General features: G+C 38.3%; 2 protein-coding genes and 1 non-coding gene across 3 annotated transcripts; 2 read left to right on the forward strand and 1 right to left on the reverse strand.

Annotated features, from left to right (window-relative positions):
- Positions 1-34,982: 34,982 nt before the first annotated feature.
- Positions 34,983-36,443, reverse strand: LOC127804441 (uncharacterized). Its single transcript, XM_052341304.1, has 2 exons — positions 35,390-36,443; positions 34,983-35,305 (listed from the first exon to the last, which is right to left on the reverse strand). The coding sequence occupies exons 1-2, from the start codon at positions 36,441-36,443 to the stop codon at positions 34,983-34,985; spliced, it is 1,377 nt and encodes a 458-aa protein (XP_052197264.1).
- LOC127805376 (small nucleolar RNA R71) lies at positions 35,806-35,912 on the forward strand. Its single transcript, XR_008024112.1, has one exon. It is a non-coding gene; the product is annotated as a small nucleolar RNA R71 (small nucleolar RNA).
- Positions 36,444-63,110: 26,667 nt separating the features above from the next.
- LOC127804442 (U-box domain-containing protein 27-like) lies at positions 63,111-64,316 on the forward strand. Its single transcript, XM_052341305.1, has one exon. The coding sequence runs from the start codon at positions 63,111-63,113 to the stop codon at positions 64,314-64,316; it is 1,206 nt and encodes a 401-aa protein (XP_052197265.1).
- Positions 64,317-72,089: the final 7,773 nt, after the last annotated feature.

The raw sequence follows: 72,089 nt of genomic DNA on the forward strand, positions 1-72,089 counted from the left end.
AAACATGCCTTTGAAGAATTGATTCAACCCTTCATCTATTTTCCTTCCTTTGGGCTGCAATAAGAAATCTTTGATATTTTTTAGCCGATTAAATGGATTAGGAGGTAATAAAATATAACAAAATTTTGGCATTTTTGAGCACCAATCAGCACATGGGGCCCCTTCCGGGGGGGACGTGAGGGCGCATCCAACCTCATTTTTTCTTGAACTTTTGTACCAATGAGCCTTACTTTAATACCCACACTTATATATAAAAATATTTTACATTTACCTTACGAAAACTCATGTTTTGGTAGTAAATAGCCTCGATTTGTGTGTAAATGGTACACCCAAAAGGTAAACAACCAAGGTGAGTGATTTTCGCATGCTTCTTACTTCTTCTTGATTATCCTTGGTCTCATTTTTGTGGGGTTGGTGGCTTACATCTCATATTTCCTTGTTTCTAAGCATTTCTTTCCTATTTTGCCTGCAGCTCGAAGTTTGTGGTTGTGGTTGTGGTTGTGGTTAAACATGATTACTCTCGCACGTAGCTTGTGGTTTGCACATCATATTTCCCTTGGTTGTGCACCGTGCTTACTAGTGGGGCCGTGCCTAGTTGATATTCCTTAGTTTGTGCAGTTTTGTCATACATTATGTCATAGTGGGTGCCTCACATCTCATGTTTTATTGCTTTGACCATATCTTGGCCATTTTATACCATCTCAATGTTTGTATTGGTGGTTAGTTGATGGGACTAGAATTTGAACATGATGACTTGGCGGCTTGTTTGTGAAACGTCACGATGATCGGGGATAAATCTCGTGCCTAGAGGTGGGGTCGCGCCTAGAGGTGAGGCTGAGGGATTGGACCACGATCACATGCCAAGAGGGGGGCTTAGTGTAATACCCCAAAAATTTAATGTAGAGGTTGGATGTAATGGATGATGTAAAAAAGTGTGATTTAATGGAAGTTTTGCAAATGAAAATGGTTTTAAGGACTTAAATGCAAAATAAAGGATAACTTCTCCAAATAATTGTCATGATAAAGGCTTGTTTCAGAAGCCTTGAGTTGGTAAAATTGTATTGGAGGATTTATTGTCATGATAAAGGCTTGTTTGAGAATCCTTGAGTTGGTGAAATTGTATTGGAAGATTTAACTCAAAAGCCTTAAAGTTAAGATAACAATAATTACTCATATCCCTAAATTCAAAGTAAGTAGATTTGGAAGAATCCTATTGGCCCTCTAAAAGATGAAGAAAAGATGGGTTGTTTAGAAAGTCACGAAAGGGGCAAATGGAGGAATTAGATTGGAAGAGTAAAAGCTTCCAAGAGAAGATAAAATCAAATGGTAAGTTTTCAAAGATAGCAATTATGGCTAGGTAAGAAAATAGCCAACCTAAAGGGATAAGTGCAACCTTGAGCTTGGAGATAAAAGGGCTATAAAAGGGTTGGAGAAGTGGCCCACATAGAGGAAAAGTAGAAGAGAAAAGCAAGGGAGAGAAGAATTCAAAGAAATGAAACAAAAGAAGATAAAATAGGAAGACTAGCTTGAGAAAACACCAAAAACGGAGAAGAAACCAAAGAGGTAAGCCACTTTTCTTTTCGTATGATCGTAGTTCACTGAAATGAGAGTCTGTAGGTTCAAACGGAAGTCGAATCAGAGTTAAAATGAAGGAGTTATGACCGTTTTAAACATCAAAAACAAATTCCGTGAGAACCAGGGGCTCGGCGCGTGAGACACACGCGCCTGCCGTAGCTACGCGTGAGGGTGCGTGGCCACCCTTCTTGGGGCACGTGAGGGCGCGTGGCTAGGCCTTTTGCACTGAAATTGTTATAGTTTGCTCCTTAAATGATTTCCTACAATTCTATGTAAAAATATTTTAGTTTGGTGACTCGGACTGTATGTAACTGCAGCTTAATAAGGCTTAAACTCGTTGAATCGGTGGTCTAGCAAGAAATACAGCAAGTGTGAGTGGTTCTCTACATCTTTTGCGCTTCATATTGATCATCAATTGATTCATTTGTGTTATATGTGGACATGATCACTTACTTCCTTTGATTGGCATGAAATTTCACTTATTTCATCACTTCATGGCATGTGGTTGTTGTGGCAAGCTAGTGGCCGCCATGAGTGACTCGCGGAGTCACATATGCATGTTTGAGGTGAGCATGGCGTGCCTAGGGGTGATTGCAACACCCTAGCATGGCTTCCACAAAGGGGGTTTTATTTTTGCATACTTGCATTTTCATACATGAGCTATTCATTTCTTGAGAACATCTCACTTGGATTCTTGTAATCTGACTTGGGTTGATGCCCCTGGAACGTTCCGCGTTCCAGGTATGTTTGGTGTGCCAGGGACTAAGGAAGCAAGTAAGGCACACGGGAAAGAATCAGTGGACGTTTAAACATTATTTTATCATTTTATGTAATTCTATTTGAAAGTGTTGTAACTATTTGGAGATTTGTACCTCTTTTGTTATGCTGGACTTACATGTTATTTTATTGGAAGAAAATCATTTCTGATCCAATTTCTTTCGATGCCATAAATCATGCCTCAAAATGCTCATTAATACCATATCATTTTCCTTAGGCATTTCGACTCTAGGGCACTCCCTGCAGTCGATTCGGTACTGATAACTATAAGAAATTATACTTAAGTCCTAAGTCTTTTAAAAATTCCACCTATGACCCAAGTTAAAATTACTCTTGAGTCCTTTGAAAATTCTCGAGTATTACACTCAAGCTTATTCATATTAAAGTTGAGAATAAATGGGGCGAAAGATTTCGGGAGCGACTGGAGGACAAGGTCAATCTGCAACTCGGCATCCACGTAGAAGTTCAATACCTCAAGTTAACCAATCAAATTGATCGTCTTGAGTACGTGATCTCCCACATCAGTGCCTTCTATCATCTTAGCCTTGAACAGTTGCTTCAATATCTCATATCTAATTGTTCGGCTATGTTCCCCATAGAGCTCTTGTATATTCACAATCATGCTATGTGCGTCAGTCATGTGCTCATGTTGATGTTGGAGCTCATTAGTCATAGACGCTAAGATATATGTTATAGTCCTTAACCCTTTCCTCCTCACTACAGCCCTCAGGAAGAGATATAAGGACAAGTTGTTTCAAGACATCAAGAATTTTCTCCATACCAAAAACCAATTTTAAGTTGCGAAGCCAATCTTTATAGTTAGGTCTAGTCAAGTGTTTTTGTCTAAAAGACGCACGATAGGGTTTGAAAGTACCTTTTTGAAAATGCTGCATAAATAAATAAATGATTGTTAAATTGATTTATCATGCAAAATCCACTTGGCTTCAGTCTCAAACCAAATGGTGCCTCCCACTCAATTTTTTGAATCCCACACTTCCCATGGTGGTAAACGCGAATCCCGGAGGGGACTTATGGCAGGTGATTGAGTTCTTTCCTACATGAATATCCTCTCAACGTTTTGGTGGTATGTTGGGATACCCATATATTTGAGTAGGAAACTCTTTGCCTATCACAGCTCATGTGAGGATCAATCCACTGACCCATATGCCACCTATTCCTCAATGCTTTGGTGGTATGTTGGAGAGTGACATACATAGACAAGACCCACTGTCTCAGCCAGCGATCCACTTAAAATGTTTATGACCTCAACACTTTGGTGGTATGTTCGTCATATCTGTGTGGGGTAACCAGCAACATCTCATGCTTAGGACATTCAATCAACTCTCATGGAATGCACCCTCAACATTTTGGTGGTATGTTGGACACACCTAATCGAGTGACAAATTCCTATAATGGTGGAGGGTCACGACAAAACTCATTTATCATATCTAATATTGGTTTGCACGTTTGGGAAGATTTCGGTCTTTATTTTAAAGGTCTCACTTTGCACATGCACTTAAGTTTTTTCTTTATGTATCTCATACATAAATAAACTCATGCATACAAAATAATTTCATAATCTATTTTTCGGAGAATTTTTGCTTTGAGTAGGCATTTAAGTTTTCTCTTTATGTATCTCATACACAAATAAACTTCATGTAATTTATTTTTAAGCTTTCACTTTACACATGCATTAAATTTTCTTTTTATGTATCTCATACACAAATAAATCTAAGCATATAAAGTGGGGTGATCAGGGACTTTTATCTTATTGATTAAATCCTAGCCTCTAAATTTAATCAATAGCATCATTAGGGAACAATCACTTAGCGGGCAGCACCCATCTCATGGGAAATCTCCTTGCAGCCTTCTTGCTCCTTAGGTCACCAACTCTTAATGGCTCCTTCATTTTACAAGAAATTTATACTATACATTTTTCCTACTTAAAATGAAAATACAAGGAGACTTGTGTCTCATTACATCCCCAAAATAGAATGAAAAATAATTATTACAGACCATCAAATACTTGTAATCATTCATCCATTCATACATACATTTTCAGAATCACATTGTGCAAGTCTATGATCACCCTCTCATTTCAATCTCATTGAATATTATGTGTAACATCACCTCTACTCAAATATTACATGAAGGTATATACACATAAATTGCCTAAGGGGTGTTAGGAAACCCCAACCAACGAAAGCTATGGATCGAACCTGCTAAGAGAATTGAAAGGGTTTTTGTGACGCCCCGCTCCCACTTATAGTGTCACTCATGAACAATCACCCGAACTGCTCACATACCCGGCCATTTGTGAAAGGCAGACTATGTTTCAACCCGAAACCCCCTGGGTGGGAACTAGGCTTCGTCATTCTCTTCCCTCAATCCCAGCATCAACTAGTAGATTTGCGCTTTAACTATACCATACTTAGCTAATTAATTTCCATTAAGTTTGCCCAATCATCATTTTTAATTCTTTTTCTTTCCAAGAATTCTGTCGAGCTCCATATAATTCAAAATTCCAATCAACCCATTAATTTTCCCACAATTCAAGGAAAATTTCATAATTTTTATTTTCTAAAAAATTTCGGCATTTATCTCCAAAAATTCCTGAAAAATCCCTTTATTTTGAAAATTTCTCCGAGGCCCAAAATCAATCAAGAAATTCCCCAAAAATCCCCATTCTTTTGAAACTTTTAAAAAAAAAAAATTAACTGACGGGGCTTGTTGGCACGCCCGGGGCACTGCAGTGTGCTGGCTGCGCAGGCCGGTCGCCGGCGCCCTCGCGGCTATGAGCCCCCGAGCCCACGCACGCCTACACCCGCGTGCCCTCCCCTGCGCCCGTGTGCCTACTGCCTACTGTGGCCCCAGCTGCTACTTCTACTACCTTCTTCATTCTTTCCCCTTTTCTTTTTCTTTTTTTTTTTCTCTTGAGCTTCCTAACCCAAATTTTTTAGAAATTAAATTAAATAAATACTCACCAAAAATCACCCACATTTCCAACAAAAATCATTTTTTTCCAACACCCAAAATAACCACCAAGCATACATCCAAATTTTCTTTTCATTTCACAATGAGAATTATATAACCCTCTTGATGCTTACATAAGAAGCATCCAAATAAAATATACCCATGGTCTTAAGCTTTAACAAGTCATTACTAACAAAATAAATTACAACACAAAAATACATCTCAACCAAAATACATGGACTATACAACAAAATAGGCTTCCATAAGCCATACAAAGAGCTTGAATCTTTATTCTCATGTATCCCATCTTTGCCTTGACTTTCCCATGCCTTGACAACCTATATGTGAGGGTAAAACCTTATGAGCTATTAAGCTCAGTAAGGGTGCAATGACAATAAGCATGAACATGAATATAAAATGTGATGCCAATGCAGCAATGCAACAAAGTTAGGGCTTTCACATCCTCACAACCACCTTGGTTTGAGGCTTAATCCTACCCTACCCCACACAACCTCATGGCCATAGGTCCTTGAACACAAACAACATGTCAATGCACACATGAAAATTCATGAACCATACTTACAACCTTGCTAGCCACCATCCCATGGGGCTATCCCTTACCTTAGCATTCTTTGAAGCTTTTAAACCCTTGCTAGCTTCCTTCCATCCCTTCTACCCAAGAGATCCTTACACACAAAATAAATCCATATTACTAGAGAAGAATTAGAGGGAGGAGATATAGCCTTCATGTGGCTAAAACACACAAAAGATCTTACCTTTCTTTCTTTCATTTTTCTTCCTCTCTTTCCTTTCTTTTTCAAGGCTCTTCAAATGGCAAAAATTTGAGACAAAGGCTCTCTTTCCCCTTTTATACTTCTCTTGTATTGATATCTAAATTTCAAGATTTCATCTTAACACTTGATTTCCTTTAGCTTTTAGAGAGGAAATCTCAACCATACAAGAAAGCACAATCCATGTGTTTTTGCCTCATCCATTAGATTTCATTTACTTTTCAAGAGAAGATCTCAACCATTGGAACAAGCACAATCCAAGTAATTTGCTAGGATTTAATCCTAGCCTTCCATCTTCTTAACCCATGATCTCCACCATCCAAAATCAAATTAAAAAAAAAAGACTTCTTAAATGAGTTGGCAATCCATGCCGACTTGGAGGAATTTATCTCATCCCTTAGATCACTTCCCATTTTCAAGAATAATCCTCCACCCTTGGATCATCTTGAATTTCTATTTCCTTTCTCATTTAATTAAATCCTCATATTTTTCAAGGCATTAATGGTGACTAATTACCATTTTCTTTTGGATTTTCTTTAATTCACCATAATCATGCCTCTCATTAAATGCTTACAAGACCAATTTCTCTTTTCTTTTGAAATTATTTCATTCCACCTTTCTCTTGATGGAGAACTTGCCAAGTGTCACATTTAGACACAAGCATTTGCCTCCAAGCTTCCATCACAACCATCCATGTGGCATCACCATATTAATTCACCAATTTAGGAAAAACTTAATTATTTCTCTCATAATTGAATATTCACTATTTTTCCTATTTTTCATAATTTAATTCCTTTATGAAATTCCACTCCAAATTATTAAAATGCCCTTTGTGAATTATTAATCCCATATATCTCCACGTAAATTCAAAAATGAAAAATTAATTCACTTCCATACTTAATTTCACCTAGGAATTATTTTCAATTTACCAAATTCCCCGTTTATTAGACTTCATTATCAAATTTACCAAAATGCCCCTCTCATAGGGCACCATTATTCTCAAAGATCCATCACCTTCTCAAGGGCATTTTTGGAAGTTTCCTAGTTCCTTTCTCATTCTCTTAACACCAGTAACACTGGGTGTTACAGTTTCCTAGGCTAATATAAGCACATACAAGTCTTTTCTTACAACTAATGTCTAAGTTTAACATTAAATAGTACATCCATTAAGCTTATACAACGCTTTGAATAAATCTCGAACAGGATTACATAGTAAGTTACAAGATCTAAAAATAACATTAAGCATCCATAACTTCCTTACCACTTGCCTCCTCAATTCCTGACATGTTAAACGTACCTGGAGCGTGGAACGGTCCAGGGGCATCTACCCAAGTTAGATAATAAGTATCCAAGTGAAATGGTTTCATAAACGAAGTAGAACATGTATGTTATGCACATATGCAAAGTGAAATCCCCTTTTTGTGGAAGCCATGCCAAGGTGTTGCAATCACCCCTGCACACGTTATGCTCACATCAAACACAGGTATGTGACCCCACAGAGCCACCCATGATGGCCACTAGCTTGCCACAATGCCTCATGCCATGTAGTGATGAAAAAGTAAAGAAAACATGTTATACAAGGAAATCAAGTGAGTAGGTTTACATCCAAGCACAAATGACTCAATAAATGATCAACATATAGCAAGGAATATGCAAGAAACCATTCACCTTGGTCATTAGCCTCACCGAAGTACTGCTCACAGGGTTTTCGATTCGATTTTGCTACAGTTTCACAAAGTTCGTGTTACCAATCCTAAATCTTTTTACATAGGATGATAGGCAATAATTAAGGGGTGAAATCTGGAAAGTTTCAGAGCAAAAAGCCCTCTCACACGTCGCCACACGCCACCAGAAGGGTGGCCATGCGTGGCCACGCACAGCAGCATACTAGCATAGGCAATGCACGTGCCACCTTTTTCCCTACGTCCGGTTTGATGGATTTCACTACCAAAGATTAAAAACTTCATATCTTAGTCATTTTAGCTCTGTTTTTGGTCTTGTTTGAACCCATGGACTCCTCTTTCCGTCATCAACATGATTATCCAAAAATATTGACCTCAACATTTTTTGGCAGCTTGTACTAGTTTTCCAGTGACTCCTTGAATTTCCCGGCGAGTCTTAGATCTCCCTTGTTTCTTGCTGTTTTTCTTTCTTTTTTCCACCAGAATCTTCCCCACTTTTTGGAGAGAGATAATCTACCTCACGCTCTCCAATTTGATTGAGAAATTTGGATGAATCTCTCATCCTATTTATAGACGTTGTTGGCTGTTGGATGTTCGCCACCTTTCTCTTGGGATTTTGGCCTTCATGATGATTTCTTGCCACCTCTCGCCACTTGTATACCTTGGGACGTGTGCCTCATGATTACCTTTAACGAGCCGTTCATCCAATTTAGTTATTCTAACTGTCTAGTTGTGAGTTTCTAAGAATTACGCCTTTAGCCCAGAGTTTCATTCTAACCACTTTTTGGCCCTTTCTTAAAACCTCCTAACCTTCCTTTAATTTCTCGAAGCTCCCCCAAAGAAAAGGGTTTCTACCATTATTCCCTAAGTTTCCCATAATTACACTTACACCTTAATAATTTTGCGATATTATGCTTTCACCTCCTACCTTTGAAAATTGCTTTTCAAATCAAGCTCCGTACTTCCATAAAAACGTTTCATTCTTTTATATACACAAGGTTTACAAAATATTTCTTTTGAGGTATTACATTATGGCGATTTTAATTAATAATCTTGTTAATGTAATATGCATCACATTTTGGGTCCTTGATATCTCATATCATGAGCATTATCGTTTCTGTATAATAAGAATCACATTGTATAAAAACAGAAATAGAAAAATCCCAAAATAGCAAGATTGGGCTACAATCGGTCGACAGGTTGTTGTTACCTGTCGATCATTTCTGGGTTTTCCTCAAGGCAGTCGACAGGTTCTACAACCTATCAATAGCTTCCCAAGGGCAATGCCTAGAGCTGTCGACCGATTGCTTCAAGGTTGTTGACTGTGTTAGTGTAGGTGCTTTAGACCCAATCGAATTGGGCATGTTATACACTGACAATTACAATCATATTTATTATTGAACAAGGAGTTATTCAATTTCACAAGAAGTCATTCTATTAGTTTCTTGTTATTATTATAATGACCTGATGAAACTAGATAGAAGTTCATATGATCTATACTGTGACTAAACTATAAAGATGTGAGATGATGCATCACAGTTTCTAGACATCATTAAATGTTCCAAGTCGTAGCAATGTCAAGAATGGACATTGACAATTGCGGTAAGACTTTTATATTGTATGTTTTTGCTATATGATAGCAATGGGGGCTTTACACCCATAGGAATGGGGATGCCTAGACAAGTACATAGGTGACCAATATTGGAGAACATGTCACTAGACATGAGGCGCCATAAGAATCCATTTTGGTTATATGTTGATGGAATTCTCATACGAGATGGGTGTAACTAATCCTTAGACCAAAGGTTGTCACGGTCATCTCATAAGAAGACCGGTATGCTTTGATATCGTTTCGATGGGCCTAGTCAAAGGTTGCATGTGAACAATCATTGGGTATGTCATGAGACTTATGGAGATGGGTGCATAACTAAGATGGGACTCGTCTATCCCTTGATAAAGGATGATGTATCTAAGGGGCCTTCGGTGGATATTCACTTTAAATCCATAGCTATGGTAAAAGAGATCAATAAGGAGTTATTGATTCACTTTCTATTAAGTGAAGATATCAGGATGACCGAAGAAAACTCATGTGATCGTAATCAAGCAACACACCACCAGACTTAAGATCGCATAAGATACATTGACGAGAAGATTGAATTACACGGTAACCATGCTCGTGAAAGGTTGTTTATAGATTGTGAATCCTTCTGAATAATTGAATAGGTATAACGCCTTGCTAGAGGCTAATCTTCTCTTATGTGTTCATACCGACACATTGCCAACATATTCGAAAGCCTAATGAGTCATACGCAATAGGCACAATCCCTGGCTTAAACTAAGAGAGCGGACGTATGGTTAAATAGGACAATTCGGTAAGAAGTTGTTCCGTCGTAGGTTCTTATGGAAAAAGAACAAATATACGTAATGACATTGATATGACGAGGGGTCGTCATAAAGGAAAGAATTTCCTAAAATGGCAATTGATTAAATTAGAAAGGAGTTTCTAATTTAATAATTTTCTATTTGTTAGAGTGGCAAATATGAAATAAAATATATTTGGGCTTAAATTAATATTTGGCCTAAATAAAGTATTTAGGCCAAATATTAAATATTATATTTGGGCTAAATTAGATTTGGATCAAATATTAAATTTGGGCTTAAATTCGATTTGGGCCAAATATTTTATTTAAACTTATCATTAGATTTGGGCCACTTAATTAAGTTTCTAGTTGGATTAGAATAAATCTATTTTAATTAAGTTTCTAGTTGGACTAGGATAAATGGGTTGTCCCATATCCATTAAGGTTTAAGAAACCCTAGAGTTTCTCTATAAATATCCCTTTATGGGTTGCCCAAATGTAATTAATGGTTATGTAGTTTTTCAAGAGTTGAAAAATTTCTATACACTCTCTCCCTTTTCTATTCTGCATCGATTTGAAATGGGAGGTTCTTTCCATCCATACACAAGGTGTGAAAAGGAGAAGGAGCTAGCACTCTTATTCCGCTCTCCTCACCTACAGGCATGTGCCGCGCATCACGAATTAGAGGCTGGATACTTGAACGACTCAGATTCGCAAATGACTCAAAAATCTAAAGGTTAGATTTATTTTATTTTGTATGTGAATGATTTGATTTCGACGTTGATCCAATCACTGGGATTGGGGTAAGGTTCAAAAATTTTGAATTACGTTGCTTGTCACGTAGCAATCTTGCTTTACTTTCAGACCGGCAAAAGCAACAACCTCAAAACAGAGAGCATTCTACTCATCTTCTCAACCCGAAACCCATACACATTGCACCAACAATCACATAGGACATGGAAACGAGTCGAGGCTCTGATACCATTGATGAGGAACGCCAACCATTGGGTATCAATGCAAGGGTTTAACCAGATTTTCAAAACTTTTTGAAAAACCAAAAAAATGGCAGCAGAAACATAAACCAAAAACGCCTTTGTAAGACTCGTTTTGATGTCCATATGCTATACAAAACTAAACCATGCCATAGGGGGTTTAGATGTTTTACCTTTCAACTATTGAAGGTTGATATAGGGTTGAAATCCACCCGAGGCAACAACGCTTGCTCTAAAAGATAACTCCCAAACTTTTTTCGATTAAACCAAAACCGTCCCCCAAAGCTACGAGGGGCCTATTCAGTCCATGCTCTAACGAATGGTCGAATCCCTCAACTCACTCTTTGTGCTAGACAAAAAGAGTGAGGGAGATGGGGTTGACATTAGGTTCAAAGGAAAATCTCTTAACCAATATAGACTATCTATATGGTTGGATTGTTACAATTGCAATGGAGAAATCAAAATGGGAGCTATGGGGTTAGGGTTTCTAAGAAAGGAAAAAGAATAGCAAGCTTGGTTGGGAGAAAAATGAGCCAACACTCTTTTTGGTCATTCCTCCTCACAGCACAAACATAAGCATATATAGCTCCCAAATCTAGAAACCCTAGGGCACACCCAAAAAGAGGGAAATCCGACGAATCAACCATAGGAGAAAGAGAGGGGACAAAGGGGCAACAAGAAGGACACATACCTTTGAGCCCCTTGTCCTCCCATGCCACGTGCCCTAAATCCCTTACAAAAGACGACAAACGAATCGTGCATTTGCTAACTCTGCAAAAGAAGCAGTCGACCGCTCGCTAGGGGAAGAAGGTGGCGCGTGGCTGCACGCGCCACACTACACCGCAGCCACACACTAGGCGCGTGACAATGGGCTTTTCGATAATTTCAATTTTAGTATTTTTATTGATTTATTTTAAGATTTATTTGAAAAAATATTTGAGGAGATAATTATTTTGGAATTATCAAGCTGAAAATTGGGAGAAAAATAGAGAAAATTATGAAAAATTGAGGAAAAATGGATTTTGATGCTCTTTAATTAAATATGGTGTTTAGGGAGTGTCGTGGCTTGAGGTTAAGTACAAGCACGAGTGTTTGTGATTCGAAACGCATTTCGAGGAAAAAAATGGACATTTTTGAATTTAGGTGAGTGGTTTGATTCTAGTCTTACCTTGTTTTTAAAGTGTGTTGAAGTGTGTGTAGTGGGTTTAGGTGAGCGGTTTTACCCTCCCGAGCTTAGGATACACGTGATTGAACCAGTTTAAGTGAGCGGTTGTACCCTCTAGAACTTGGGATACTATGCATCGGTGTTTTACTTATGTACATGTGGCTTCATTTTCATATTGAACATGTGGTATATTGCATCAATTGTTTTTACTCGCAAAGTGTTGGTGCATGGCGTGTGATTTTCATATCATTGGGGTATTAGTTTTTCGTGTCGTTATTATGTCCATGGGGGACGAGATGGGGTCTTCTTGAGAATGGGACAAGGTTAATCCAGATGAACAGTGACACGGTAGGGCACTCGAGGATTAAGTATGTCGCGGCAAGGTCAACCCCAACGGTGTGTGGAATGGATTTTCCATAGGAGATTGAGTATGTCAGGGAGATTTCTCAAATTAGACGTGTTGCATGTTGTCATTTGTCTGTTTATGCCATTCTTATATGTCTTTCATGCATTATGTAAATTTTTCATGCCATCACTTAGATGTTTTATCATCTAACCTTGGTTATACCCCTGGAACATTCAACATTCCAGCCAGGGACTGTTGCAAGGTCGAGGACATGGTCGATGGGGCCAACGATGTTTAGTTTGGTAGTCATTGTACCATTTTGGAAGTGATACTTCTTTTATTGGTATATGTATGATCGGTTGTATGATAATACTGTTATCATTTGATAGTTTGTAATACATATTTCTGTTGGAAATGTATGCCCTAAAGACATGTTTTGTTTAATTTATGGTAATGATGTTTCTTTTATTCAGTTCATGGCACATATATTATTTGCATTTAATTGTTAGAAAAGTGTCTATGCTATTAAGTAAGTGATTCATGTGATGGGTCCTTCTTCACAGTTAGGCATGAATCATGGGTACTTAATAAGCAAGAAAAATATTACTCTTGATCTTTTGATAGAACTGGGCATTCTATCATGATAAGATCATTGTGCAATAGATCCTAATGGAGGATGGCTTGCCTTAGCCAGTAAACAGTCCATTTACTCTAATTGTACAAGCGCATTTGGAATGCGTAGAGTGGACCTGTGATAGAAGCTAATGACAAAGTACTAATTATCATGGAGCTAGTCTATCACTGCTACTACGTGGATGAGTACTCTAATACTTGAGTATTAGTTGGTGGTCTAGTGAACCTAGAGCTATATTCTTAGATTCATTGTAGGTGAGGTCTATCAAAGATCAATATCCTTTTGAGTTGGGAGTATGGTTTCTAATTAGCTAAGACAGACTAATACAAGATAGTTTCTGTGATTCACCCCCTTGTGATTGTCCAAGAATAATCAAATAATCCAGGGCCCTGGGAACGTGACTTAAGAGTGTGTGCTTCTGGGTAGCTCCCAGTGATAAGCAAGTAAATTCGAGTAGTCACGGATTATTGGACTAGTGATCTAAGGATGGTAGAAATCATTTAGAGAGGTGTTAGTACATTATTCCTTTCTAAATAATGGGTGTTACGCAGAGGGGTATTTTTGTCATTACACTAGTAGGTCAAAGACATGGCATATGCAAAATTATTCAGGGGGTCAGTGTTACCATATGGTGATAGTTGGAACACTTAGAATGACAAAATATAGCTACTATGTAGCAGGGATATTTTGGTCATTTTAGTAGCCGTGAATAATTTGTCTTTTGGTCCCCGAGGTAGCTTGATATAACTCATGTATTTTTTAATACATTTGGCTTGTTGGGTGAATTACATTGAGAGAGAATTATTTTATTCAGGATGGTCCATAATTAATTAGGCTAGAATAAAATAATAGTTCATTAGTTTAATTAATTAATTGGGCTAACCCAATTAAAAAATTAATTAAATGGACTTGGCCCATTAGGGTTTGGCCCACTAGGGTTTTAACCCTAGGGTTCTCCCTATATATATCTCTCTTTGGTTGTTTTTCATCCAAGGTCGTTTTTGCTCTTCTTCACCGAAAGAGAGGCCACGAGTTCGAGTCATACTCCGGAAGATCGAAAGAGTGCTTTTGAGTTCTAATGCGAAGGAGCCGAAGGATTGCAGGACAGCCGTCGTCTCCACCACGAGAAGAAGTTCCCGCTCATCCTGCTCCTACCGCTCCATTCCGTCCGGTAATCCGCCAAAAAAGTAAGTCTCCTAGATTCTAATCAATACGAGGAATGTTTTTTGATTAAAACGCTTCCGTTGCATGCTTTTGTATCCTCGTTCATGATCCTTCAATTTCAGTGTGGGAACACCTTGTAATGAACTCGTGTTAAGTCACGACATTTTGATATTATTTAAGCCTCTGCGTTATATTATGTCTCATTTAGTTTTAAGTCTATTGATTTTGTTAGTTAAACGAGCAAAACTGGGGTTTTCAGGATTTTTACCTGCATGTGAAGATTGTTCTTGAAATCACTATAGGCGCCGGCCATTGTATGCAATGGGTGTTTCATCTGCATGTGAAGATTGTACTCATGGCGCTGCGTGTGACAGACTTGAAAAAAAAAAATTCCCGAGGATTCCCTTATTGTGACGCTTCCGTGTAAGGCGAGGTGTTACAATTGGTATCAAAGCCCTAGGTTAAAACCCTATGATGGTTAAGCTAGGTTGTTGAACTTATCATGGTTAGAACTATTGAACGAGAACTTAGAACATGGTTATGAATTCTAAGAGACATTCGGAATATAGATGAAAATGGTATTGAGACTCTAGAGATGTGAGATTTGAGGTTTTTAACTTGAATATACTTTCAACGACAAGAGGAGATGGACAAATTCTATTCACATTTTGAGCACATCAGTGGGAGGTCAGAGAGTCAGTAATAAGAGTCATCGAAAGGACATAGATATATGATTAACAAAATGATTAGAATAATGAATACTTTGGTGATTCTGGTACAACTTGAAGCATAGTATAAATCTCTTCTGGAAGAATTTTAGTAAATTGTTTTAGTACCTCCCGATTGGGACATGTTTATAATGGTGATGTCATGGCCTGACGAGATAAGTGAAATGGCTGAGGTTACTAGGAGAACTTATCAAATAACTTGAGAGAGTAAGAATAGCTTGAAGCTAATGAAAACCTTAAGGTTGAGTTAGATACCCGAAGTGGAGACTTAGGGAAAAACAAACTGATGGATCGTAGAGACGAAATCCCTACTTAGAGATTTGGGGGTTTGTCGGTTGAAGTCTTTGAGATTATTAATTGGAGAATACTAAACCTTGCTAAGTGATAGAACATTGGATTGGGAGTTAGCATCCAACGATGTGGTTCGAATGTAAGGTTGGTTCGGTAACCACAACTGAGGATCCATGAGATTTGGGAACTGTAAATTAGAGATTATTAGTCAAAAAACCTTTTCGTTGAATGAAGGGATATCTGGTGGTTATTAAAAATAAGCGAGTTGTGGACGGTTAGTCTGATATGACATAAACTAATTGTAAATCAGGTTTTGATCGGATGGTATAAGGATTTGAGGGTAAAAAGGGTCAAGGTGTAGCTTTTAGTCTTATGGAAGTTGTAATAGAAGAAATAGTTTTATCGAAGACATTAACCTAGGATCAGACGAGGAGATCAAATCAAAATTAATTGAGGATCGAATCCTTGTTTGGGGTATTCTAGAAGTTCGTCTTAGTGATAACTGGCTTATAGAGGATTTGCAGCATGAAACCTTACATGAATATTTGGGGATTGTAAATAATATAAGGATCATATAAGTCTTGGCTTGAGTTTTAAAGACACTAAGTAATGAGATAGGGTTTGCTAAGCTTGATAAGCTCGTAAGGATATCTTGAGACAAGATATAGTGATTAGATCTTTTCACGTGGAAGTTGATCCTAATTGATCCAAAGGAAGAATTGGGAATGATTGAAAGAACAACCCATAAAGTGAGATGTCAAGTTGAAAATTGATCGTGAAATAAGATGTCAAAGGAGTACGGAGCTTCTAAAACCAGATCTGTGATAGACAGAGCATATGGTTGCAACATAAGTCTATAGGAAAGTACGATTACGCAGCCTATTATAATTTCTGAATACGATAGTAGTGCTGGATGGATTTCAAATAATTTTGGAGGAAATGATTACAGCACCTATAATTATAGCAACAAGAAAGTGAGGTTCCATGTCAAGTTGGAAACCAAAGGAGATTAGATTGTAAAAGAAAATCAAGGTATTGGGAATGGTTAGGACTAGGATGCACCACTCAATTGAGTAATATTTTCAGAAAAGAAAATTGAGAATCTAGGAGATCAGGGATTTGGATTAGTAATAACAGAACCATTATAGCTCTCGGAGGTGGAACTAGGAAATCTAGCTTAACGACAACACCATTGGTGTTTGGCCTGTAATAATGGATCTGAGCCTAGGGACCAAGGCAAAGGACTGGTGGTTGGCTCACTATTTAGGGTGTGATACCCATGAATCGAAGCAACACAGTGAACTATGGAGACGGTCAGGTGCCAAGGTTTGGGCAGCAACGTGGATGTTATGTACTGATTAAAGTCCAAGTTCCAAGGGACTGGAGCATCGTGGTAGGATCCCTAATCGTTATGAAAATGTTAAAGGTTTGTAAGATGATCTAAGCTGGATAATTGTTATGTGGATTATGCTAGTCAAAATAGAATCGAAAGAGAGAAATGTAATCTCGAGCAAAGAAATAGTGTTTGACAGACTATTACTAGAAATTTGTGGAAGAATTCTTCTAAAATAATTGTATTCACAATAGAAACTCGTGAAGTTATGGTTACTAAGAATTGATGAGTGGGCCTGAGAATTCAAAAGTTGTGGTGAAAAAGTAATTATGTTCATAGGTCGAGGTAGATCCTACCGAGGAGTGGAATAATCTCTAGCATAGGCATGTATTGTGGATTTACTTAGGAAATATGTTTTCCCAAATTAAGCAAGTGGTGGAACGGTTGTTTCCCAGATATGGCATTTGGAAGGAATTTAACTCTAGTTATTAACTTGACTTTTAGTTTCGTGCGCTTATTAATACATACCCCAGGAATTGTGAGCAATTGGCTCTAATTTAGTTGTCTCAAATCTTATCTTTGGTAATATAAAAAGGTTGGAGCAATAAAAGGTATATCTTGGTACTCTCAAAAATATGAGTTGATCTATAAAATGATATGAAGTCAACATGACGATATGGTAAGTTAAATGTTGATAGGTAATCGAAAGTGTTTTTCTTCTCAAGAGACATGTTATGATTTGAGAAAACATATGAATGAGTTGTTATAAAGGAAGACGTGGGTTTTCAGTTCCATTATGGAAATTTTATTTGGCGTATGAGACAGTAGGCTAAGCTGTAAGAGCTATGCTAGGTGTTGCCAATGATCCGGTGGGAATCGAAAGTTGTCCTGTAAGGTTTCCATTTAAGGAAGTTGTGTAAAAACTATATCACCTAGTAAGGAACGAGATTAAATCTATTCCTAGAATTGGGGATGGCAGAGACCTTGTTTGACTTAATAGTGAGATTTTTCTCATGAGATGGATATGGAAAGTGTTGGAAATGTATGCCCTAAAGACATGTTTTGTTTAATTTATGGTAATGATGTTTCTTTTATTCAGTTCATGGCACATATATTATTTGCATTTAATTGTTGGAAAAGTGTCCATGCTATTAAGTAAGTGATTCATGTGATGGGTCGTTCTTCACAGTTAGGCATGAATCATGGGTACTTAATAAGCAAGAAAAATATTACTCTTGATCTTTTGATAGAACTGGGCATTCTATCATGATAAGATCATTGTGCAATAGATCCTAATGGAGGATGGCTTGCCTTAGCCAGTAAACAGTCCGTTTACTCTAATTGTACAAGCGCATTTGGAATGCGTAGAGTGGACCTGTGATAGAAGCTAATGACAAAGTACTAATTATCATGGAGCTAGTCTATCACTGCTACTACGTGGACGAGTACTCTAATACTTGAGTATTAGTTGGTGGTCTAGTGAACCTAGAGCTATATTCTTAGATTCATTGTAGGTGAGGTCTATCAAAGATCAATATCCTTTTGAGTTGGGAGTATGGTTTCTAATTAGCTAAGACAGACTAATTCAAGATAGTTTCTGTGATTTACCCCCTTGTGATTGTCCAAGAATAATCAAATAATCCAGGGCCCTAGGAACGTGACTTAAGAGTGTGTGCTTCTGGGTAGCTCCCAATGATAAGCAAGTACATTCGAGTAGTCACGGATTATTGGACTAGTGATCTAAGGATGGTAGAAATCATTTAGAGAGGTGTTAGTACATTATTCCTTTCTAAATGATGGGTGTTACACAGAGGGGTATTTTCGTCATTACACTAGTAGGTCAAAGACATTGCATATGCAAAATTATTTGTGGGGTCAGTGTTACCATATGGTGATAGTTGGAACACTTAGAGTGACAAAATATAGCTACTAGGTAGCAGGGATATTTTGGTCATTTTAGTAGCCGTGAATAATTTGTCTTTTGGTCCCCGAGGTAGCTCGATGTAACTCATGTATTTTTTAATACATTTGGCTTGTTGGGTGAATTACATTGAGAGAGAATTATTTTATTCAGGATGGTCCATAATTAATTGGGCTAGAATAAAATAATAGTTCATTAGTTTAATTAATTAATTGGGATAACCCAATTAGAAAATTAATTAAATGGACTTGGCCCATTAGGGTTTGGCCCACTAGGGTTTTAACCCTAGGGTTCTCCCTATATATATCTCTCTTTAGTTGTTTTTTCATCTAAGGTCGTTTTTGCTCTTCTTCACCGAAAGAGAGGCCACGAGTTCGAGTCATACTCAGGAAGATCGAAAGAGTGCTTTTGAGTTCTAATGCGAAGGAGCCGAAGGATTGCAAGACAGTCGTCGTCTCCACTATGAGAAGAAGTTCCCGCTCATCCTGCTCCTATCTCTCCATTCCGTCCGGTAATCCGCCGAAAAAGTAAGTCTCCTAGATTCTAATCAATACGAGAAACATTTTTTTGATTAAAAACCGCTTCCGTTGCATGCTATGTTTCCTCGGGATGATCCTTCAGAAAGCACCACTTAGTTGAGATAGAGCATTTGGCAGTACTAGGTTGAGGTGCCACAAAAGACGTATGTGTCTAAAGTGCTCAAGTTGATAGTGCGATTATGGAAGGTTGTGGTAATGAAAAATAAGGAATTGGAACGAACGAAGAGTAATGTGTTGGGACAATTTGGGTCATGATTAATGGATAGTGTTTGAAAGAGGAATAGTAACATGCCAAGATGTTAGGTTGTCGTAAGAGAAATTGTGTTCTTGATAGACCTACATTAATGATTTGTATGACCAGCCGCAAAAGGCTAAGAAATTATCTCTAAAGTTAATGTGCGATCGAGGTACGTCGAGTTAGTTCAATGTTATCAATTTTTGTGCAATCATGACAGCCGAGTTAGTTCCATGTTATCAATTTCTGTGTGATTATAGCACATGCATTAGCATTAGAATGGGTTGGGAGAATTAATAGTCAAATAAAAGGGCTTTTGAGGACACAATTAGAAGTGATATTAGGTTTTATAAATTATTTTGGGATACATGTAGCCGCCGTTATAGAGCTACAACGGGATATTCTGAAAAATAAGAAAGATGTCTGGTAAGCATGGATTATGTCAGGATGTAAGTTATGAATGATTGCTAAGAATTAGGAATGGTACTTAGGAAATTTCAAATTGGGAGTTATTAGTAATAGCAATGATTCATTTATCACGGGCCAAATTTCGAGGACAAAATTTATTAAGGGGGGGAGAATGTAATACCCATGAATTGTTTGACACTATAAATAGTATTATATGAAGGGCATAAATGGAATTATCAAAAGAATGAGGCATTAGGATACACTATCGCAGTTTTAAGAGACCGAATTGACCGAAGGGAGTACCCCAGACCTTAGATAGCCAAGGAAAATGTAATGGTATCAACAAGTAATACGAGTTATGATTTTAGGTGTCAAAAGAAGTGGGATCGAGAACAGTTTTCTGTGCAGCTGTCGACTAGGCTGAGAAAACCAGATCAACGTAGGAGATATCCGAAGAGTCAACGGAGTGTCTTAAAGACCAATATTTTACATGTAGAACAACCCTTACGTGAATTCGGGTTGAAACAAAGAGATTTTGGGTCAAAACGAGCAACCAGGCCTAAGTGCAATTTTCTAAATTTGCTCGAGGGAGGCCTAAACGATGGTTTTTCAGAAATTTCAAGGATGAAATGAGAAGTACAAAACTTGTGAGCCTTAGTAGTATAGTTGGATTAATCAAGGGTGTTATGGAAAGGGTAGAAATGTCAAATGAAGAAAACAAGGGGTGAAAATGCAATTTAGCAAAAATGGTGGTGTGAACGCACAGAGGAGAAGACAGCCGCCACTTTCCATGCACATGGTTATCGTTTCTAGCGATGGGATGGCCGAGGGTGACTTGGGGGAGGTTGTATTCGGCGATGGCTGGCTTGGGGGCCAAGCCTTGGCCGCTGATTGATCGGATTTTGGCCGAATTTTGGCTATAAAAGGGAAAGGGTTTCAGCCGAGAATGAAGACACAAATTGGCCATGGTTTTGAATGTGTTTAAGGGATTTGATAAGGGGGTTTTGATCCTTGCATCCAGGAGAAGGATTCTAGAGCATTTGGTGCGTTTTGGAGTAAGTTTAATGGCCGATTGAAGCTCGGCCGGAATCGGGTGGCAGTCTGCCTACCGCGGCCTGCAACTCAATTTTTGGGGTGTTTTTCGGTGAGGTTTTGGGCTCCAACTAGTGCCATCATGATCGACTTCAAGTGGACTTCAAGGGGGTACCTTCAGATCGGCTATCGGAGTCGTCGTCGGAGGCAGAAAATTTGGGGAAAAATGTGGCGCGTGGCTGCACGTGCCACACTCCACGCGCAGCCACGTGCTAAGCGCGTGAGGACGCGTGACAAGGGGCTTTTCAATAATTTCAATTCCAGTATTTTTATTGATTTATTTTAGGATTTATCATGTTGAAATATTTGAAAAAAATATTTGAGGAGATAATTATTTTGGAATTATCAAGGTGAAAATTGGGAGAGAAATAGAGAAAATTATGGAAAATTGAGAAAAAATGGATTTTGATGCTCTTTAATTAAATATGGTGTTTAGGGAGTGTCGTGGCTCGAGGTTAAGTACAAGCACTAGTGTTTGTGATTCAGCACTCATTTCGAGGTAAAAATCAGACTTTCTCGAATTCAGGTGAGTGGTTTGATTCTAGTTTTACCTTGTTTTTAAAGTGTGTTAAAGTGTGTGTAGTGGGTTCAGGTGAGCGATTTTACCCTCCCGAGCTTAGGATGCACGTGATTGAACCAGTTCGAGTGAGCAATTGTACCCTCCAAAACTTGGGATACTATGCATCGATGTTTTACTTATGTACATGTGGCTTCATTTGCATATTGAACATGTGGTATATTGCATTAACTATTTTTACTTGCAAAGTGTCGGTGCATGGCGTGTGATTTTCATATCATCGGGGTATTGGTTTTTCATATCGTTGTTATGTCCATGGGGGACGAGATGGGTCTTCTTGAGAATGGGACAAGGTTAATCCAGGTGAATGAGTGACACGATAGGGCATTCGAAGATTAAGTATGTCGTGGCAAGGTCAACCCCAACGGTGTGTGGAATGGATTTTCCACAGGAGATTGAGTATATCAGGGAGATTTCTCAAGTTAGACGTGTTGCATGTTGTCGTTTGTCTGTATATGCCATGCTTATATGTCTTTCATGCATTATGTAAACTGTTTCATGCCATCACATAGATGTTTTATCATCTAACCTGGATTATGCCCTTGGAACATTCAACGTTCCAGCCAAGGACTGCCACGAGGTCAAGGACATGGCCGATGGGGCCAACGATGTTTAGTTCGATAGTCATTGTACCATTTTGGAAGTGTTACTTCTTTTTATTGGTATATGTATGATCGGTTGTATGATAATATTGTTATCATTTGATAGTTTGTAATACATATTTTGGTGTGGGAACACCTTATAAGGAACTCGTGTTAGGTCACAACATTTTGATATTATTTAATCCACTGCGTTATATTATGTCTCATTTAGTTTTAAGTCTATTGATTTTGTTAGTTAAATGAGCAAAACTGGGGTTCTCGAGATTTTTACCTGCATATGAAGATTGTTCTTGAAATCACCACGGGCGCCGGCCATTATATGCGATGGGTGTTTCATCTACATATGAAGATTGTACTCATGGCACCGCGTGTGACAGACTTGGAAAAAAAAAAAAGATTCCTGAGGATTCCCTTATAGTGACGCACCCGTGTAAGGCGGGGTGTTACATCATTCATATTAATGATTGGAGAGTTATGAATGAAGATATGACCTTAAATATGAAAACATATTTTATTACATATTTTAAGAATTACATCATTAGTCTCATAAATATAAATGTCAGATGCCATCTAAATCTAACATTAGAGCACCAGCATTAACAATCTCCAACTTGCACTAATGCTAATTTACAACCTACAGGTCCTCATTGCATCATCTACTTGTATCTAATACCAGTCTTCTCAAGATGGCGATCAAGATGACTCTGTGGTAGTGCTTTGGTGAGTGGGTCCACGACATTCTCTAATGACGCGATCTTCTGCAACTGCACATCTCTACGTGCTATGATCTCTTAGATCAAATGGAAGCACCGCTTGATGTGTTTGGACTTTTGAAGATATCTTTTCGGGAAGTCCCTTGGGAAATTGTGGTACCCTGTCTCCCCGAGAGGCCTCTCTCAGAGAGATCCTCTCTGGAAGTCCCTCGAGAAGGGGACTCTTGGCGAGATCCTTTTGAGAGGAGTCCACCTCTCGGAGAGACATCTCTCTAAGCTTGTCATGAAGAAGCCAATAGCATGCTCTCCAAGGGTGTCTCTAAGAGGCCCGCATGTCTCCCTCAAGCATCAAAACTTAGATTATAAAAGGCAAAGTGCAACACTATTTAGGGGATCTAAACATCTGGTAACCTATTTCTATTCTCTCTCAAATTTCTCTTTCCAAAGTTCTTATGTTTCTTTTCGTGGCTTCTTCTCTCCCTACCTACTGACTTGATCGTCGGAGGGTCTTCGTTGGAGATTCTTCTCACAAGCCTTCTAACCCTCATCTTGTGTAATAGCTCTTCCGAAAGTCGAGGTCAAGTCAATCGTGTTCCCATTGAGAGAGTTGTAACGCCCAACTCCCACTTATGGGTGTTACTCGTGAATAATCAATTAACCATTCACTTGCTAAAGCAGTAATGAAGAGATGGGCTATGATTCAATAAGAACCGTCCTAGGTGGGAATTAGGATTCGCCCTTCCCTTTGCTCCACTCAAGGATTTAGAAACATATCGAAAAGACTCCATGGAATTAAAACCCAAAACCTTGGTGAAGCGTCACCCTTCTCTACCTCTTAATGAAAGCCAAGGATGACCTTTCCCAGGATTTGACAAAATTAAGCAACCCACTCTCGCTTAATTTAACTATGGCACAAGACCTTAACTATTAGAAAATAAATTTTAGCCTAATTATTAACCCATTTTCTCATTCTCAATAGCTTTAGAAAATATTTAGGTTAAATTGCTCTTGAAAAATTTAACAAATTTTTCCTTAGCCAAACTTCCGTTTATTTTCCCCTTTTTTTATTTAAAAATACACCAAATTTCCATCATTTAAGGAGTAAGTTTTTTAAATTCAAACATAAGTTTTCTCATCCATTTTTCCCACCTTCCAGGAAAGTACTCTTTTATTTTATTTTCCAACATATAGGAATTTTTTCCAAAAATGCCTCAAATTTTATATTAATTTAATAAATCTTTTGGAGGCTCAAACTCATATTTATTTATACAAATAAACTTGCTTTTATTCCTAAAATTCTAGGAATAGAAAAATAAATTTTTTAAAAAAATTTAAAACTACATCAAGGTGGCGGTAGCAACCTAACTGCGCCTTTTGAGCGCATAGGTCGCGCATGGGCCACACTCACCTGCTACGCGCATGCAGAACGTGTCGCGCCCGCTGCAGGCCAGTCACGCGTGCCAGCTGGCTACAACAGCCTACTGACCCCCCCCCTTTTTTTTTTTAAATATCCCATGCATTCCAAATTTTTAATTTATAAAAATTAAAACATAAACCCTCACATTCACCCAACATAAGGTCATACAACCATAAGGTACTTACACAACATTCACCAAATTAGGATATATATTCAAGTTTAAACTCCATCAAACCCTTAAACACCATTACAAAATATGAAGGCTACACAACTAGTCTTCCATACTCATAGCCCTTATCCCTTCTAAGATGCCCTTTCCCTTTGAGCTTTCACCACTTACAAAGAGGTTCAAAATAACCTTATGAGTTATTGCTCAGTAAGGGTGCAATGTAAAGCAAATGAGAGCATAAATAAACATGTAATGCGAGATGTAATGCAAATATGGGTAATCCTCTTAGCCTTCACAACCTTTTAAAGTGGAGACTTCAACCAACCCCTTTTACCCCAACTCCTAGTCCTCCTTATGACCAAAGGTCCACTAGAGTACACAATTGCATATATATACTTGCAAACACATGAACTTATAACAAACATTTGCTAAACATGCAAGACCACCACCCATGGGGTCATCCTTTACCTTAACTCTTAAATGTTTTTCAAATGATTACTTCCAAGTACCTCTTTGGTTCCAACAACCTAAAGAGAATTTCTTCAAACATTAGAAGATTTCTAAAATTAAGAGATGAGAAGGATTAAGAAAACTTCTTTTCTTTTCGAAGAACAACCGAGTATAAGAATCTTACCTTCCTTTCTCTTCTCCTATTCTTCTTCTTCTTCTAATTATACTCTTGGCTAAGAAATTTGGCCTTCTATACCTTCTTCCTCTTTATATTACCTCACTTTTCCTTTTTTTTTAATTATTTACATTCCAAGATTTAATCTAAACCCTTGGATTTTATTGGTTTGAGAGAATTAATCTCCACCCTTCACTACGAGCACAATCCATGTGCTTAATAAACTTTTAATCTCATCTTTTGATCATAGAGGATTTAATCTCAACCCTTGAGAAGAAACATAATCCTTGGTAAAAAAAAAAAAATTAATCCTAGTCATGAATTTAAAATGGAGATTGAATCTCCACCTTTCTAAGAAGCACAATCTATGTGCTTAAAAAGAACATCATCTTAACCCTTGATTCCTACCCAAGAGTTATCCCAACCATCCATTCTAATCCCTTAAAAATTAATTTTAATTATATTGACAATCCATGCCAATTTTTAAGACTCATTTGTGGCCCTTGAATCAACTCCTATTCCAATGCCATATCTCATCCATTTGATTCATCTTGAACTTTTAATTTTTCTCCCATTTATTTTAATTCTTCCATTTTCAACCATGATTGCATGGCCACCTTTTATTTTCCTTTGCATTTTCTTTATATAACATAATGATGGCTCTCATTAAAGGCAAGAATGACCTTTTTTTCTTTCTTTTCCTTTTAATTAAATCTCATTTCTCTTTTAATAAGATCTTGCCAAGTGTCACTCATACACTTAATTTAGCCATTTCTTATTTATTTAATACCTTATCTTCTTCATTGAAAACTTGCCAAGTGTCACTATTTGACACCTATTTGGCCCCCAACCCACAATCTTGGCCATCCAATATTTCTCAATAAATTAATCAAAATTAAATCCTTCACATAGGATTTATTACATATTTTCACCTATAATAATTCTCTTTTAATGGGATAATATCCAAATTACCATATTACCCTTCTAGAGGTATCTCACATTATAACTTCCATTAGCCAACTTAAGACAATTTTGGAATGCCACATGCCTCTATTTTATAATTTATTTAATTAAATTCGTATTCACACCTAGGGTGTTACAAGAGCCCATATTCTCTATGTGGCCCTTGAAGCACCTTCCCGAAAGAGGCCCATTCTCTTTCTGGAAGCCAATCTACCCCTTTTCGAGAGGTGTATCAAACCCTTTCCGAGAGCCTTGAGCTAAATCGGATATCTAGCCAGCTGAACCTTCCGGGGGAACACGTTGGCCATGTAACACCCCGCTCCAACCGAGAGGCGTTATAAATGCAGAATAAACCATCATGAATTTCGGGGATATACTTTTTTCATAAACATAGCATCTGTACATGAATAGTACACCAAGTAAGTTCCCAGGAAAGAGAAGTGGGTCACATGGGACACACTTAAATACCAAGTCTTTCCTTAGCCAGAACTTTCCTAGACATGCACATCCATTACATAACACTTAAATCAGTAATTTCCCCGACAATTTCGATTACCTTCTCAGCATATCAAATTTAAAGACATAAAGCTAAGACAGGTAATATCATCATTAAACAAATGTGGAAGCTAGATCGAAACCTGATGTGATACATAACCGAAACCATCTTATACATAACATCAAAACTGTATCATCGTCTAACATCATCAAAATGAAATACATATAATCTGAAATATATATACTATGATCCACCTACGAGTTACCGTCACTCCTCGACAATTCCTTTCCCTTTAGAACAGCTGCTACCACCTAGAACGTTAGAATATTCCAGGAACAAAAGTCCAACATAAGATGATGAATCATCTAAGTGAGAGTTCAAAACGTTTTCATGAATGTGTGCAAGATATGGAACAACATAATATCATGACAAAACCCGGCCCAAGAGAATCCCACATAGCACTAAACCCTAACCGGGAAAAATGTAATCTCTCTAAAGGCATCACAACCATATTGACACATTGGCAAAACACAGTCCTAGCTTAAGAGAGAGCAACGTCAATGCATGAACCCGGGAACCACCCCGCCATCATTACGTTCCCACTCAGAAGCTTACGGAGCACACGTCAACCTTAATCCTGGCCAAATGATGATCAACACTATCCACGTCCACCTTGGAAACAATACTACCGCGCAAGGAATCTGGGGTGGTGTCCACTCGCAACCCCCTCTTGCCAGTCCGAGGTGGTGTACACTCGCAGCCCCGCCACTTGTCGACCTGCAAGGGTGGTGTCCACTCTCAGCCCCCGTCATAAGTGGGTATTTTCCCTTGGCCCGTTTCCCTAGTGCTACCACTTCAAGTGCCACCTCATAAGTTGACATCCCAACCCAAAAACACGCCAATGATCATATGAAACAACATTTCATGTACATAATTTTATCACAAAATTCAATGCACATGCATAAACCATCTCGGGACAAACCCGTATGAAAATAACCATGATAGCTAAAACCATCACTACAAAAAAATCAGCATTTAGTGGCGGTTTTGAAAACCGCCGCTAAGTCAGCCGTCGCGGAGCGTTTAGAGGCGATTTTTTGCAGCCGTTGGAATAACCGTCGCTAAATAAGTGATTTAGCAGCGGTTTCTATAATATTTAGCGATGGTTTTGAAACCGCCACTAAAATTAAAATTTTATTTTTTTAATTTTTTTTAAAATTTTATTTTTAAAAATTAAAAAAAATATTTAATTTTAGCGGCGGTTTTAAAATCGTTGCGAAAATTAATAAAAAAATTAATTTTTTTAATTTGAAACCGCCGCTAAAATTAATAAAAAAAATTAATTTTTTAATTTTAGCGGCGATTTCAAAACCGCTGCAAAAATTAATAAAAAAATTAAATTTTTAATTTTAGCGGTGGTTTCAAAACTGTCGCTAAAATATTAAATTTAATTTTTTAATTACCTACGCGGGCCAGCCCAGCCCGCGCCCGGCCGCTCGACCCACGCCTGCTACCCTAGCCCAACCCTTGCACGCCACATGGCCATCTGTGCGCGCCCCACGTGGCGATGCTGGAAATTAAATCCCAGCACCTTTCCCCTCCCCAAGTTTCGAACCCAGAACCCTTACTGTGCACATGCGCGCGCGAATCACTTGATCTGCAAAACACCCCTTGACATATGTGGACATATATATATTATATACATTAGCAAAAATATATTTTATATATTTTAAAAACAAATATATAAAAGAATAATAGAATAAATTAAAAATCTATATTAAAATTTCATAATTCTGAAAATAAGTTTCTAACAACTAATTTTATATTTATTAAAATAAGTTTATTTAAATTTCAGAATTATATTTTAGAATTATATTTATAAATAGATTTTTAACATTTAATAAGTTTATTTATAAATAAATTTCAGAATTATATTTATTAAAATTTCAGAATAATATTTTATATTTTTTTAAATTAGATTTTTAATGAATTTTTCTATTAATTTAAATGCAATTTTAAATTTATTTTTAAGATTTTATATTTAATTTTATTAATTTAATTTTTAATTATTTTCTTAAGCTAAATTTAATTTTTTAATGAAAATAATGAATTTTAATATTTAAGATTTTTATTTAATTTTAATTATATGATAATTATTAATATAAATTAAAACTCTTAAATATGAGTAAGAATAAGTTTTTTCAATAATAACAAAATTTAAAAAAAATTAATTTTGATTTCTTCCATAGTCTTAAAAATGTGATATCTTAAATATTAATTAGCATTGAAAAACTGTAGCATTTGACAACTTTAAATAATTTTTTATGAATTTGTTAAGACATCACATTTTCAAAACAATGATATAATTATTAAAGTAATTAATAATTAATTAATCACTACCTTTGAATTAATGCAAATTTTTTAGGGAAAAAATTCAACATTGATTGACACTTGGCAAAATACTTTATTTGACTATCATATTTTAATATTATATAAATATACATAGAATAAAAATATAAAAATAATATTTTAAATAAATGAATAATTTTCTATGACTTAATTAATAGTTTAAGTTGTCTATTAATATTTCTTATAAAACTCATGCAAATTTAATACAAAACAATTAGCATTGAAAAACTCGTATATTTAAAATTTATTATTAATTTTACAATAATTAGTATATATTATTTCAAAACAATTGAAAGATTTAAATTATTAATGCAACAAGTACTAAATGTAAATCATTAATGCAAGTTTTGGGAGAAAATTTTATTACTACTTATTACTTCAAAGCAATTGAAAATTTTAAATTATTAATGCAAATTACAAAATGTAATTATTAATACAATAAGTATTAATTGCAAATTATTAATTAATGCAAGTTTTAGGAGGAAATTTCTTTTTTCAAGACTATCCTACTTTTTTATATATAAAGATGTAAATTACAAAATATAAATTACTAATACAATAAGTACTAAATGCAAATCATTAATGCAAGTTTTGGGAGAAAATTTTATTACTACTTATTACTTCAAAGCAATTGAAAATTTTAAATTATTAATGCAAATTACAAAATGTAAATTATTAATACAATAAGTATTAATTGCAAATCATTAAATTTTTTAATGAATTTTGCGACAGTTTTGAAAATCGTTGTAAATATTAATTTAATTTTAATTATAAATTATTTAATTATTTTTTAATTTAGCGACGGTTTTTCAGAAACCGCCGCTAAATTAAATATTTTAATGAATTTTGCGGCGATTTCGAAAACCGCTGCAAATATTAATTTAATTTTAAATTTTAAATTATTTAATTATTTTTAATTTAGCGGCGGTTTCTCAAAAACAGCTGCTAAATTTAATTTTATTTTTTAATTATTTAATTATTTTCTAAATTCAGCGACGATTTTTTAAAAACTGCCACAAAATTGAATGTTTTAATGAATTTTACGACGGTTTTTCAAAATCGTCGCTAAAATAGTATTTTGCGGCGGTTTACAAACCGCTGCAAAATTTCATTTTTTGCGGCGATTTTAAAAATTGCCTCTAAAAATCAATTTTTTTGTAGTGCATTCACATGTAGCAAAACATTTGCATGGATCAAATCAAGTTTTTAAGATTAGAACAACTTGAAATAAACAATTTTTGGGGTAGAACAACTCACAAGTCAAAACCAAGTTTTTATACAAGTCGGAAAACTCACCTTTGACAAAATATCAGGATACCTCGAAAAGAGCGCACTACCTCGATTTGCGTGCCCGACCTCGTTTTTCATGCCAACCTCAAAATTTGCACAAATCACATCACTTTAATCCTCGAGGCACCCTAATCAACATTTAAATATCATAAATCTGATTTATCTCATAATTTCCTTATTTTCTTCATTTTTCTCTTATTTTTACCTCTAAAAATCTAAATAAATCCCTCCAAAGCTATTTTCTCCAATCTTTCTTCACAACAAATCATAATAAGCTATGAACATCAAGATAAAAATACTGGACTTACCCACATGGTGTGTTTTCACGCAAAACAAGGCTCTTGGATGCTAAATCCAAGACAATAGAAACTCCAAATCCAAAACTAATTACACAGGGACCTAGATCTTGATTTTATAGGAATTTCAAGATTTTTTTGACAAATTTTCACCACCGGACGCGCACGCCCCCGCTCGCACCTACTGCTGGCACGTGTAATACACACGTCGGTCGTTTTCTTCGCGGATAGCCGCAACCAGCCACTCTTTTTCGTCTTTTTCTCCTCCGTCCGACCTCCGATTTGCTCCCCGTTTGATCCTACGCCTTCCTCTCTTCGACCTCTACAAGATTATAGCTTCAAACGCGCCGATTGGAGCAATTTTTCAACTAGTCAAGCCCAAATTCCGGCCATGCCCGATTTTCTAATCAACCTTCGAATCTCCCTCATTTCTTGACGAAACTCGCTCAAAATTTCCAAAACTCGCCCTCTGGACATGGGGAATAATTGCCCCTTATCAGTGATGCTCGATTCTAACCAAAACATGAGCAATTCTCCCCGATTTCTCTTTTGAACCCTCGGCCAAACTCGGTTATTTATAGCCGAAATTGAACTTCGAAACGCCCATGGCTGCTCGACCCAAGGCCTTAAAAGCCTCACCCATCCCTTGGATGACCCAAAACCAGCGATAGTCGACCTTGAATGGCCGATTACAAGCCGCGCCATTGCTGACCAAACACGGTCGGATTTCTTGATTTTTCGGCCACCTCGATGCACGCCGACGGTCAAGGCTTGGTCCTTGAGCTTCCCTGACCCGAGATCTCGAGATCCCAATGGTCGAATTCCCTTGGTCGGCGATCGGGAGGGTGTTGGTCAGCCATGGCTTGCTCCAATTTTTAGAAATTTCACTTTTACCCTCCAACTTTGACTTATTGCATTTTTGCCCCTTTTCTCAAGCCCTTGAACTTTCTGATAATTCCAAAAGAAATCTCATGCTCTGAAATCGTTCTTCCTCTTTTGAAGATTCTGAAAAATTATCGTTTCGACCTCCCTCCAGCCGATTCGGTAAACTTTAAGAAATTACACCTTGGCCCGAATTTTTGTTTGGCCTTTAATCCTTTTTGTTTCTTCCAAAAACCACTGAAGTGTTGTTCTACACACCAAATATGAATACTCTCGGGGTTCTGTTGACTTTTCAGAAGCCCCCTACAATAATTCGATTTTACAGCCTATCCCGTAGCTGCATTTTTAGCTGTACCGAAAACTATTCTCGATCCATTTTCTTTTGATGCCATAAATCATATCTCAAATTACTCGACACTGCCATATCATTCTCTTTAGGCATCTCGGCTCCAGGGTACTCCCGACAATCGATTCGGTCAATTTCTCGGGCTATTCTGATACCACATTTTTCTAATAAAATATTCATTTCTTAATTACCCCAAGTTCTCGGGTATTACAAGCCAGCTCTCTCAGAGAGACCATCTTTCTCTGAGAGACCTCTTCTCTCCACAAGAAATCCCTCTCTCCATGAGGCATCTTTCTCTCTGTAATACCCGGTATTACATGGTATTGAAAATAAATAAATTTTGGATTATTTTGAAAGGATCCCGGGTGGCCCGGGAAGCCCAAGGGTAAATTTCGAGAAACTAATTAATAAAATTGTCAAATTGGCAGTTGGGAGTGCCTCGGGACTTGGATGTCCAGGGAAGAAGGCAAGGGATTGGTGAGCGTCTCGAGATGAGGATAATGACTCTAGAAGCGGTCCGATCGGGAATAAATTTCGGAATAAATTATGTATAAGCCCGAGTGGGAGCCAATACCGAATAGTCGGAGGGGACCTCCTGGAAGCTAAGAGGACCCTAGGGGTGGTTCGATTTTCTGAGTAAGGCAACCCTTAAGTGTTTTCGAGTCGAATAAAGGTCCCGTGCAGGCACAAGGACGAGGTCGATATTCCCGAGTAGCGGTCGGCTATTAAATTTTGATAAACCGAGATTTTGAGTGGTTTAATTACAATTAATTTTGAGAAATCAAGTTGTTGTGTGGTTTTGATGTAATTAATTTAAAACTTGGAGGGTGCAAGTGCAGTAAATGGTTCTTCAAGTACAATTATCCAAGTTCTTAAGTGGAATTATGGAGGATTTAGGGGTTTATTGTGTAAATATATACATATATATATGTATATGCGTGGGCACCAAGCTTTCAACAGTGTTGTGATCTCTGAAATTTAAATCAGAGAGAGGAGCCGAGAGCAGGGGGGAGAGATCGAGAGAGAGCTTGCGAATGAGAGTGAAAGAGAGGGAGAGATGGAGGCCGAGAGAATCAAAATGCCCGATTGTTGCAGCCTCGTCTGCCACACTCGTTCCCTTGCTTCTGTTTCCTTCAATTCTTTTCCATGCGCTGCTGTCTATTCTTCTTCCTGTGCTTGCATGGCCGCGGTTCCAATTTTTCATTCTCTATCTTTCTTTTGCTTTCCGTCCATGCCATGCCGCTTTTTTCCCAACTTAGCACAAGGTTAGTGTCTTCACATCTCTGCAAAACAAGTTTTAAGTTAGCCAAGCATAAATCAAATGAATCACCAAACACAGAAAAATCATCCATAAACACCTCAATGAACTTTTCAATCATGTTAGAAAATATGGCCATCATGTATCGTTGGAAAGTAGCAGGCGCATTACATAAACCAAATGGCATTCGTCTAAAAGCAAAAGTCCCATAAGGGCAAGTAAAAGTGGTCTTTTCTTGGTCCTTAGGGGCAATAGCAATTTGATTATAACCAGAATAACCATCTAGGAAGCAATAAAACTCATGACTAGCTAATTTATCCAACATTTGATCAATGAAAGGTAGAGGAAAGTGATCTTTCCTTGTGGCCTTATTAAGTTTCCTATAATCCATGCAAATCCTCCAACCGGTTACAGTCCTGGTGGAAATTAATTCATTGTTCTCATTTTGCACTACAGTCATCCCACCCTTCTTAGGAACACATTGAACAGGACTAACCCATGAACTATCAGAAATGGGGTAAATTATGCCATTGCCCAACCATTTAATTATCTCTTTCTTTACCACTTCTTTCATGATAGGGTTTAATCGTCTTTGTGCATCAACAGTTGGTTTACTATTTTCCTCCAAATTAATCTTATGCATGCAAATTGAAGGGCTAATTCCTTTAATATCAGATAACGTCCACCCTATAGCCTTCCTATGCTCTCTAAGGATCCTAAGCAATTTCTCTACTTGTTCCTCATTCAAATCAGCAGATATAATCACAGGAAAAGTAGAAGATTTACCTAGAAAAACATACCTGAGATGAGAAGGCAAAGGTTTCAATTCGAAAGTAGGAATAGCTTCACTTACATCCTTACATTGCTTATGGAAGGAACTAGAAAATTCTGAACTTTTACATGGCAAAGGATCAATTTTTGTCTTCTTGGCCAGAATTTTTGGTGTAGCATCAAGTAACCTGTAGCACTCCTCGACTTCATCATCAAAAGCCTCCAAATTTGTCAAGGCAGCTTGGAGCAGATCATCTTCTTTAGGACTGGGGGAAGCAAACATCAAAGTGTCCAATGCATCCAACCTGAAACAATCATCAGCACCATTAGGAAATTTCATAGCTTTAAAGACATTAAATGTGACTTCTTGGTTTTGAACTCTCATGGTAAGTTCTCCTTTTTGAACATCAATCAAAGTTCTGCCTGTAGCTAAGAAGGGTCTTCCAAGGATAATGGGAATATCCTTGTCTTCTTCCATATCTAGAACAAGAAAATCAGCAGGAAAAATCAGTTTTTCAACTTTAACCAAAACATCCTCAATGACTCCATATGGATACTTAATTGACCTATCAGCTAGTTGTAAGGATACTGTTGTGGGTTTAGCCTCTCCTAATCCCAATCTCTTAAAAATAGAAAAAGGCATCAAATTGATACTAGCTCCTAAGTCACACAAAGCTCGACATAAATACTGATTACCAATAGTACAAGGGATAGTAAAACTCCCTGGGTCCTTGAGCTTTGGAGGAAGTTTGTTTTGAAGAATAGCACTGCACTCTTCAGTCAAAGCAACTGTCTCGTAGTCTTCTAGCCTTCTTTTTCTCGAGAGTATGTCCTTCATGAATTTAGCATAACTCGGCATCTGCTCCAATGCATTTGCAAAAGGAATATTAATATTCAGTTTCTTAAAAACCTCAAGAAATTTAGAAAACTTTTGCTCTTGTTTTTGTTTTTGTAAACACTGAGGAAATGGAGGAGATGGGTATCCAGATTTGGGGTCATATTCAGTTGGATAGTTCTCCTCTTTCTTCTTCTTTTGCCTCCTAGAATTTTCTTCGTATGCATCAGATTTAGCCTTATTTTGATTAACTGAAGGCACTCCCTGCTCATTCAACTCATCACCCATTTCTACAAATTGCTCAAAATCTGACAGGCCTTCCACTAACTATTTACTTATCTCCTTTGGAACTGATTGTGGAGCATATAAGCTGGTATGCTCGTGAGATTGGTGGCTTGAAATTGCTTTGCATTGTTCTTTGTCCTCTCGCTTTGGGTTTTGCTCAGTGTTGCTCGGTAAGGCACCTTGTGGTCGAAAATTCATGGAATTTGCCAGTTGCCCCAATTGATTCTCTATATTTTTTATTGCAATTCCTTGACTCTGAATTTGCACAGATTGATTCTGAAAAAGATTTGCAGTTTGCTCTATGAACTTATTCAAAGACTCCTCAACTGATTTAACCTTGTCTTGCACTGGATTGTTATGGAATCCTGAAGGACCATTATTCGGCCTTTGAATAGGCTGTTAAACATTCTGATTGTTGCTCCATGAAAGATTTGGATGATTTCTCCAACCAGGATTATAGAAATTCGAGTTGGGATTATTTTGTTGCCTGGTATAATTGCCGACATATTGTGCAAACTCTGTGTTCAATCCACACCTCTCCCTGAGATGATTTCCTCCACATAAATCACATGATGCCACAGTTTCTTGAGGTGTATGAATTCCATTTTGAGCTAACTGCTTAGTTAAAGCATGTACCTGAGCAGTCAAGGCAGATATTGCATCAATTTCATAGACACCTGCAGTCCTTCTTTGAGGAGTCCTATTAGGATTCCATTGATAATTATTGGCAGCCATGTCTTCAAGTAAGGTGTAAGCATTATCAAATGACTTATCCATAAGTGCTCCACCTGCAGTAGCATCTATGATTGTTCTCGTGTGTCCCAATAAACCATTATAAAATGTCTGTACTTGTAACCAATCAGGAATACCATGATGTGGACATCGTCGTAATAGCTCCTTGTACCTCTCCCAAGCCTCATACAAAGTCTCTGAATCTTGTTGCATGAATGAGGTAATGTCATTTCTCATCTTTGCAGTCTTTGCAGGTGGGAAAAATTTTGCCAAAAATTTCTGTGCCAAATCAGTCCAAGTAGTAATGGATCCTTGTGGCAACGAACTCAACCAACTCTTAGCCTTATCTCGAAGAGAGAAAGGAAAGAGCCTTAATCTCACTGCATCATCGGACACCCCATTGAACCTGAAAGTGTCACATATCTCTAGAAAATTACTAAGGTGTTGGTTGGGATCATCATTTGGAAAACCTCCAAATTGAACGGATGTCTGAATCATCTGAATTATGGATGGTTTGATCTCAAAATTATTTGCTTGCACTGTTGGTCTCTGAATGCTCGAGCTAATCCCATCCACCTTAGGCATAGCATACTCTCTCAATTTTTTTTGTTCTTCTTGCTGAGCCATTGGTTCCTTTTCGCCTTCACTTGATAATTTGACTTGATCTAAATGGCTAGATTCACCCCTCTTTGCTTTTCTTAAATGAGAAATAGTTTGCTCAATTTCCAAGTTAAGTAGAATAGATTCAATGCCCTTGGATCTTGTGTTCATGTACTAGCCCATTTCCCTGCATGAGTAAAAAATAAATACATAAATAAATAAAATATAAATAAATAAAATGTCCAAATTATAATTAATTGCAATTGGTTTTAATATTAAAAGAAATAGTAAACACAATCCCCGGCAACGGCGCCAAAAACTTGTTCGTGATTTTATATAACCCATGAATAACACGCAAGTATACGCGGTCAAGACAAGTAAAGTGATGAATAAGATATCGTTCCCACGGAGATTGGTTACTACCCTGTTAAATACTAAAATTATTCACAATTAACTATATTTGGACAGTTGATTAATTAAGAAAATTAATTAATATATAACTAAGAATTAAAAATCAATTGGTTAAGACCTAGGGTTTTCTAAATTCACCTAGTAAATCCACTTTATCAAATTACCTCAATTTTTGGTTGATTAAATTACGAACTATGTCAATGGAGCACTCTAATTTATTTGTTAGCCTATGTCTAGGTCTAACAAGTTTATTCAACTAACATAACTCACTATATGTCTATATGAATTAGAATTAGAGAACACATTAAGCATAGGTACTCATTATATGAAAATATTCATTACAAATATAATCACAAATTGCACATGTAATCAAGTGAATGTCTTCCCCAATTAACATATGTTATTTTGTCCAAAGTCTATTTCTTATTTATCTATGTCTAGCATCATAAGAAATCTCTAATCATGTAATTGGCGATCAAACAATTACAAGCATTAAGTTTAGAACAAAATAAACATAGTTGATGTAACAATCACAACCAAAAATTGAGTAACCAATAAAGTTTCAATGCATAGGATCCTTTAAAAATCCTAGACAATTATTTAGCCACTCATAATAAATAAAATATTCTCAACATTAACCAAGAGTTTCTGCATAATTGAAATCCAAACCAACCAAAGAAAAATAGAATGGTAACTAGAAAAAATAAGAAAAGGAATCCCCTGTTCCAAATCTGAATATCAGATCTGGGTTACTAGAGTTGAATCAAAATGCCCGATTGTTGCAGCCTCGTCTGCCACACTCGTTCCCTTGCTTCCGTTTCCTTCAATTCTTTTCCATGCGCTGCTGTCTATTCTTCTTCCTATGCTTGCATGGCCGCGGTTCCAATTTTTCATTCTCTATCTTTCTTTTGCTTTCCGTCCATGCCGTGCCGCTTTTTTCCCAACACCATCTCCTGCCAACTCTCATATTAATATATATATACACATGAAACACAAGCCTGCCCTAATTCCATGCAACTCACGGCACTTCAATATATAATATATAATATATAATATATAAGTAATGAAATATATAATATATATAAATAATATACTAGATAATATAATATTTAATATACTATTAATTATATTATAACTTTATTTATATTATAATGCTAATTATTTATAATATTTATTTTTTTATTTTTATTATAGTATTAATTTACCATATTAATTTTGAAATTAATTTTATAATATTTTTTTTTGTTTCTTTTCTTTTTATACCCAAATCTTCAAATTTATTCCTTTTGCTGAATTCCTACAAAAAAATATTAAAATAATATAAAATCCATATAAACACATTTTATGTAGGAAAAATAACAAAAGATTAAGATAAAAATTAGATAAAAATATGCATATAATTACGCCCTATCAATTTCGAGGGAGAGCGAGATCGAGAGAGAGATGGTGGCAATGGCTAAAAACTGCAGCCATGGCCGCGATGCTAAAGCTCAGGGAAGCAGCCATGGCTGTCGATGATGGAAGAAGAAAGTAGAGCTTGGCCGAGGCTCGCGAGATCGGAGAAGAGTGAGGGAGAAAGAGAGAAGTGCGAGATCGAAGGAGCCCAGAGGCTAGCCGCGACCAGCAGCAACGCTGGAAGCTGCCATGGCCGATGAGGCAGCAGCTTCAGGGGAGCTGGAGCGTCAGCGAGGGCCGGCTTCGATGGCTGGTCGGGGTCGTGTCGGCATGGAGCGGCTAATGGCAGCACTCGCGATGACCAAGAGGCGTCGATGAAGGTCGGTTGCAGCGGCCATGGCGGACGCTGAGGTAGCGGCTCGCAGGTTGGCCGCGGGGAGGCCGACTGCCGTGGATGCTAGAGGCGGGGGCTACCGGTGGCAGCTTGCGACAGTGTTGGGGCGTTGGCAGCAGCGGAGGCGGCGGAGCCAGTGGCGGTGGCCAGTTGCTGGGCGCGCGGGCGCGCCAAGGAAGAAGATGAACAGTGGCCGCGCGGGAGAAAGAAAATGAAGAAGAAAGAAAAAAAAAAAAGAAAAAGAAAAAAAAAAAAGAGATGTGGAAAATCTGGAAAATTGGGGAAAATCCCGAAAAAAATTCCAGAAAATTGGGGAAAAGTCCTGGAAATTATATTGAGGCTCATAGAGCATACCGGAAGCTCGAGAATGGGATTTCGGGCATGAGATGGCAGCTCGGGAAGCATCGTCGGCGTGAGCGATTGGCTGATTTTTCCTTCCAATTGAATGAGGTAATTAATTATTTCTTTTGAATTAATTGAGGTAAATTAATTTAATTATTTTCATTATGTGAGATAATGAATTATGTAGTATTAGTTGGATTAAACCCTGTGTTGGGGTTATTTGAAATTAGTTAATGGATGATTTTGGTGATGTGCGGCGTAGTTGAAGGCATTGGTTTAATGCCGAAGGTTAATGGAGTTGGGTTTGTGTGTGTGTTTGCATCTAGGTTCGACCGGGGAGATGGTGATCCTAGAGGAACTTGAGGTTCAAGTTGGAATTCATGTCGAGGCAAAGGTGAGGCTTTGAGCCAAGTAAGGGACGGCCCCATGTGGAGGTGGCCTTGCAAGTCGGTAAATATGCTTGATAATGTTTTTATGTTGCATTGGCATGTAGTGGTTATATCTTGTGTGATGCAAGACCTAGTGGACCTATGGCCATATGGAGGACTAGTGTGGTAGGGGCTGATAGGTTGATGCCTCAAACCTTAGTGAGTTGTGAGGATGTGTGAGCCTAGCCTCATTTGCATGCATTGGCATACATAAACATGATTATATTCATATTTACATGCATTGCACCCTTACTGAGTCTTTATGACTCATGAGGTTTTACCTCATGTGTAGATGATGCAAATCTGGATGCAAGCAGGGATGGCGTCGGGAGGCCGTTGTGGCAACTAGCTATGTTGCCCGAGTTATGTATTTTTAATATTGCTTGTATGTAGCCAGGGGGTGTGGTGTATGTATACCCTTGTGAGTAAATGTCTGTGTTATTGAGCTTAAATGTATTTAATTGTGTAATCATCATAGTGTGATAGATGTTTGTGAGATCGCTTGTTGAATGTGGCATAGTCGGTAAAGCCGAGTTTGGGACCGAGTCAAGACCAGCAAGGTATGTTCTCATAAATCCCCAATACTCCGCGAAGTGTTTGTATGCTAGCCTTGTGCCTGGGTCACCTCTGGCTTGCTATGGGGTGAGCTGAAGAGAGGTGAAGCTCGCTCGGGTTTCGGGTCTTGGTCCGCTGGATTTTTCTTAATTGAGTTGGGACCGATTCCTGAGTGGAGCGAAGGGAAGGACGAAGCCTAGTTCCCACCTAGGGCGTTTCTTGTTGAAACATAGTCCAACCCTTCAGTTGTGGTTGTCAGGTGAGTAATCCGGTCGATTATTTACCAGTGGCGCCCGTAAGTGGGAGCGGGTCGTTACAGTTGGTATCAGAGCATGGCTAGCTATATGAGTGAGGAAGGCTAGTGTGCTTGCGTGTTAAGTGTGGTCGGTTAAGTGATTGATGTGAGCGATTGCCAGAGTAGTGAGTCGATGATGTCTGGTATGAATTTGGATATAAGTCAAAATGTCCTAGCTGCTGAGTTGGGGTCGAGAACAATTGATTTGAAATTTTGAAATTTCAATGTAAGGTTGGTCCGATAACCTTGGAAGTTGGACATGTGGACCAAGGACCCTAAGGGATTGGGTCAAGTCATTGAGGTCTGCAATGGTATGTTTGGATATTCCTATTCTTGGGATGAGAAAATACCCTCGATTGAGATGATATACCTATGAGAGGTATACGGGTTGAGCAATGAGGAACCGAAAACCCAAGTGTGGGTGTTGTGTCAAGAAACCCGAATTTGTGAATTTGGGTAATATTAAGTGTTCTAGGCATGAGAACTCCTTGAAATGGAAGTGTTGAGGCTCGTGTGGGGACACGAAGCCGAGGCCTGACTAGTCCGAGAGGGGATTAGTGGAGCGTCCTTATGCTAGGATTGCCGAGCATGTTTGAGGGAATAGAGTTGTCCCTTGAAAGTGGTGCAGTAAGGCTTGTGCGCTTGAGAAAAAATGAGCTAAAGTGGGTGTTAGCTCGAGGTTTAAGAAAAATATTCGACATCAGGCGATGTGATCGTATGGTCATGATGATCCCGGAGGGGATGTGCCTAGGGTATGAGTAGACCCTAGTTAGTTTCATGATGAGACGAGGTCTATCCTTGGGAATGATAGGCGTGTGGCAAGTGGATCCTAGCGGGCGTTTGCATGAGATGGAAGTCCCAAGAGAGTCGAGCTGGAATCCCAGGGAATCCAGATTGGGATTATGGAGTTGGGCATGCGTTGATATGCGTGTGGGAGCCATTGGGTTAGAAGTCCTGGTTATGTAGGGCCAAGTGACCGTTCATGTGATTGATGGATGAGGGGCCAATCAAAACTCTCGTTATGACGCTTGGGGTCTGGTGGGACACCTAAGGTCAGGAGACGAGAGGTGAATAGACCCTCATTATGAAGCTTGGGGTCGTGATGACGCCTAAGGTCTCGAGACCCTTGATGGGAGACGCGAAGGTCACCCAATGAAGGGTCTGAGCGGTGTGTGGCCCGAGGGCGATGAGTTGGTGGCAACAGGACATCCATAGGCTATGCACGCAATGGAAATGCCAACTTCGAATGCCAAGTGGGCAGGGGCATGACGAGTAATGTGGAGGCCCCGAATTTAAATTCCAAGTCATGGGAGCCTGAGAGAGGCCTGCTGGAAAGCCAAGCTGGGCGTCGTGACTAAATGCACTGTGGGTGTGCAAGGAGAAACGAGAGGTCTCGATTTACCGGGAGGGTAATGGTAGGTGCTCGATGGTTATGGGTACCTAAGCTTAAGATAGGCTCAGCATGTTAGTTGTGGTTTGAGAGTCTCTTAAGCGGTAAGAGATGCAGAGTCTTGAGAAGCGAGGCTCATGATATGAGCTTGAGGTTATCAAGGCAAGGATAACCAAGTAAGATGGCTTTGGTAAGATTGTGGTGGAACCATCGTAGTTCGGGAAGGCTTTCAGTAGCTTTGATGCTACAGGTGCAAGGCTCGATGTGACAGATCTGATGCTGTGGATCGTGTGGCAGAGGACTAATGAGTTGGCTCGCGTTGAGGGCAAGTGGCCCATGGGCCTGAGCAATTTAGTGAATTGTAGATGACGGTCAGATGCGGAAGATCTAGAGCAGCACCTTAGGAAATTTGGTCAGGTGAGACCGAGAATCTCCTGTAAAGGATATGACATTTAGAGTAGTCCTAAGGAAGAATCGCGGAACGCGGTAATGATCCGATAGATTTTTGCCGAGTAGGAAGCCTGGTAAGGATAGTGGCTGCAAGCGTGGCGAGGTAGTCATGCTGGGTTTGATATCAGAGGTGTGATTGGAAGGCTGAAAGTCACATTACGGGGTGCGAAACAGATCAGAGTGGGACCTAAGCCATGCTGTTTGAAACTGTTGTTGGACCAGTGTAAGGGAGCAACACAGTAATAATGATTAGGTGTTGACTCTCTGAAGCACAGGGCAACACGATGGGGAACCAGTGTTGGGCCAGTGTATGGGAGTGACACGATAATGGTGACCAGGTGTTGGCTTGCCTAAAGCATAGGGCAACACAGTGATTATGCAGATGGTCAGGGGGCTAAGGATTTATGAAATGCGGTAGGGTGACGAAAGTTGTGGCCAGTCCCATAACTTGGCTGCTGGTAATAAGAACAGTTAGGGCATTGCACCCGAGTCAGGGGTTCAGCCCTTTATTTCGATAAGTAGCGTCGAAGTGGTTTGGCGAATATTTGGATGTTGTAGCGTTTCGAGATGTTTGAGAAAGAAATCCGCGGAAAAGAAACAGGTCTAGCGTGGGAATAACGCTACAGTTGATGCCTACAGTTGACGGGTCTAATGCTAAGGACCACTGGATATAAACGGTTAGTTCACAGGAGGGACTGCAGCCCTCTATGTGGAGTAACCTGTCTACGGTGGAGACGGTTAGACGCCGAAGACTTGGGGTATGCTGTAGGTTATGTTTGGGCCAGACCTAAATTTCGTAAGGGTTGAAAAATCATGGTAGTGCTTTTGTTGCCTTGGCAGTAAAAAGGTTTGTGAGCCGATGGGTGATATCTTATGGTGTGAAAACAAAATGTGTGGCGATGCTCCTTGTTAAAGGATGCTAATGTGGTTGTGATTAAATTTGATCGAAATTGATCGGGTAAATTGAGATGATGGACCCTGTGTGACCTAGCAGTGATGCAGGAAGATGGGTCGATGGGTGGAGTCGGTAAATGGCTCTGAAATGTTACGTAAGTGCTATGGAGGGCGAGACTTACGAGTTGGAAACCAACCATGAGATGGGAATATTGAAGCGCGTGAAGTTTCAAGTATGGGGATCTCTAATCCTACGATGTGAGTTGCGGCAGGCTGAACGTGTGGCAGAGGCACGATTTGAAATTCGTGAAGGCTTGCAAGTGCACGGTCTAGTATTAGTCCTGATGTGTCGATGCGAAAATGAGGAAGTATCCTCATGTAGCACTGGATGGATTTCCGGTTGATGACACAGGATCAGTTGCCAGGTGGTAGCACCTGATGGCAATGATAGGAGCGTGAGGCTCGAGGATTGTGATGTAAAGCCTTGTTGATTGACCGTGTACATAAAAGTTCAGCGGGTCCTGGTGGTTAGACCAGGTGAATTTTAAGAAAGAGATCCAATGTGATAAAAGATGGTTGGTCAAGGCAAAGTTGTGCTGCTTGAAGGAGTGTTACTCCTTAGCGAGAGTTATAGATGGCAGTGTTGAAATGTGGCTTAGGTAGAACTTGAGATGTTCTCCCAAGAAAAGGTTGGGTATGGGGCCACAATACTAGATGGACTTCCTAAGGCACTACAACTCTAACAGGAGGGATCACCCGGGGAAAGCTAGCGTAATGGCAAGTCCCTGAGTAGGAAGAGGAGTCCTACGGCATCGCGTGGAAGTGCGAGTTTCACAGGAATGGTAGGGGTGATTTCCAGTGGGTGGAGTTTAAAATCGAAGTCATAGTCGAGGATTGCAAGTGTAGTGCCTGGAGGAAGGTTGCATTGGTTATGAGCTAGGCGATCCGGCTAAAGCTAATCGAGTTGGTTAGATGGAAGATGAGGGCGACTTTAAGATGTTGCCAATGGGTAAAGAGAGCTCGAAGAAAGAGCTTATGGAACGAGATTAAATCCCTAGAATGGTGTTTAGGTGATGAAATCACCTGAAAGCTGTGAGTGATACAGCTAGATGGATGCCTTGGAATGTGGGAAATTAATGGGATTTAACCTCGTGGCTAAAGGTTAACGGTTGTGAAAGGAAATCAGTCGGTGGAGCCGATTGGTGACCGGCTAGGGGTAGCTGGTGGCGACCGAAGGCATCGTCCGGTGATATCGGCAGTGGCGAGTAGCGGCTGCCATGGTCGTGTGGCGTCGTGAAAGTAATCAGTCGGGGCGTAGGTGGCTCCTGAGTCGCGGTTGCGACTGGATGTGGCGCTAAGCGATGGCAAGAAGTCGTCTCAGCTAATGATGATGGCATTAGAGCCTATGTGGTCGCTCACTGAGGTGTGAGCTTATTGAAGTAAAAGTTATAAGAAGTCCGGGAGAAGCCAGAGTCTCTCAGGGAATTGGCTAGCTGTTATAAGCATAGCAAAGTGATTTGAGGAAGGCGGCTTAAGAGTGGGGTCGTGCCGGTTGCGTTAAGCAGTGAAATTCATGGAGCAGCGAGTCTTTTGAGATGGCATGGTAGTGTCATCATCGCTGTTAGGGGAAAAGATATCAGGAAGATCAAGGATAACCTTTCAGCATGGTGTAAATTAGGTGGCTAATGCTAAGTGAGTATGAACCTAATTTAAGTGGGTCGAAAAGTTTCAAGCCTCAAGAGTAAGAGGCCTTGTTGAGAAATGTGAGATTTAAAAAGTCCCAATGAAATTGAAGCTGGGCGAGTAAATTTGGCTAGAAAACCGCTACAAGAGTGGGGGTGTAACCAGGTTAGCTTGTTGTGGTGCGGACCAAAGGCATGAGTCATCCTACAGGTGCGATGCAGTAAGTGATTGTGCAGATGGTAATAAGCCAATCACTTGTGCCACGCACCGTGGGTGATGACGAGGGCTGATTAATGGTTCCGCAACCTTAAGCGCAATGGTAGGATCCTTGACTAGCGGTAGGGTTTAATAGCCAAGGTAAGGCTTAGCATGGGGCATGATTGTGAAAGCCGTAATGGGGTGAAAAATTAAAAAGGAGTTGCTCAGTGAAGAGCTCTCTAGTATGGGTATGAGACCTCCCCTACTAGCATGCAATATCGGCCAGAAAGGAAGGCCAAGGTATTATGTGTGCTTGTGCGAAGAGCTCCTGGTTGGGGTCGAGCATGGTTAAGCTCGAGGTAAGATGGTAATGGTGCGTGCATCGTTAAGCTCGAGTTGGACTCGGGTAATGCACGTATGGTTGAAATGTGTAATTACCTGACATGGTGTTAGGTATATCGATTTTGCGTAATCGTATCGATAAATGAGGGTCGGCTGGTCAAAGTAAAAGACCATGTGTGAAATGGTCGAAGTTGGAAGGGTGGGCCAAATGGGTGTTTCCCTTGTAGTGCTAGCATGATAAGTTGATCAGTAATGAGAGATTGCCATGAGGATCAACTCAAGCTATGCATGTGTGAGATTTATTATGGTATGCCATGATAAATGGGTGGCTGAGTGTCTTGTGGGCACTAAAAGAAACATTGCGGCTGATGATCAGTGCTAAAACGTTGCTGGTTGGACCAGCGTAAAATCGTGGCCGTGTGTGATTGGCAGTGGGAAACGTTGCCGTGTGTGATCAGCGTAAAATCGTGATAGACTGATCAGTAATGCAATGTTAGTGAGAGTTGTTTCGGTTGATGCGAAAAAGGGGAAAAAGGGAAGTAAACCTGCAAAACGATGCTTCGAGGCAGAGAAAATCCATCCGGAGATGGATATCGTTGCAGTAAGCATGACCAGCGACCAGTGGTGCGATTTGGCTGAAGGCCAAGGCGGTATTCGATTGGTGAATGTCCTCGAGAAGCAGAGGACCATATGCCTAAATGAAGCCTTGAGGTGGGTGTAACTCGAGGTAAAAGCTGATAAATGGTTCGGCTACGAGATTCTAGTGCAGGAGATTCGGAGAGTAGCCTGAAAATGTGTTCATCTTGGGCAAGAGAGTAAGGTAAAGTGAATTTCGAGGACGAAATTCTTTAAAGAGAGTGGAATGTAATACCCGGTATTACATGGTATTGAAAATAAATAAATTTTGGATTATTTTGAAAGGATCCCGGGTGGCCCGGGAAGCCCAAGGGTAAATTTCGAGAAACTAATTAATAAAATTGTCGAATTGGCAGTTGGGAGTGCCTCGGGACTTGGATGTCCAGGGAAGAAGGCAAGGGATTGGTGAGTGTCTCGAGATGAGGATAATGACGCTGGAAGCGGTCCGATCGGGAATAAATTTCGGAATAAATTCTGTATAAGCCCGAGTGGGAGCCAATACCGAATAGTCGGAGGGGACCTCCTAGAAGCTAAGGGGACCCTAGGGGTGGTTCGATTTTTTGAGTAAGGCAACCCTTAAGTGTTTTCGGGTCGAATAAAGGTCTCGTGCAGGCACAGGGACGAGGTTGGTATTCCCGAGTAGCGGTCGGCTATTAAACTTTGATAAACCGAGATTTTGAGTGGTTTAATTACAATTAATTTTGAGAAATCAAGTTGTTGTGTGGCTTTGATGTGATTTAAAACTTGGAGGGTGCAAGTGCAGTAAATGGTTCTTCAAGTACAATTATCCAAGTTCTTAAGTGGAATTATGGAGGATTTAGGGGTTTATTGTGTAAATATATACATATATATATGTATATGCGTGGGCACCAAGCTTTCAACAGTGTTGTGGTCTCTGAAATTTAAATCAGAGAGAGGAGCCGAGAGTAGGGGGAGAGATCGAGAGAGAGCTTGCGAATAAGAGTGAAAGAGAGGGAGAGATGGAGGCCGAGAGATTTTGAGGGAGAGCAAGATCGAGAGAGAGATGGCGGCAATGGCTAGAAACCGCAGCCATGGCTGCCGATGATGGAAGAAGAAAGTAGAGCTTGGCCGAGGCTCGCGAGATCGGAGAAGAGTGAGGGAGAAAGAGAGAAGTGCAAGATCGAAGGAGCCTAGAGGCTAGCTGCGACCAGCAGCAACGCTGGAAGCTGCCATGGCCGATGAGGCAGCAACTTCAGGGGAGCTGGAGCGTCAGCTAGGGCCGGCTTCGATGGCTGGTCGGGGTCGTGTCGGCATGGAGCGGCCAATGGCAGCACTCGCGATGACCAAGAGGCGTCGATGAAGGTCGGTTGCAGCGGCCATGGCGGACGCTGAGGTTGCGGCGCGCAGGTTGGCCGCGGGGAGGCCGACTGCCGTGGATGCTAGAGGCGGGGGCTACCAGTGGCTGCTTGCGGCAGTGCTGGGGCATTGGCAGCAGCAGAGGCGGCAGAGCCAACGGCGGTGGCCGGTTGCTGGGCGCGCGGGCGCTGTGCGCGCCAAGGAAGAAGATGAACAGTGGCCGCGCGAGAGAAAGAAAATGAAGAAGAAAGAAAAAAAAAAGAAAATAAAAAAAAAAAGAGATGTGGAAAATCTGGAAAATTGGGGAAAATCCCGAAAAAAATTTCAGAAAATTGGGGAAAAGTCCTGGAAATTATATTGAGGCTCATAGAGCATACCGGAAGCTCGAGAATGGGATTTCGGGCATGAGATGGCAGCTAGGGAAGCATCGTCGGCGTGAGCGATTAGCCGATTTTTCCTTCCAATTAAATGAGGTAATTAATTATTTCTTTTGAATTAATTGAGGTAAATTAATTTAATTATTTTCATTATGTGAGATAATGAATTATGTAGTATTAGTTGGATTAAACCCTGTGTTGGGGTTATTTGAAATTAGTTAATGGATGATTTTGGTGATGTGCGGCGTAGTTGAGGGCATTGGTTTAATGCCGAAGGTTAATGGAGTTGGGTTTGTGTGTGTGTTTGCATCTAGGTTCGACCGGGGAGATGGTGATCCTAGAGGAACTTGAGGTTCAAGTTGGAATTCATGCCAAGGCAGAGATGAGGCTTCGAGCCAGGTAAGGGACGACCCCATGTGGAGGTGGCCTTGCAAGTCGGTAAATATGCTTGATAATGTTTTTATGTTGCATTGGCATGTAGTGGTTATATCTTGTGTGATGCAAGACCTAGTGGACCTATGGCCATATGGAGGACTAGTGTGGTAGGGGCTGATAGGTTGATGCCTCAAACCTTAGTGAGTTGTGAGGATGTGTGAGCCTAGCCTCATTTGCATGCATTGGCATACGTAAACATGATTATATTCATATTTACATGTATTGCACCCTTACTGAGTCTTTATGACTCATGAGGTTTTACGTCATGTGTAGATGATGCAAATCCGGATGCAAGCAGGGATGGCGCCGGGAGGCCGTTGTGGCAACTAGCTGTGTTGCCCGAGTTATGTATTTTTAATATTGCTTGTATGTAGCCAGGGGGCGTGGTGTATGTATACCCTTGTGAGTAAATGTTTGTGTTATTGAGCTTAAATGTATTTAATTGTGTAATCATCATAGTGTGATAGATGTTTTTGAGATTGCTTGTTGAATGTGGCATAGTCGGTAAAGCCGAGGTTCGGACCGAGTCAAGACCAGCAAGGTATGTTCTCATAAATCCCCAATACTCCGCGAAGTGTTTGTATGCTATCCTTGTGCCTGGGTCACCTCTGGCTTGCTTTGGGGTGAGCTGAAGAGAGGTGAAGCTCGCTCGGGTTTCGGGTCTTAGTCTGTTGGATTTTTCTTAATTGAGTTGGGATCGATTCCTGAGTGGAGCGAAGGGAATGACGAAGCCTAGTTTCCACCTAGGGCGTTTCCTGTTGAAACATAGTCCAACCCTTCAGTTGTGGTTGTCGGGTGAGTAATCCGGTCGATTATTTACCAGTGGCGCCCGTAAGTGGGAGCGGGTCGTTACACTCTCCGCAAGGTGTACACTTTCCGTGACCCATCCCTCTCTCCGAGAAACCTCTCTCTGTGAGGAAGGCTTGTTAGAACGGGAGATGCTATGGCACACACCAAGAGAGGGGTGAATTGGATATTTAAAAACTTAAATGATAAAACTTGAAAAACTTTTTAACCCAATTGAGGTTTTAGTGATTTAAAATATAGAACATATGAAATGACAAATGTAAAGCAAGAAGAATAAAAGACACAAAGGATTTATAGTGGTTCGGCTTAAACCAAGCCTAATCCACTACCTTAGCTCCCACTAAGGATTTTAAACCAATTCACTAAAACCTCCTACTTACACAAGTAGGCCCTCTAGCTACACAAGCTAGGAAATACAACCTCCCAATTTAATGGGCCCTCTAGCTACTGCTAGGAAAATACAACCTCCCAATTTAATGGGCCCTCTAGCTACACAAGCTAGGAAAATAGAAACGATACAAATGAAAGAGATAAGTTAAGAGTTAACACTCTTAGTTACAAGTTCTCTCACAATGAAAAACAAGGCTTAACAATAAATTTACAATGATAGAACAGCCAAGCCTTTGAGAGAAAAATAAAACAATGAAAGCCCAAACACTGTAAGCTCGAATAAAATTATTTGCAATTGCTAGATCATCTCGTTTCCATCCATTAGCCACTCCTTGATCATCCATGAGTTGTATATATAAGCATCCATAAGGATTGAAGAAGAAACTAGTCGTTTTTGTGACCGTTGGAGTTGAAAAACTAGCCGTTATAAAATCTGTGAAACATAATAGTCGACAGAAGAAAATATTAGTCAACTATTTTTACAAGTAAAACTAAGAATAGTCGACAGACATATACTGATAGTCGACTATTTTTAATACAAAAATCCAATAGTCGACAGACATACTTGAATAGTCGACAGTTGCTGAAATGGGAAGAAATTTTTGAATTTCATGAATAAAAATAGTCGACAGATCAAAAGGCATAGTCGACTATTTTTACTCGATAGTCGACAGATGCTAAAATAGTCGACAGATGCTTAAATAGTCGACAGAACATTAAAAACAGTCGACTATTTTGAAACATAGTCAACAGAATAATCCTGATAGTCGACTATTCTTTAGAAAAACTTGAATTTTCAAAACAACCTTATTCGATTCTTTAAAAACTCATTTTGATTATCTTTAAAACAAGTTGAGATTATCAAAAGTATATATTTGAAACAAATCACACTCAACCTTACTCAATATTTCTTCTATAGGTTTTCATACCTTGCTTCAAAACTCATATATTAAAAATTCATTTTCTCATTCACAAAATCCATATAGATTGATTTTCATATATTGATTTTCATATAGACATTCATCAAAACCATTTCATTACTCAAGAGTAAAATATCAAGGCTCTCCGACAGAGCTCACTTGGCGATTATACCTTCAGTTGGTGATACCTCATACAGCTTCAGACGACGGTTTCCCTCACTCCACACAAGTTTCTATTGTTGTATTTGGCAACAACAATGATACTCGATTAATTAAACAACTTCTTTACTCAATTAAAAATTTCTCTTAGTCAATTAAAACTTTGAGTACCAATCTATTTAGTAATTATTACTTGATTAAGGAATTGAGTTACTCGACTAAACAAGATGTTACTTAATTATAGAATAACTCTTAATCGATTAATCCTTTTAGTGTCTTTCTGCTTCAAGAATTGTTACTCGATTAAAAAGTTGTGTTACTCGACTGAGTAAGATGTTATTCAATTAAAGAATATGTAACCCAGAACTTTTCTTTCCTGGCTTTGTTACTTGATTAAAGTTGTGTGACTTTTTAGTCTTAGGCGATTAATCTTTTGAGTACATTTTTGTTCAAGAATAATTACTCGATTAAAAAATATGTTACACAACTAAGCAAGATGTTACTCAATTATAGAATAACTCTTAGTCAATTATTCTTTTGAGTATTGTTACTACTTAAGAATATTACTCGATTAACAAGTAAATCTTAGTCGATTAACTTCTTGAGTACAAAGAAGTAATACTAGACTAGTACACAAAGTACTCAACTAAAATAACTCTTAGTCAACTAAATTTTTTAGTATTGTGTGTTCTTCGACTAAATGTTGTTCATTACTCGAGTAATGTTTGAATGTTAGTTAAAATTAATTTTCCCTAATATATAATGAATGTCAGTTAAAACTAAATTTCTCTAATATAATTACTTGATTAACTCACAATTGTACTCGAATAATATTTGAATGTCAGTTAAAATTGCAAATTTTCCTAAGATAGTTACTCGATTAATATAAAGTTGTACTCAAGTAATAATTATGTTAATTGATTCACTAAGTATATTACTTGATTAACACCTTAATTTTTTACTATCCTTAATTACTCGATTATTGATTTCAAAACTTGATCTCTTAACAAGCATTAATTATTCAGTACTCGATTATCATGTTTTAAATCCTTCAAATACTTGAATGATTTGTTTATCAAACAACAAGTACATAATCTTTAAGTCTTTCAAGTGTTTTTCCAATATCATTAAATTTCAAAACATTTGAATAAAATTACCAAAACATTAAGAATCTTAAGTACTTGATGTTTTTCCTTCTAAACATAAAATAGTCAATTTGAATGATTTTACAGAAGTCGAAATCATTATATTGAATGAATATATCAAGATTATCTTCTCTTGAGTTTTTACTTCAAAACCTTGAATGAATGTATACTAATATATTCATTTATTCTTAAGGAACTTTATATCAAATTTTTTTTGGCTCAAATATTCAAAATATTCAAATCTTCTTTTAAACCTTTAACATTTGTGTGAATCTAAAATTTTCAATTATACATGAATGTATCAAGAACTCAACAATTTGATACTTGTCTCTGTTGTTACCAAAATACAACAATCTATTTTTTTTTTTTTTTTACATGGGAGAATGTAAGGTGCGTGGTTGACCACGGGAGTTTCTAGAGACTTCTGAGTCTTAAGGGTTCTGAGAGTCAAGTGTCCCGAGAGTCTTGTCGCTAAGGTGCGATGAGAGTAAAATCTCGTCTCCAACGTGCACGTGTGCTGAGGGTCTCGTGATCAAGGGGAGCTGAGGGTCTCGTGACCAAGGCCAACTGAGGTCTCGTGACCAAGGGGAGCTGAGGTCTCGTGACCAAGGCAAGCTGAGGTCTCGTGACCAAGGTGAGTTGAGGGTCTGATGATCAAGTGGCCCAAGATAACCGAGTGACCTGAGGCGACCGAGTGGCCTAGGATAACCGAGTGACCTGAGGCGACCGAGTGGTCTTGGATAACCGGGTGGCCCTCGTAACCGAGTGGCCTATAAAACGAGAGCAACATTAGGCCGCAGGTTGGGGTCCCCACGCAAACCCTCCGATGCCTAAGTTAGTTCTTGAGAGACAAAAGTATAGAATTGTGTTGAGGAGCCCAAGACTGCGTACCTTGTGATGAAGGCATGGTCTCCTATTTATAGCGGAGGAGAGAGAGGAGACGTGCAACAATCGGGGCAAGAATCTCGAGGCCTGTTTTGATGATTTTGAGGCCCATCCAAGAGGGAAAAAAAGGAGAGATTGGCCCAAGCCCACTTGACCATGACCGAGTGGGGGGTCACTCGGTCATGCCTTCTTTTGCCCTTTTCCTTGATTCAGTTTTGAGTAGTTCTTGTACCTCAACTTCATGCCCAATTTTCCCATTGATTCAGCTCGAATCTCACAAAACTAAAAACACAAAAATTGTTGATAATTCTCTTAAATTTCCACAGGACTTTGAATCACCTTAATCAGAGCTCATATGAGAAAGTTATGACCAAAAAACCAAAGTAGTGTCGTATCCACTCAGCATAATCGAGTGGGTCATGAAAAGTGAGGGAAAATTGGTCTCCCCATGACCGAGTGGGGGACCACTCGTTCATGCCTTCTTTTTCCCTTTTGTCTTGGCTCGGATCCATCTTCCTTCAATACTTGACTCTGAGCCTTAATAGTACAGGTGCATCAACTTAGAGCCTAATTTCAGCCTTGATGAAGTCTGAATCTCTGAAAACTCAAAACATGAAAGTTGTAGATAATTCTCTTATCTTTCCATTGGAATTTGAATAAGATCAATCGAAGCTCATATGAGAGAGTTATGCTCGAAAAACCAAAGTAGTGTCGTGCCCACTAGGCATAACCGAGTGGGTCCTCCCCACTTGGTCTCGTCTCGACCTCTTGCTCCTTCGGCTTGTTTCCTTGATCTCCTACAACTCATTGGGACCTTGGGCTTCATGTCCATGTCTCGTGACTCTTTTAGGTCTTGTGACTCTCCAAATTTGCAGGGCATATCAATTGCTCCCTACTCTTTTAGCCAGGAGCTCCAGGTGAAAGAGTATCTTATCTTGTAAACTTTTGAACATTACTTCTCTTTTAGCTGCTTCATCTTCTACACATCCTCTCGAGCTTATTCACGCACCGTGCCTTTAAATTTCTAGGCTCTAGTGATTTTCAATTCCTCTGCAAAAGTATGAGGTAGATTTACTTGTAAGTTTGCTTTCCATAGATGTCGAACTATGCACCAAACAATGAGTTTGATTCTGATCCCTATTATTGCGTTATGCGTAGGATAATAGGCTTGTATTTGCTTTTTCCTTATTGTTGGGCTTTAAGCGGGACAACGGGCTTGCGTTTATTCTTCCCTCGTTGTTGGGTTGTGAGTAGGACAACGAGGTTGAATATATTTTTTCCTCGTTGTCAATCCAGGAGCGAGGCAATTGAGCTTGAATCTATTCTTCCCTTGTTGCTTGGCTATAAGTAATGCATCGGGCTTGAATTGGTTTTTCCATCATTGCCGGGCCATGAGCGGGACAACAGGCTTGAATATACTTTTACCTCGTTGCCGGGCTGTGAGCGGGACAACGGGCTTGAGTGTACTTTTACCTCGTTGTCAAGCTATAAGCTGGACAACGGGCTTGAATGTACTTTTACCTCATTATCGGGCTGTGAGCAGGACAACGGGCTTGAATATACTTTTACCTCGTTGCCGGGCTGTGAGCAGGATAACGGGCTTGAGTGTACTTTACCTCGTTGTTGGACCGTCAGAGGGATAACAGGCTTGAATATACTTTTACCTCGTTGCCGGGCTATGAGCAGGACAACGGGCTTGAGTGTACTTTTACCTCGTTGCTAGGCTATAAGCGGGACAACGGGCTTGAATGTACTTTTACCTCATTGCCGAGCCGTGAGCGGGGCAATGGGTTTGAATGTATTTTTTCCTCGTTGCTGGGCTATGAGCGGGGCAACGGGCTTGATTATACTTTTACATCATTGCCGAGCCGTGAGTGAGGTAATGGGTTTGAATGTACTTTTACCTCATTGTCGGACTATAAGCGAGACAATGGGTTTGAGTTTATTTTTCCCTTGTTGTCGGGCCGTGAGCGAGGTAACGGGCATGAGTTTATTTTTCCCTCATTGTCGGGCCGTGAGCGAGGTAACGGGTTTGACTTTATTTCTCCCTTGTTGCCAGGCCGTGAGTAGGGCAACGGGCTTGAGTTTGTTTTTATTTCCTGTAAGCATAGCATAGCAAACAAACTTTCATAAAGCAATGTGTAATGAAAATGCTGACATTTTTTTAAATAAGTTAGTACATCCACTGTTTCATTTTGGGTCTTATTGTTGCCTTTGATCCTAAAATACACGGGTCAAGAAAAATTTTGAACATATTAGTTTTTCGATCTTTAACATAGGCTCTCTTGAATGTGTCTGAATTTTGCTCCCAATTTTCTCTTTGAGGGCATTAATGGTGGTTGACTGCCTTTTTCTAAGGGCATATCCTTTCGTGGCTTGTCTTGGTGGAATAGGAGGAGTCCCCTATCATTGTTTCATCGCCCAAGATGACATGTATGGGCTCATGAACTGGTTCATTATCTAAAGGTGGATTCTCTCTGTAATCTCTTCCTCTCTCTTGACATCTTTGATTTGATCTCCCCCGTTCTTCCTGTCTATCTTCTCCTCTTCGAGACTCACTATCTTTGACCTATACATACCTTTGAAGATGTCTTTCACAAACTAGCATCTCAATCTAATCTCTTAACTCCCGGCGCTGGTTAGTGCAATGACCATGAGTTCTGTGATATCTACAATATTCTTCTCTATTCTTCCCCATGGGATGGTCAACCTTTTTCAGGAGTCCAATGAGACCTAAACCCTCGATGGCTGCAAGTATGGTCGATCGAGGTTGAAGAAGTCTTGTGTAATGGTGGAATTGGGGTCAAGGTATATTTGATCCCCTAACCCGTCTGGAGTCTTCTTCATCATCGCGTTCCTTTCTTTTTCGCTCTCTGTCCTCATTCCCACCTACAGCTCTCATAACTTCCGTATGGAGCACGTATTTATTTTCCCTAGCAAACAAATCTGCTAGGGATGTTGGTGGGTCCAAAGATAATGATTCTTGTAGGGGAGTTAGTCGTGTTCCATGTAATATAGCAGACACTGCCATTATAATCGGTAAATCATGAACTTCGAGGGTGACATTCTGAAATCTATCCACATACTAACGTAAAGTTTCTTTGTTCCCCTGTCGAATACTGAGCAAGTATGTGGCGTCCTTTTTTCTTTAACTATTAATCATAAATGCCTTAACAAATTTCGTTCTGAGCTGACCGAATGAAGAGATAAAGGCCTCAAGTAAACTGTTAAACCATGTCTGGGCATGCCCTGACAGAGTTAAGGAGAAAGCTCGGTACATTATGTCATCGTCCCATCCGTGCAATATCATCAACGACTCATAGCTTTGAATGTGATCATAGGGATCATCCTTGTAGGAATAGGGGGTGATTTGAGGCATCTTGAATTTTCTGGGCAGCGGTTTCTCCAATAAATCTGTAGTAAACGAACATTTTCTGCGTTGTTGCTCCTCTGTGGCTGGGATCAATTTCTTTCGTTCAAGTACTTCTTCAACTACCCTTTTCATGTCATCCCGTATACTTGTTGTTGTTTGGTTATCATGTCTTGTTAGCGTGCTGGCTCTAGTTTCATGGTATCTCTGTCTTTGGGGGCTTCTAGCCCTGTTTTCCATTCTTGGGTTCTTATTTCTTCGGGGCATGGTATAAGAGTTCTTCCTTGGTGGTGGTGATCTGGGTTTATCCTCCCGATGAGGGGTAGATCAGGAATGAGAATCAGGAGTGGCCTCCTTGTATGAATCAGCTCCAGCCTCGGGTTGAGATTGCGGTGAAGGCATAAACTTTTTCAGTGTGTCTGGCAACGTCCCTCCAGGTATCATTCCTTGGAGTAGGCCAACCATGTCTCGAAGTGCCTGCGTACCCTCAACATGTTGTTGTCTCAATGCTTCATATTCTTCCCACAGAACTGTACGCGGGGGCTATCTCGAAGTCCCCGCTTGATCAGCGGGAAGTGATTTCGTGCCAATGTTAAGCGGAGGTGGCACTGATTGGTTCCCCACTTGTTGGCTCGAGGAAACAAAACAATCACCTCATTACGGTTGAGCATTATGAGGGGGCGGAGGTGCTCCATGTGGGTGAAAATCTAGAATAATGGGAGGCACTCCTTGTTGTTGAGAATTTTGTGGTGGTAGGCATGTTTCTACGCCTTGAGAGAGAGTTCGTCAGTGTCCACGGGTGTTTGCCATTCTTAAGTTGACTTTTTATCTTGCGTTTCCCACAGACGGCGCCAATTGTTGTTGCCAAAATACAACAATCTATTTTTTATTTTTTTTACGTGGGAGAATGTAAGGTGCGTGGTTAACCACGGGAGTTTCTAGAGACTTCTGAGCCTTAAGGGTTTTGAGAGTCAAGTGTCCCGAGAGTCTTATCGCCAAGGTGCCATGAGAGTAAAATCTCGTCTCCAATGTGCACGTGCACTGAGGGTCTCGTGACCAAGGCGAGCTAAGGATCTCGTGACCAAGGGGAGCTGAGGTCTCGTGACCAAGGCGAGCTGAGGTCTCGTGACCAAGGCGAGAGCTGAGGGTCTCACGACCAAGGCGAGCTGAGGTCTTGTGACCAAGGAAAGCTGAGGTCTAGTGACCAAGGTGAGCTGAGGGTCTCGTGACCAAGGTGAGCTAAGGGTCTGATGATCAGGTGGCCTAAGATAATCGAGTGACCAGAGGCGACTGAGTGACCTTGGATAACCGAGTGACCTGAGGCGACCAAATAACCTTGGATAACCAGGTGGCCCTCATAACCGAGTGGCCTACAAAACGAGAGCAACGTTAGGGCGCGGGTGGGGGTCCCTGTGCAAACCCTCCGATGCCTAAGTTAGTTCTTGAGAGCCAAAAGTATAGAATTGCGTTGAGGAGCCCAAGAGTGTGTACCTTGTGATGAAGGCATGGTCTCCTATTTATAGCGAATGAGAGAGAAGAGAAGTGCGACAATCGGGGCGAGAATCTCGTTGCCCATTTCGATGATTTTGCGGCCTATCCAAGAGGGAAAAGATGAGAGATTGGCCCAACCCCACTCAACCATGATCGAGTGGGGGGCTACTCGGTCATCCCTTCTTTTGCCCTTTTCCTTGATTCAGTTTTGAGTAGTTCTTGTACATCAACTTCATGCCTAATTTTCACATTGATTCAGCTTGAATCTTGCAAAACTCACAAAAGTTGTAGATAATTCTCTTAGATTTTCATAGGACTTTGAATCACCTTAATCAGAGCTCATATGAGAAAGTTATGACCAAAAAACCAAAGTAGTGTCGTACCCACTCAGCATAACCGAGTGGGTCATGAAAAGTGAGGGAAAATTGGTCTCCCCATGACCGAGTGGGGGACCACTCATTCATGCCTTCTTTTTCCCTTTTGTCTTGGCTCGGATCCATCTTCCTTCAATACTTGACTCTGAGCCTTAATAGTGCAGGTGCATCAACTTAGAGCCTAATTTCAGCCTTGATGAAGTCTGAATCTCTGAAAACTCAAAACATGAAAGTTGTAGATAATTCTCTTATCTTTCCATTGGACTTTTAATTAGATCAATCAGAGCTCATATGAGAGAGTTATGCCCGAAAAACCAAAGTAGTGTTGTGCCCACTCGGCATAACCGAGTAGGTCCTCCCCACTTGGTCTCGACTCAACCTCTTGCTCCTTCGGCTTGTTTCCTTGATCTCCTACAACCCTTTGGGCCCTTGCGCTTCATGTCCATGTCTCGCAATTCTTTTAGCTCTTGTGACTCTTCAAGTTTGAAGGGCATATCAGTCTCCTAATCATCAAATATTCAATTTGAGCATTCACATCCACGCATTTGAAACGCATTTTCTTTAACGCTTCCAAATACACTTCTTTTAAACCTTAGGGTTTTAGATGATTACTAGAGTAATGCTAGTGATTCTAATACTCAGCTAATGTTTTAATTCAAGCTTACTTTATGTATTACTTGATTAACACATGTTTGAACACTTAGAATATCATTTTAAGTCATTCAAACGTGTTTAAGTATGCTCTAAGCTCCTATATCATTTGATGTTACTTGTATGTTATGGGCACTTAGATTAATCCTTGAAAACTTATAGTAACACATTAAGATTAATCCTATTGAACCTTATGTCACTACAAAAAAACTGGCATTTAGCGGCGGTTTTTTTTGCATTTAGCGGCGGTTTTTAACCGCCGCTAAGTGATTTAGCGGCGGTTTTCAAAACCGCCGCTGAACCAGCCGTCGTGGAGCATTTAGCGGCGGTTTTGACCAACCGCTGGAATAACCGCCGCTAAATCACTGATTTTGCGGCGGTTTTAAAACCGCCGCAAAATCAGTGATTTAGCGGCGGTTTTTTTAATTTTAGCGGCAGTTTTAAAAATCGCCGCTAAAATTAAAAAAAATTAAAATTTTTTATTTTAGCGGCGGTTTTTCAACCGCCGCAAAAATTAAAAAAAATAAAAAATTAAAAAAAAATTAAAATTTAAAATTTTAGCGGCGGTTTTAGAAACCGCCGCTAAAATTAAAAAAAATTAAAAATTACAAAATGTAAATTATTAATGTAATAAGTATTAAATGCAAGTTTTGGGGAAAAATTTTATTACTAGTTATCATTTCAAAGCAATTGAAAGATTTAAATTATTAATGCAAATTACAAAATACAAATTATTAATTCAATCAGTTTTAATTTTAAATCATTAATGCAAGTTTTGGAGGAAAATTTCTTTTTTGAAGACTATCCTATTTTTATATATGTAAAGATGCAAATTACAAAATGTAAATTATTAATGCAATAAGTACTAAACGCAAATCATTAATTTGGGGGAAAATTTTATTACTATTTATTATTTCAAAACAATTGAAAATTTTAAATTATTAATGCAAATTACAAAATACAAATTATTAATGCAATAAGTATTACTTGTAAATCATTAATGCAAGTTTTGGGGGGAAATTGCTTTTTTGAAAACTATCCTTCTTTTATATATATAAAGATGCAAATTACAAAATGTAAATTATTAATGCAATAAATATTAAATGTAAATCATTAATGCAAATTTTGGGGGAAAATTTCTTTTTTGAAAACTATCCTACTTTTATATATATAAAGATGCAAATTACAAAATGTAAATTATTAATGCAATAAGTACTAAATGCAAATCATTAATTTGGGAGAAAATTTTATTACTATTTATTATTTCAAAACAATTGAAAATTTTAAATTATTAATGCAAATTACAAAATACAAATTATTAATGCAATAAGTATTATTTGTAAATCATTAATGCAAGTTTTGGGGGGAAATTTCTTTTTCGAAAACTATCATTCTTTTATATATATAAAGATGCAAATTACAAAATGTAAATTATTAATGCAATAAGTATTAAATGTAAATCATTAATGCAAATTTTGGGGAAAAATTTTATTACTACTTATTATTTCAAAGCAATTGAAAATTTTAAATTATTAATGCAAATTATAAAATATAAATTATTAATACAATAAGTATTAATTGTAAATTATTAATGCAAGTTTTGGAGGGAAATTTCTTTTTTGAAAACTAAATTAAATATTTTAATGAATTTTGCGACGGTTTTGAAAAATCGCCGCAAATATTAATTTAATTTTAATTATAAATTATTTAATTATTTTTAAATTTAGCGACGGTTTTTCAGAAACCGCCGCTAAATTAATTTTTTTAATGAATTTTGCGGCGGTTTTGAAAATCGCCGCAAATATTAATTTAATTTTAATTTTAAATTATTTAATAATTTTTGAATTTAGCGGCGGTTTTTCAGAAACCGCCGCAAAATTAATTTTTTTTAATGAATTTTGCGGCGGTTTTGAAAATCGCCGCAAATATTAATTTAATTTTAATTTTAAATTATTTAATAATTTTTGAATTTAGCGGCGGTTTTTCAGAAACCGCCGCTAAATTAAATTTTTTAATGAATTTTGCGGCGGTTTTGAAAACCGCCGCAAATATTAATTTAATTTTAATTTTAAATTATTTAATAATTTTTGAATTTAGCGGCGGTTTTTTAGAAACAGCCGCTAAATTAAATTTTATTTTTTAATTATTTAATTATTTTCTAAATTTAGCGGCGATTTTTTGAAAACCGCCGCAAAATGTAAAAAAAACCGCCGCTAAAATAGTATTTTGCGGCGGTTTGCAAACCGCCGCAAAATTTCATTTTTTGCGGCGGTTTTAGAAACCGCCGCTAAAAAACCGCCGCTAAAAATCAAATTTTTTGTAGTGTGTCTTTCAAGTATTTAATCAATGATGGAGAAAGCTCATTAAAGTTTTGTATTTGAATTCTTATCACTAAATAAAGTTTTGTATTTGAATTCTTATCACTAAAACATTTTCAAAAATAAATTCAACAATAAGTTTTTGGAATTTTTTTGTATTCGGACTGTCCTTGCAGTGATAATGACTTTTTATCTTGTTGTTGGATAGTATTTTAGTGCATTATCTTCTACCTATTGAGATCCCTTGTTTTCCTTTACCTTGAATTTCCTGTAAATATGCTTTGCCCGGAGTCCTAATCCCTCTAGCTAGGTGTTTAAAGCCTAAGCTAGTTATCCGGTCAAAGTCAAATTGAAGGTCGAATAGGTGTTGACTTCTAGCATGGCCTTTGGAGATGTGGCCCTCCTTCTAACGTAAATTTACCTATTTTTCCTAACATTATCAACATATTCGTTAAGATATTTCGCTAGAACCTATTAGAGTTTACTAAATCCTACGAAAGTGTTACTAATGCTTTTTTGTGTTTTCTATTAGATTGAACTTGTGAGTCTTCCATTAGAAAACAATGAAAGATACTGAAGAGAAAAGAAAGGGCTTAAGGAACATCCAAAAACTTTGATACCAACATGGCGCTTTTGTTTAATTTAACTGTGTATGATCTACAAATTTATTTCATACTTGGGTACTAGAACCCAACTAAAATTAAGTGAATCCTGCTATAGTTTACTAACACTTTGTGATTTCTACTAACATGAGCTTATATGTCTTCCAGCAGAAAGCAAGCAACTTTTGTATAATTTAACTGTGTAAGATGTACATAATTTTATAAATTGATTATACTAGAATTTATTAGAATTCACTAAATCATATGGAAGTTTACATACAAATTAATATCTTCTACTAAACTTTACAAGCACGTCTTCCAACAGAAACATAACAAGAAGTTTATTAATTATCATGCAAAAGCTTACACCTACAAGTGATCTTTGTACGATTTATCTAGGTACAAACTACAAATTTTTTTAAAAAAATTACAATATTATAATAAAATTTACTAAATTCGGCAAATATTCACTAACATTGATGTGTTTTCTACTAAACAACTGTGTTTCACTGGACAAGACAACACAAGATGCACAAACCCAAGCACATTAATTATTTGTCGAATTCAGAAAACCCATACGCACTATTATCAAGTATAGAAAACTGTTAAAACCCCTTAAATCAAAAAGGTTGTGAATCTAATTAAGCAGCAAAGAGCAGCACGAGCACAGTGACTTAGAGAAATAGGCAGAGCCAAACAACTAAACTAAAAATAAGTATACAAGAAACCAATACTTGAACTACAAGAATCTTAAGGTGTGTTTGTTTAGAATTATTTTTCATAAAAATGTTACATTAGTAAAAAAAACTTTCATGCTTCCATGTTTGATTGTTTTAATATTTTTCGTAAAATTTTTTTATAATGCAACACATTAAAACATATTTTGTCATATTTTTTATAAAAAATTATAATTACGAAATTAAAAAATATTTTTTAATTATTTTTTAAAATATTTTTTTCATCTCTTTTCAATCAAACTAGATGAAGTGTAGTGCGTTCGATGATGAGGCCCTGAGGGGGATGATGAGGTGTCGACGACGTTCAAGGGTCGACAGCGACAGTGAGGCAACGCAACATTCAAGGGGTGACGGGGATGTTGCGGCCTTGCGGGTTTAGGGTTTGACGATTTGAGCCAACGGAGAACAATAAAAAAACATAGAGGATGCGATGGAGAAAGAAACTTACAAAAGGACAAGATGCAATGGCGATGGTGCGACTGTTAAACACGCTAAGGTGCAAGGACTATGTTGCAATAGTTAGGGGCCGGCCAAACAAGGTGCAATGGTCAGGGACCAAGTCCAAGTGAAGAACAAGGTGAATGCGACAGCGACAAACAGTGTTAAGAATCGACGACAATGGAGAGTGGGAGACTATTCGTTACCTTGCATTCGACGACAATGGACCATGAACGACGATGATATAGGGGAAGCGTGTGACAGGGCCGGTATTAGGGGAGGGTGCAATAGGAGGTAACGGATGGGGTGCGACGGGAACGACAATGATCATGAGGTGGGTTGTGACAGTGAACCAAAATGGTATAAAGGGAGGGTGTGACCGACGATATGTAGGGAGTGTGCGACGACAATGGTGGGGTGCAACAGAAAGGCCACAATGGGGTGCAAGAACGGCAATGGAGAGGAGGAGCACTTGTCTAGTCTTCTGTAGAGAGTCTCATCCGTATCCTAAGATATAACCTCTTGAGTGCACCCGCTTCCATATTATCATTTCTCATTGCCATATGGGCCCCACTCCCCCACCTTCATCATATGCATTTTTGCTCCGAATCCTATTCCCCTGCCTCCACCTAGAGTGTACCTCCATCCGACGATCCAACGGTGCAGATTTCCTCGAGTCTCGTGTGGGACCAAATCTTGCGGTTTGGAAGCGCCAGAATGAAGCAGTCATTGACCGGGGACCCAAGACATGGATTTGAATAAAGAAGCGAAAGGTAAAAAGATAGTCATTTGGTAGGCAAAGAAAAAATATAAAATAAAAAGTGTGCTCGCGTCACGCTTCCTTTGACTCTTCGCCCCCACTTGATAAATCTTGTCCTCTTCCCCCCAATTTCCCTCTCCTCCGTTCCATCGCTTCCATCGCTTCTTCCTCCCTCTCTCTCTCTCTCTCTCTCTCTCTCTCTGTATATATATATATCTCTGTGCCTGTGTTTTCTCGCCGGGAAGGATCATGGGAAGGGATGACCTCTACATCACAGTTCCGAGCTTCTTCAGGTGCCCGATCTCCCTAGACGTGATGAAGTCGCCTGTGAGCCTCTGCACCGGCGTCACCTACGATCGTTCCAGCATCCAGCGGTGGCTAGATAGCGGCAAGAACACGTGTCCGGCGACGATGCAGGTCCTCCAAACCAGAGACTTGGTCCCCAACCACACTCTCCAGCGCCTCATCCAGCTCTGGTCCGATTCCGTCAAGGCCCGTCCTTCTCCGATTACTCCCAGCCAAGCTCGAGAACTCGTCGCCCAACTCCGGCAAAGTGGTGATTACTCCCAACCCATTTCAAAGCTCGTCTCATTTGCCAGAGGGTCCGATCAAAACCGCAGATTCCTAGCCGCAATCGACGGCTTTGTCCCTTTACTCGTCGATATTTTAGGTAACAGCAGTAACATGATAGCAAATGCTGAAGAAATGCTGATTATTCTGCAATTAGTTTTGCATGATTACAAAGACAGAGCTTGTATAACAAAATCGATCATGGGAAAGAAAAACTGCTTTGCCACTTCGATGATCTTTGTGTTGAAAAACGGAAGCCTAGCTTCGAGAATTGCGACCGCTAGATTAATGGAACTCGTGGCGAGCGATGCCGAGTCGAAGCTGTTCTTCGCGGAGTACAACGACGTGCTACCTGAATTGTTCAGATTGCTTAGATCGGAGTCGGATGGGGATGCGATCAGGGCCGCTTTGTCGACCTTGATATGCGTATCAATGACGAAGAAAATCAGAGTGAGAATGATCCAGTTGGGAGCGGTGAAAGTCCTCGGCAAACTGCTGTCAAATGCGAACATGAGCGTTGCGGTGAACGAAAGACTTCTGGAGCTTCTTGAAATGTTTTGTTCCTGCAAGGAAGGGCGGGCAGAGATGTGTAAGGACGAGAGCTGTATTCCGGCGGTGGTGAAGAAGACGTTGAAGGTGTCGACGGCGGCGACGGAGCACGCGGTGACGATACTGTGGAGCCTCTGCTACCTGCTGCGGGACGAGGCGGCGCAGGCGGCGGTGGGGAGGGGCAATGGGGTGACGAAAATTCTGCTGCTGATGCAGAGCAACTGTTCGCCTGCGGTGAAGCAAATGGCTGGCGATTTGCTCAAGGTGTTCAGGGTGAATTCGAAATCACGTCTTCCGAGCTACGACACTAACACCACCCATATCATGCCTTTTTGAGGAGGGATGATGGCCGATCGTCGAGCTGATTGATTGCGATTGTACGATCGAGATGGATGCTGTCACTGCCGGGTTCGTCGATTTGGTTGGTGGAGAGAGAAAGAGAGAAGAACTCTGTAAATCAAAAGCAATTTTGTTGACTACAATTATAAGTGAACATTCATTTGTTCTTCTTCATTTTGGAAAATTCTTACCGGACTCAAATTTCTGACTCTGTTCGTCATTTATTAACTCAAAGATTATGTCTTTTCAAGTTATTAAGAGAGAATTTGAGTTGATGGATGAGGTTGTCTTACTATAAGTCATCGTTGAGCTCTCTCTCTCTCTCTATCTCTCTCTAATACATATGATGAGTAACTGTTCAACCAATCAGGAGTATACACTTAAATATTAATTGAGCTGCTTTTCTTAATGACATTGTAATTAACCGTGTTTAATTATTTCTATTCTTAATATCCACGAATCAAACTTTTAAAAGTAAATTTGAAATTAAGATGTAGGAAGCGTTTTCTTGACGTGGACGTGTTGTTTGGAATCAAGGAAAATGAGGGGGCGAAAAGGTGGAGAAAGGAAAGGAGGATGATGGAGAGGTTTGACCACGATAATCCCACGATGCCCAACCCAACCCACGTCCATAGGAACCATAAATAAAGGCCCCAGAGAGTGCAACCCCACCCACTTTATTCAAGTTAACAATGGATTAAATAAAACCCAAAAAATTAAGGATCTCCGAATGTGGATGATCCATGCGATTGGGGTCGAGGTGGGTTTGTGTTGAATCCACCGATTTGAGAGTTTTATTCAAAGGGGAAAGGCAAAAGGCAAAACCAATGGGTTGGATTGTTCCCCACCCACTGCAACTGCAGCCTGAAGCACCCTCTGCTTTTGCTCTTTTGTTTGTTTCCTATAAATTATTAATTTCTGTGGTCTCTGTCTCCGTGTGCATGAGTTCATGTTACCAAAGTAAACCATTTAAAATTTCAAATTAATACGCCACTAGCTTTGTATACTTATCAAAACACTCCTTAAAGTTCGCCTTATACAATCCAATAAACCGTTCTGCCAAAATACTTCTAAAGTTTAACTTATTTACGGAAATGTCACCGACTAGATATTTCTGGCATCAAATAAGAGGAGGGTATTTATGGTATTTACTCTAAATACCATAAATAATACCCTTTTCTTATTTTCTTTCTCATATCTCCCCATCTCTATTTTCTTTCCAATTCAGAAGTTCTGGATTTGGTAGCCACAGTCACCGGCCCCATGGATCCACCAAAAGAAGCAAATTCGATGGCCTCCGTCCCCTCTCCCCGAAACCCAAGAAATTCGCCGGTGATTGGTGGAGGTGTCTGGCGTTTTTGTTTTCCTTTTCTTTTAAAGCTTTTTGAAATCGGCCACAAAGATAGAGAAATAGAAAAGTGAGCATACACAGAAAATAAGGTATTTTGTTATTTATTTAATTTTTAAATAACAAATATGTTTAATATTATTTTTAGATGTTTAAATAAACATTTTCAAAATGTTTGCTATTATTTTTAAATCTCTTAATGATTATTATTTGGAAAAATTTCATGTATTTAAGAAAATATAATAAGTACTCATAAGTTTTCATAAGTTTAATATTATGTTGTAATTTTTTTTGTATTCTTATTTGACTCAATTAAATATTATAAAATGATTGAAATATTTTTATATTTTTATTTCTCTCTTATGCAATCTCTCTTTTGTTTTCCTTTCTTTCTTAACGAGCGACAATAACAATGGTCAAGACAACAGCAACAATAGTGCTGATTTAGAATTAATCGAATGATAATCATAGTGAAGACAACAACATGCGACGACAAATAATAAGTGTACGTCGTTTGTTTATTTTTATTTTTTTTCTTTCTCTCTTTCTTTTTTCTATTAAGAATCTAAGTTTATTGTAGATCTAAATTCATCGTACTTCTTTATTTAAATGATTGTTCCAAATCTAAAAAAATCTAAATGATGGAATGACAATAATTTGGCACAAGCTACGACAATATACGTCATTTTCTCTCTTTTTTTTTTTTTTTTTTACATTACGTTATCACTTGCGTCCCTTGTCGAACCCGTCCCAAGATCATCACAAGAGAGGTAAATTAGGAATGTACTTGGATGGTTAATTTTTTTTTTTTAAAGCTATGCCCATCGACACTTACCAAGTACCACTCCCAAAAAAAAGCTTTATCTCCTCAGAAATTGATCTCACGCTGATAGCTTTTAACATGACTTTTATAATTCCCTTCTTTGCCACCTAGCTTATGCCCTGGGGGCATTATTCTCTATTTTTTTTGTTTTAAATTACGTACTATCACTCGCGTTCCGCTGAATCCTCTCTTTTTTCTCTTCAATAAAATTGATCACCATGTAATTATATGTATCATGTCTCTTTATAATAAATTTATGTTCATTACTATTATTACCATCATTATTTCTCTTTTTCTTGCCTTCGATGTGTTATAATTGTTAATTATTTGTTGTTTTTTATTTTTATTTTTTTAAATCAGAGGACAATAAAGATATGAAGGGTAAAATAGTCTTTTAATTATTTTAATAGAATGAGTGATAATTACTATTTTTTAAAATATTTACAATGCTGTTTGCAATTATCTCTCTTATTATTTAAAAAAATTAAATTAAATTCCACCGAAACTGCGTGGCTGTATATATGGGATGGCCATCCGGGCAATGGCATTGATGTTGATGATTTGATAGACAAGATGTCCCGTCTTCGTACTCAACTTCTAATTATTCTATGGGGATAGCCATGTTGGGGGGTTGATTGGACATCTCACGTGCCTTTTTCCTTTTTCTTTTATTCTATCTTATATTTTTACTGCAAAGGCATGGTAAAAAAAAAAATAATAATCAATAAATATCAGTCTAAATTTCTTTAAGCGCCTCTTTTAAAAATGTACTTTCCTAAATAAAAGTAACCCTAACAAGCATTAAATAATTAATGTCTTATCACATCAGTTAAAAGAGCAGTTGATATATTTATTTTTAAATAATAATTATTTATTTATTAGAAGTAACTAGATTAATAAAAAGTGAACTCCTCGCAAGTACTTGAGCTTCTCATTTGTTTTTATCTTACTAACTCCATTTAATCAATTAAGAAAGGCAATTAATAAAACTCAGGCTTAAATGAATTGATAAAGGAAGAACTCGTAGGTATTATGATAAAAGAAGAACTCATGAGGTATTATTTTTTAGGCCCTCAAATCCCGTATTCGAGTCCTGATTAAAAGATAATTTAGCAGGTAAGGAATGATCCTGAAAATAAAAAATATTTGCCATTCCCACATTTGTGATTACATTAGGGATCAAAATTTGTCTGCTAGATCCCCTGATTTACCTCTCCTGTTATAATCATGAGGTCGAACAGGGGAACAAGTGATAGCACGCAATTTAAAAAGTTAATTAATAAAATATTTACACGTTACATATTTAAGTAAATTTATTTTTTTATTATTTTTAAATAGAAAGAGAGAAGATAAGCTCGGTAAATGTAGTAAGATTTTTTCTTTGTAATAAAATAATTTATTTTACAAGAAAATTAAAAAGACATTACATATGGAGATACTATTCTATTTAGTCCAAGATGTGACTCAGATTGTCACGCGCCTCTCATGATAAGCATAAGTTCATGTGTTTGAACGTGACCGATGTCCCTTAACGCGAACATCTTTCTATAAATGAATTTGGAGTTAAAGAAGAAACATTGTTTTGGATTGGAAATCTCACCCACCATCTAAGTGGGCGATAGGAAAAGTTGAGGCCCCCCCTCCCTCCCCCGGCGGTTGGTTGTTGAGCTAGCTATGTCCAGCCTGTTGTGCACTGCGGGAATATGGAGTGTCCATTCTATTTGGATTCTCTCTCTCACTCTCTTCCCCTAGATTTTGGGCAAAGATGTCTTTTGGCATGCTGAAGCGTCATTTCGTGCGAGTGACATTATGGGACAAAATAAATGATGGGCTGAATGTTTGTGGGAAGCTTAATGATTTCAGCTGATATGATGGCAACTTGATTTGTTTGGCGTTACGTAACCAAGCTGTCCCTCTCTCTGTATTCAAACAGTTGCGTTTTATTTTTTTTGGTAGTACTCTTTCATCTTCTCCCTCACAGTCACATGGATTGGATGGATGGATGAGCCATGTTATCTATCCGCAGCAAGCTCAGCTGCCCCATGGCCATGCTTTCTGGGTTTTTGTTTTCTCATAGCATAGTACAAGCACAGATGCAGCGAATTGTGGTGTGGCCCTGTGGGGGCCCTTAGCAGGCAAGAGAAAGGGAAGTGCATTTTTGTGAACACATGCTATGCTACCTCCACAATTTCTAACCATATATATACAACCCCATGCACTGTCACTTGTCGTTTGGTACATGGATCAGTTCGTCCTTCCGGATATTATTATTTGACATAGTTATCACTTGACATTTGAATGATTAAATCTCGCTTCGATAGAATTAAAATTAATTAATGCTTGCCATTCTGGACGATTTTGCCCCTCATGTAAAATGCCAAAATAATTTCTTTCGTCCAAAATATATATTATTATTATATAATATAACTTATCATATGTTATATGTTATTCATATATCTATATATATAATATAATGTATTACAAATTTAATTATAAGATACATGATTATATATATTGAAATGTAATTAAATAATAAATATTTTATCACTTAAAAAAGCTGTATTGATTTGGCAAATGAGCAAAATAGTCATCTAACGAGTAACTCTAATTATACCCCATTTAAGATTACTATACTAAATATGAAATGATAGTATACATTAAGAGGGCGTTTGTTAAAATAAGCAAGATAAGAAGTATCAAGATAAAGTTGGAATGCATTCCAGATCAATATATTGAATGATCAAGATAAGGCTGAAAAGCATTCCAAAATTTCTATCAGAGTGTTTGTTAATTTTTTTGGAATTCACTAATAATTGTTTTTTTTCTTTTTATGTGTTTGTTAATACATATGATAAGCAACAAGATAAGAGTTTTTTTTACCAAAATATCCCTATTACCAAATTTATGATTAAAATAGTATTTTATAATTAATATGAATTGTCAAAAAAGTAAAAATAAAAAATAAAAATAATATTTTATTTTCTGAATTCATGTTCAAAAATAAATCTAAAAAGAGTTGAAAAGTAGAAATAATTATTGTTAGGATTACAATAATTCCACTTAGATAATTAAAAATGGCCAAAACATATTTTCATAATAGATAATAAAATATAAAATTAAATAAAATAATTTAAAAATTGGTGAAAGGAATTATATTAGTTAATAAAATATATATATAGAGAAAGAGAGAGAAATTTAAATTTTAAAAATCAATAAAATGAATAATGTCATTTAAATTTTAAAATTTCTCAAAACATATAACAATTTAAAAATATATTAAATAATATTAATTATAAAACTTAAATAAATAAGTTTTTTTTAATAAATTTAAATCTTTAAAATACATTAAATGATATTAACTATTCTACAATGGGCATATAAGTAATTGATCCTTATTTTGAAAGAGCCAGATAATTTATTCGAGAGGGAAGATTGGATAAATTTATCTTAAAATGGGGAGATAAGAGATCACGTGAGAGATTTTTCGGAAATGGTTCGATAAGCTTAACAAATACGTTGAAAAAACCAAACATTCAAAATATTTTCTATATCCAATATTTTCTCCCTCTTATCTTGATTAACAAACACCTCTTAAAGTGATAGCTCATTTAAATTAGGATACCAAACATTAGATTGGCTGTTTAATCCATCACTAATTATTATATTCTTAACTTAATTCTATCACTATTTAATTTGGATACCAAATAATAGCTTGCCACTGTTTTATTCCATCGAACTAGCTAGGATAGGATAAAACCATCCCCCCACTTCCCATGGGATAATTTAATTCCATTTCAACCGGCTTAATTTTTGGGCTAGGTTAGATTGGTTTGCCCCTTAAATATAAAATCTCAAAACATTGTCTCTCCTCTGACATGGTCTTTTACCAATTAATGTCTAATTATACGCGGTAGGATCACACCGTGCAAACCAAGAATGATAAATAAAAATTAAATAAATAAAATAATAACATACAAAAAATTAATGTAGTTTAGCTTAACAATCTACCTCTGCAATCCCACCATAAGAGGATAATTTGTAACGCTCCATTTTTCAAACGCGCTATAACTTAGACAATTTTAGAATAATAATTTTTTTTCTTAAAAACTATAGTTAAACCATATCATTTCTCATATCTATCCCAAAATTTTCATATATTTTTCTCAAAAGACAATCATCATAAATATTAAATGAGGAAGCTAGAATTGAACATAACATCTTAACATTAATTATAAATCAATTCTTACATCTTCATTAACCATAATTAAGGTTATACATCATCATTTTTCAAAATGTTCAGAATTCAAAATAGTAGAACTTAAATACATGGACTACATAACATACATTCAACTCATTATACACTTTACTAAGTGCCATTTCATGCCTCATTCATCATTGTTTCTACTACAATCACCATCTGGAACATTTGAATATTCTAGGAGCAAAGCCTAAGTTAGATGATAAATCATTTAAGTAAGGGAACAAAACATTTAATGCTCATGTACGTATGCAATGCACATAACATCATAACTCTCATGTTTGGATTGACTGCACTTTAATATTACCCACCATTTTTACAGTCTCCCTGCCAGACCGGAGTGTATAGGTGTACCATTGGCAAAGCAACGACGCCAGTACCTAATCCCAAACCCATGCAACGTATGATCACAAATCTCATCATACTCATATGCATATTTCATAAATCAAAACGTGTAAATGCAACCTACGTGATGCATAGCATACCATGACATGTCAACATGATAACTAAAACTTTCATGAATTGAGTTTTGTATTGAAAAATGCTTCCAAGTCCTTTTCATAAATTAAGTCAAATTGAGTAGTACCACTTAACTTCTCGAACTATCTTGATATTCGTGCATTGCCTTGAAATACAAGCATCATCTCGATTTGCGTGTCTACCTCAAAATTTGCACAAGTCATTTCAACTTAAGCCTTAAAACACCCTAATTATCATATTTATTTAAATAAATATTAAAACCTATTTTTTCATAATCTCTTGCATTTTCTTTATTTTCTTTCGTTTTCCCCTCTAAAAAAACCAAATAAATACCTCCGGGACTATTTTCTCCAATCTTTTTCCACAACAATTCATTAAAGTCTAAGAATATCAAAGCAAAATTACTGGATTTACCTCAAACCCTTGTTTGCATGCAAAATGAGGCTGGTCAGTGCGAAAGTCGAGACATTGGGAAGGCCAAATCCAAATCTTTTTGCACAAGCTTCCTCATCTTATTTTTTTTTTTGATTTTCTAGGATTTTTTTTAGATTTTTCGGACCTCCCACGCTCCTGCAGGCACCCTCACGCGTTAGGGCGAGTGGCCGCGCATGAAGACCAACGTGTGTGGGCCACACGCCCGTCGTCTTCTTCGGCGACGGCTAGCCGGCAATGCTAAAAACCTCCACCATCTTCTTCTCCTCTTGAAATCGATCACAATAGAACTGATCTCGGCTTGAAATGACGGCCGGAAGGCCTCAAATTTGCCGGCCAAAGGCTCGGCCAGGCGAACCGCCTCCCGACTCTAGTGAGGCTTCGAATAACCATGAAACCTTAACCAAAATGCTTGAAAAACTCTAGAAT

The sequence above is a fragment of the Diospyros lotus genome, chromosome 6 (assembly GCF_014633365.1).
Source record: "Diospyros lotus cultivar Yz01 chromosome 6, ASM1463336v1, whole genome shotgun sequence".
Lineage (NCBI taxonomy): Eukaryota > Viridiplantae > Streptophyta > Magnoliopsida > Ericales > Ebenaceae > Diospyros > Diospyros lotus.

Bases quoted from the DNA above. Each gene is read 5' to 3' on its own strand.
- LOC127804441 (XM_052341304.1), bottom strand. From the start codon at position 36,443: ATGAACACAAGATCCAAGGGCATTGAATCTATTCTACTTAACTTGGAA. The intron at 35,306-35,389 runs GTTGGAGAAATC...ATGGTCCTTCAG, and splicing joins CTCGAATTTCTATAATCCTG to GATTCCATAACAATCCAGTG.
- LOC127804442 (XM_052341305.1), top strand. From the start codon at position 63,111: ATGGGAAGGGATGACCTCTACATCACAGTTCCGAGCTTCTTCAGGTGC.